The sequence below is a fragment of the Malania oleifera genome, chromosome 5, assembly GCF_029873635.1.
Source record: "Malania oleifera isolate guangnan ecotype guangnan chromosome 5, ASM2987363v1, whole genome shotgun sequence".
In the NCBI taxonomy this organism is placed as follows: Eukaryota; Viridiplantae; Streptophyta; class Magnoliopsida; order Santalales; family Ximeniaceae; genus Malania; species Malania oleifera.
In genome coordinates, this window is record NC_080421.1 from 77,685,326 (window position 1) to 77,757,414 (window position 72,089).

Below are 72,089 nucleotides of genomic sequence, written 5' to 3' on the forward strand. Positions count from 1 at the left end.
ATAATCACATCGGGTTCAAACCAGCGCCTATCCACTCGATTCACCCTTTTTACATATATATAGCTCGATGTATAACCGGTCTCTTTTTTCTACATTTTCAATATAACAAGTTGGAACTCCGTTTCCATAATCCATATCAATAGTATCAAATGTTCACAAGTTTGATTTCATCCACATGTCACACTAATTTAAGCAAAATTCGCTATTTGATATATGATATAATTAAACACCATTTTATATAAAAATAAAGGATTCAGGCATCTCCTACATACATAATAATCCAAATAAAGAAGTTTTAAAACATTTGGAGTCCATACGTCGAAATCCATATTTTTACCAAAACCCGAAAAATCGCAAAATCGGCATTTTTACTCGGTAGAATTTAGCAAATAAGCAGTTAAATCATACATATAAAAATAAACTAGTTTTTGAGTGGTTTAGTTTTTCAAAAATAACTGTTGTAATCAAATTCCCCTTACCTTAAACTAGAAACGAAACTACGTACAAAATGGTCCAAACCGACAACTCGGGATCCTTGAAATCTAAAAACCACAGAACATAACCTTACTATAACTTCAACTACTATATAAATATCCAATCAAAATTGAGATCAAATCCTTACCTTGATTTTTGGGAAAACCCAAAAATCTTCAAAATGACGATCCGATCTGCTAAAGCTGTAGAACTTCCTTCTCTGATCTCCGCAGGAACTTCCGTTTTTAGAAATGGATGTCGAACGGAGAAGAACCTTAGAGAGAGAGAGAAATTTCGTAGGTAGAGAGAGAGAGAGAGAGAGAGAGAGAGAGAGAGAGAGAGAGAGAGCTTTTAGGAGCAAACTTAGCCCTTAAGCAACCAAAATGGATATTTACAGGGCCTTTGACCAAGTCCAACTCGTCGAGGAGGCGGCGTCTTCGTCGACGAATTCACCACACAGCTCGTCAACGAAGCCATCCCTTCGTCGCTGAGCCCAAGTTTCGGATATTTCTTTGACCCGCTCGGTATTTGCTTGTCGACGAAGATCTAAATTTCATTGATGAGGGTCTGAAGGACTTCATCGACGAACGTGACTCCTTCGTCGACGAACCCAACGTATTTTGGGTTTGGGTCTCTACAATCTCCCCTCCTTATAAAAATTTTGTTCTCAAAATTTACTAACAATTGCTAACTTAATCTTTTCTTATAATCCCATGTTACAAAAGAGTCGACTGTCACCTACAAAGTGACTTTGGCCCAAATTCATTACATACCCTCACATATGGTGGAGGAATACCGAGGTTACACAGAAGATACATCGAAAGATTACATCTATAAACAAGACTCTCGCAAAGATCATGCCATTTAATCTATACCATCTACACTACTATACATACTTGTGTACTATCGAATAACTGCGAGTACTTCTGGCGTATTTCATATTCTAATTCCCATGAAGCTTCTTCCACTGCATGGTTACGCCACAATACCTTTACAAGAGGTATTTCCTTAGTCCGTAACTGCTTCACCTTCCAATCCAATATCTGCATTGGTACTTCCTCATACGATAAGGCATCGCTGATCTCTAGAGGTTCGTAACTCAGTACGTCTGACGGATCTAGTACGTACTTCCTCAGTATAGACAAGTGAGATACATCATGGACTCTGGATAATGCTGGAGGTAAAGCCACCTCATCACCTTTTTCATCACAGCGATCCTCAAGAATACCATATCTCTTACCTCAAATTCCAACTCTCGTCGACGAATATCAGCATAACTCTTTTGTTGACTCTGAGCTACTTTGATTCTTTCCCGAATTAATTCGACCTTTGCAGAGGTCTACTGGATAAGTTCTCGACCCAATATCTGCCACTCACCTACCTAATCCCAGTACAAAGGAAATCGACACCGACGACCATACAAAGCCTCATAAGGTGTCATCTCTATGCTTGCTTGGTAACTGTTGTTATATGCAAATTCAACAAGCGGTAGATGTCGTATCCAACTATCACCGAAATCTAGTACACAAGCTCGCAACATATCCTCTAACGTCTGAATAGCCCTCTTCGACTGTCCATCCATCTATGGGTGAAAAGACATACTGAACGTCAATCGCAATCCCAAGGCATCCTGTAAACTCTTCCAGAATCGAGATGTAAAACGCAGATCCCGATCTGAACCAATAAAAATAGGGACACCATGGAGTCGTACCACCTCCTGCACATAAAGTTCTGCCAGCCTATTCAGAGAGTAGCTGACTCTGATTGGAATGAAATGTGCAGTCTTCATCAGCCGATTTACTATAACCCAAATAGCATTCTGCCCATGCACCGCCGCAGGTAAACTCATCACAAAATCCATCAAGACGTGTTCCCACTTCCACTCAGGGACGTCGAGTGGCTAAAGTGGTTTTGCTGGCTTCTTATGTTTAGCTTTGATTCGCTGACATGCTAGGCACTGCTCTACAAAATGGGCGATCTCTCTTTTCATGTTGGACCACCAGCAAGATTCCCTCAAATCCTGGTACATTTTTGTGCTACCAGGATGTACAATGTAAAGTGAACGATGTGCCTCCTCTAGAATGACTCGTTTAATCACGGCATCATTCGGTACACAAACCCTGTCGCTAAATCTTAACATCCCATCGCTAGAGGTACTGAAATCCGGCTTCAACCCCTTCTGAATTCCTTCCGTAATCTCAACCAAATCAGGATTCCTCCCTCTACGCCACACGGATCCTTTCCTGTAAAGTTGGTTGTACCACCAAGCTAGTAAGGACAACCTGATGGTTTCCTTCTACTATCTCCAAACTCAACTTTTCAAGGTCTATACAGATTTGATGCTCAACCTTCACTGCTGAGATTGATGCATCAACAGACTTCCGACTCAGAGCATCGGCTACCACATTAGCTTTTCCTAGGTGATATCTAATAGTACAATCGTAGTCTTTAATCAACTCGAGCCATCCACATTGTCTCATGTTGAGCTCCTTCTGGGTGAAAAAGTATTTAAGACTTTTATGGTCGGTAAAAATCTCACACCTTTCACTGTACAAGTAGTGCCTCCATATTTTCAATGCAAACACTATCGTTGTTAATTCCAAATCATGCGTCGGGTAGTTTTTCTCGTATTCTTTGAGTTGACAAGAAGCGTAAGCAACTACTTTGCCCTGCTGCATTAGAACACAGCCAAGACCCTTTTTCAAAGCATCACTATAGATAACAAAGCCATCATCACTAGATAGAAGAGTCAAAACTAGAGCAGTGACTAGTCTCCTGTTCAGCTCCTAGAAACTCAGCTCGTACTCCTTCGTCCAATCATACCTCACGTTCTTCTGCGTGAGTTTCGTCAAAGGACCTGCTAAACTGGAGACCCCTTCCACGAACCGACGGTAGTAACCTGCAAAACCTAGAAAACTTCTGACCTCTTGAACATTCTTTGGTCTCACGCAGTCCATTACTGCTTCAACCTTACTTGGGTCCACTGATATACCTTCTTTAGACACTACGTGCCCCAGAAATGTAATTTTTTCGAGTCAGAATTCACACTTCTTGAGTTTAGCATAGAACCTCTTATCCCTAAGCATTTGCAATACTAGCCTCAAATGAACTTCATGCTCTGCAGCACTCCTAAAATACACTAAGATATCATCAATAAATACCACGACGAATTGGTCTAGATACTCATGAAAGACCATGTTCATCAAATCCATAAAGGCTGCAGGTGCATTAGTCAAACCAAAAGGCATAACCATAAATTCAAAATGGCCATACCGGGTTTGAAATTCAATTTTCAAGATGTCCTCTGCTTTCACCTTCAGTTGGTGATACCCAGACCGTAGGTCAATCTTGGAGAAGACCTGCGTGCCCTAAAGTTGGTCAAACAAATCATTGATCCTGGGTAGAGGATATTTATTCTTTATCGTCACTTTGTTAAGCTCTCTATAGTCGATGCACATTCTCATCGACTCATCTTTCTTTTTCACAAATAACACGGGTGCTCCCCAAGGAGAAACACTAGGTTGAATGTATCCCTTCTCTAGCAGCTCCTGAAGCCATTCTTTCAACTCTCTTAGCTCAGCTGGAGCCATACGATGTGAGGCTTTCGATATAGGCGTCGTACCTGGAGTTAACTCAATAGAAAATTTCACTTCATGGTCTGGAGGTAAACCTAGCAAGTCCTCTGGAAATACGTCGGGGAACTCAAGCACTACAGCAATCATCTCCAATTCTCATTCTTCTGCTGGCGTGTATTTCAAAAACGCCAAATACCCTTGGCACCTTTTAAGGAGCAGCCTTCTAACTTGAATAGCAGAAAGGATTCGTGGTGCAGAACGCACACACGATCCGAGGAACTGAAATTCCTGCTTTCCTGGCGGTAAGAACAACACCTCCCTCCTGTGGTAATCGATACTGGCATATCTGGCAGACAACCAGTCCATCCCTAAGATGATATCAAAGCCATACATGTCGTACACCACAAGATCAACTGGTAGCACTCTTCCTTGAATTTCAACTAGGAGGTCACAAACTACCTTGCTACACTCGACTATAGATCTAGACAGTGTAGCCACCATTAGTTCATAATCTAAAAATTGTACATCTAATCCACACAATTTAACAAAACCTCGGGAAATAAAAGAATGTGTTGCCCCGGAACCAAATAATACAACAGCTTCATGAGAAAGCATGTAAACGATACATGTGACTACATCACCAGCGTTCTCAGTGTCTCCAGAAGTCAGAGAATACACCCTAGCCTAGGTCGTACCCCTTTGCTGACCGCCACGCTATGTCAGAGCATTCCCTCAGTATGGCTGCTGCGAGGCTTCACTATTTCCCTGCATCGTACAGTCTCTCATCTGGTGCCCTTGCCTCACACCGTATACATGCCCTCGTCGACAACCAACACTGCCCCAAATGTCTCTTTCCACAAAAAGGGCAACGTTGAAAACGTGCGGTGTTTTGAGACATACAACCATTGTTCTTTTTCCAATTACTAGGAGATGCTGGCCTCTTCTTCAGAACCTGGACCTCTACGTCCTCAAGCAAACACTCCTCTGCCACTGTGGCTTTATCAACAAACGTAACAAAGTCTTGCAGCTATAGAATCGCCGTCTGCCTACGAATCTCCTTCCTCAGAACCCTTTGAAACTTCTAGGCCTTCTTCACTTCATCCGATATCACGAATGGAGCAAATTGGGACTGTTCCTGGAATTTGGCAGCGTACTGTTGCACTGTTAGCGATTGCTGCATCAGATTCATGAATTCCTCCATCTTCGTGTTTCTGACCGTGATCGAAAAAAATCGTTCAAAGAATAACTCTTTGAACCGAGCCCACATCAACGCTACGGGTATCGGTTAGAGCTTTTCCATATTCTTTACAGACACCCACCATCTCCTACCCTCTCTTGCCAACTTGAACGTGGCAAAAGTGACCTTCTGATTCTCCGTACAGTTCAAGACATCCAGGATCTTCTCGATCTCCTGGATCCAATTCTCAGCATGAACTGGATCTACACTACCTATGAAAGCCGAAGGCTTCAATCTGGTGAAATGATCAATGGAGCTACCCATCTCAGTTGTAGAACGGTCCTAGCCTCTATTTGTTCACACTACCTCAGCCATGAGCTACTGCGCAAAATCACGCAATACACTAGTGGAGTCACTACCAGCCTCAAGGCCGGCACCCTCACTACTACTGCCTCCCACATTGGCAGTGATATCCCTAGATTCCATCCTAAAAACAATTATGAGAATCCATTAGAAAGGTAATAGCCTAAGAATCAACTAACACTACCATACTATAGACTCAATTCCCTTAAATCCACATCCTGAATATCAATGTACTCCATTAATTTAACATCATTATTCTAACTCAAGTCCTGCCCTTCCACTTGGAAACAACACCATCAATAGATTGTCATGATTTTCTGAACCCTTTGAATGATCCATAAAGACACAGAAGTCTACCAATTGTTTTCATCTCCAGGTATACAAAACAAAACTCAAGGTCATATCCATGTCCTCTGGTATATTCAAGACTATCAAAACTAGAAAATCCTAAGTTCTGCACATATCCCTAACCATGCAGCATGAATCAAATTATACTTCCAACTGGTTAAGGGCTCTGATACCAATTGTAACGACCCGGCCCCTTTACACAGACCCAGGTGTCCCTCACTCATATAAAATACCTGTACCTATTCAAGATACATAGACAACCCACCCTAAACAGGGACCTACAGGTGTAAACCATACATAATTACAATGTAAATGTCGCGGAAAAACATAAACATTCATTGGGATTTCTACTAGACTTATACCAGAGCTTACTAATACATCCACAAGTACATAAATCTAAACATAGAATAAATTCTTTTATTACAATCCTCTAGAAAGGACCTTCATCTAAGTATAATACATGATTTGAATGCTTACGTAAGCTAAACCAAAATACAATCTCCCCAGTCCCTTTAGCTACTAGGACCGAAGTACTGATGGACCTGAAAAAAAAGGTTGTATAATAGGGTGAGACACCTCTCAGTAAGGAAGAAATTATTACAATCAGTGTGTGACCACATGTGAGTATTTCAATTTAAAACATGTATCCATATGTATAAAACAAAGGTTTTCAATACCGAATCACTGCATATATATCAATATAAACAATACCGTTTTTCCATATCATCTTTTAAATCATGTATATGAATATAGAACAACCAACAACTCTGTATCACATATAATGCCTATTTTACCCCATGGCATGGGTTGTGCACTGATATCTCCAACAATGCCCTGTTCGTGCAGGCATTTGTCAAGCATCAAATATATAGTCTGACTACCCCCATCTGGTCTATTATTTCACTAGTGGTTTCATTACTCCTACTAGCCGACTATCTATGTACCCACACTGATTTACATGTGTGGTTGCACTGTACCCTTCCAGTTGAGGAATTCCCTACCATTGGGAGTATCTTTCACCTCCATTAATGAAGTTTTTTCAACTTCTCAGATCGGAGTATCTTTCAACCCCATTTACTGGAATATCTTTCAACTCCTTTGGTAACAAGCTGTGGCTCTATTTATCATATATACAATTTATAACAAAACATGATGACCTGTGCAATTCCAGTATTTTCACAAATTTAGATAATCACATCGGGTTCAAACCGGCGCCTATTCACTCGGTTCATCCTTTTTACATATATACAACTCGGTGTATAACCAGTCTCTGTTTTCTACATTTTCAATATAACAAGTTGGAATTCCATTCCCATAATCCATATCAATAATATCAAATGTTCACAAGTTCAATTTCATCCACATGTCACACTAATTTAAGCAAAATCCGCTATATGATATATGATATAATTAAACATCATTTTATATAAAAATAAAGGATTCAGGAATCTCCTACATACATAATAATCCAAATAAAGAAGTTTTAAAACATTTGGAGTCCATACGCCGAAATCCATATTTTTACCAAAACCCGGAAAATCGCAAAACCGACATTTCTACTCTGTAGAATTTAGTAAATAAGTAGTTAAATCATATATATAAATATAAACTAGTTTTTTAGCGGTTTAGTTTTCCAAAAATAACTGTTGTAATCAAATTCCCCTTACCTTAAACTCGAAACGAAACTACATACAAAATGGTCCAAACCGACAACCCGGGATTCTCAAAATCTAAAAACCACAGAACATAACCTTACTATAACTTCGACTACTATCCAAATATCCAATCAAAATTGAGATCAGATCCTTACCTCGATTTTTGGGAAAACCCAAAAATCTTCAAAATGACAAACAGATTCGCTAAAACTGTAGAACTTTCTCCTCTGATCTCCACAGGAACTTCCGTTTTTAGAAATGGACGTCGAATGGCAAAGAACCTTAGAGAGAGAGAGAAATTTCATGGGTAGAGAGAGAGAGAGAGAGCTTTTAGGAGGAAACTTAGCCCTTAAGCAACTAAAATGGATATTTATAGGGTTTTTGACCAAGTCCAACTCGTCGACGAGGCAGCGTATTCGTCGACAAATCCACCACATAGCTCATCGACGAAGCCATCCCTTCATCGCCGAGCCCAATTTCCGGATATTTCTCTGACCCGCTCGGTATTTGCTCGTCAACGAAGCTCTGAATTTTGTTGACGAGGCTCTGAAGGACTTCGTCGATGAACGTGATTCCTTCGTCGACGAACCCAGCTTATTTCAGGTTTGGGTCTCTACAAGAGATGGATCTTCCATATAAATTCTTGCAATTTGAGACTCTTATATAAAGCAAAAAAAATTCTGCCTTACCTCTGGATGATGTGCTGTTAGTTCAAAACCTAACAAATAACTTACTCTTTGTAAGTTAGTTAACTACTCAATTTCCTATTAATTGTGAATTTTCTAATGTTTATTTTTGTATTTAGGAAAGGGTAACAAGACAAGCAATGATGACATAGAAATGCAAGGGTGATCTTTGTTTCCTACCCACTTCAACATAACTATATTTCTCTCATTGGTTCAAATTTGGCACTACAGAAGTTTGACATCAACACCTTGACCACCCCCAGTATTCAGCTTTACAATTGCTAGAAAAATAAGGGATTGATTGATGTTGTAGGGACAAAAAAATCTCAACATCTTTGTGATAGTTGTCAACTAGGAAAGCTTAATTGTTTACCTTTCTCTTGTTCAGAACACTTAAGCACTAGTATCTTTGAAAAAATTCATTGTGATATGTGGGAACCTGCTCCTGCTCTTTCTATTGCAAAATTTAGATAGTATGCTTGTTTAGTTGATGATTTCTCTAGGTATACATGGATTATTCCTTTATGTCAAAAATTTGATTTTTTCAATGCATATCTAGCCTTTGAAAATATGTTGCTAGACAATTCAACAAGCAAATAAAAATCTTTCATTCAGATGGAGGTGGTGAGTTCATAATTTCCAAATTGTCAACTCACTTTCTTTCTATAGGCATTGTTCATCAAGTATTAGCACTGTATACTTCCAAGCACACCTGTATGGTTGAAAGACGCCATAGGACTATAAGAGAACTAGGTATGACAATGTTGTTTCACTATGATGCTCCTTTATTTTTATGGGTGTAAGCCTTCACTACAGCTGTTTATCTCATGAATCGGCTACCCTCATTTGCTCTCAATTTTGAAACCCCATATTTTGCATTGCATGGAACCCATCCGATTTACTCCTCACTTCGAGCCTTTGGATCTAAGTGTTTTCCCAACACTTGGGACACACAACACCACAAGTTCGATCCTAAAACATTCCTTTGCATTTTGTTGGTTACAGTGACAAAAATAAGGCTTATAAATTTTTTGATCCATCAAGCAATTTTTTTTTTTTAATCTCTCGGCATGTTGTCTTTGATGAGTTAGTTTTTTCTTATAAGTCTACAAACACATCCTGTATGACAACAACAAAACCACAAGTAATTAGTATTTTCGAAACTTGGTTACTGCATACTGACACTCACTCTTTTGCAAGAACATCTTTAGATTCTTCCACCCCTCCATGGTTAAGTCCCTTAATGCCACCCCAAGCTATAGTAGAATCATCCTCACAAAATTATGTGTCACCCAAACCTTCACCTTTGCTTCCCCCTAGCATAGTGTCTCATACCACCATAGATTACAACAAATGACTCTCACGAGTTACCTCACAACACGGAATCACCGGACACATCAACACCACACGAATCACACACATCTAAAAATTTGGAAATATCATAAACCGTAGCCCCATAGCTTGTGTCTGCACCACCAGAATCATCTCACCAACACCTTGCATCTTTAGCACAAACACATTCTATGGTCACTTGATCTAAACTAGGTGTGGTCAAACCCAATCCAAAGTATGCCTTGACCACAATCATCTTAGCCACCATTCCCTGTGAGCCTCACAACATAAAAACTGCTCTAGAACACCCTGGTTGGAAAGCAGCCATGAATGAAGGACTTGCTGCCCTACATCAAAATAAGACCTGGACAGCTGTTCCTCGCACATCTAACATGTATGTCATTGGTTCCAAATGGGTATTCAAATCAAAACTTAAACCTAATGGCACTTTAGATTGACTCAAAGCACGTTTGGTTGCCAAAGGGTATCATCAAATTGATAGAGTAGACTACACTGAAACCTTTTTCCCCATTTCTCAAAACTGGAACAATTCGCATGATTATAACTATAACACTTCTTCAACAGTGGTCTATTCGTCAACTAGATGTCAAAAATGCCTTTTTGCATGGTTTAATTTTTGAAGACCTATATGTGCAGCAACCACCAGGAATGGTAGATCTGCAACATACAACATACATTTGTAAACTACAAAGAGCACTTTATGGCTTAAAACAAGGAACTCATGCTTGGTTTGATTGATTTAGTGCATTTATTCTTAAATATGGCTTCTTTTGTAGTCTAGCCGACCCTTCATTATTCATTTTTCACTCAGAATTTGGTTCATTAATTTTACTTTTTTATGTGGATGATATATTGCTCATAGGATCTACTCGAACACTTGTTTCAAATTTTATTAAACTTCTAAGTAGTGAGTTTGCGATGAAAGATTTGGGGCCAATTAATCACTTCCTTGGAATGGAAATCATGCCAACAACCAATGGAATTCATCAATCTCAATCACACTACGCCCTTACCATCCTTGAACGCTCCAATATGGTTGATTGTAAGCCTATGAGTACGCCGCTTGAAGCTAAAAGAAAAATTTCTTCCCATGAAACTCTCATGGAAGACCCTAGTTACTATCGGGGACTTGTTGGCGCTTTACAATACCTTAGAATCACTTGTATTGATCTTTCATTTAGTGTTAATTATGTCTCACAATTCATGCATGCTCCCATGATGATGCACTTAAAAATGGTTTGACGTATTTTACGATATGTCAAAGGGACAATTTGAAATGGGATTACATTTTTCTTCACACACTCCATTTGATCTGGTTGCCTTTCCAGATGCAGATTGGGCAGGGTCTTCTACAATGAGATGCCCAACCACATGTTTCATGATGAAGCACGGAGGCCGAGTATCGTGCCATGACTAACATAGCCGCTGAACTCACTTGGATCACCTTAATCCTCTAAGACGTTCAAATTACAATTACAATTAATCCCCCCATACTCTACTGTGACAATCTCAGTGCTCTTCAAATGACTATTAATCCTGTTTTCCATGCTCACAACAAACATATTGAGTTGGATAATAATTTTGTGCGCAAATAAGTAGCACATGGACTGCTTATCACTCAACATATCTCCACTAATAACCAGATCACATTGTTTTTACAAAGCCAATGTCTAAGTCAGCACTTCATTATTTTTGCAACAAACTTTGCCTCACCTCGGCAAGGTTTACGGGAGTGTATTAGTAACTCGTCACAGCTCGGCACTCTCAATGACACTCTCAACACACGTGAAACAATCAATGAAGCCACCATTTTAGCCTAAATCAGTGGAGAAATGTTGAGGGATACAGAGCTCTCACATCAATAAATTCAAACCACAATGATGATATAGTAACTCCTACAAATTAGGATAATTCAAATCAACATGGCAATAAATTTAAAGTCTCCCCAAAGAAGGAAGGTTCAAATCAGTATGAAGATCGCTCCAACGACAATAAAATCAAACTAAAGAAAGAATATTCTAATCAACACGCAGATCTGTCAGTCCTAATACTCGAAGGAAATCATCAACGGTTTAATCAAACTGTCGACGATTTTGGCTCAGCTGAGGATCTTCTTGTTGACAGTTACATCGATGGTTTTTGACAGAATGTAGTTCCGAAGCAAACCGTCAACAGTTACGTCGACAATTACATTGACGGTTTCAGATAGAATGTAATTTAGTAGCAAATCAACCGTTGACGGTTTTGATTGTTGTTGAATATTTATTGAAGATCCGATATCAATCGCATAATCTCCATTTATGAGGTTTGATATCAAATCCGACTTTATGGGATTCATAATTTACAACTGTATTGTGTATCTCCATTTAAATACTACTCTCTATATAGTCTAAGTGTTCAGGTTGCCATACATTGAAATAAGAATTATTATTTTCTTCAGAACAAATCTTATTCTTTCATTTTTTTTCTTTAGGTCTTTCATCAAAATTGCTTCGATAAATCATATTTGAGTTAATAAGCTTATAACTGAAAAAAAAAAAAAAATACCATATTAAAAAATTAGATACCAAAAAATCAAATAATTCATTTACTAATTAGATTGAGTTAAATTCAAACTGAGCACTTAATACTCAATTTTGCCAAATGCTCAAAATTTATTTATTTTATTATTTTTATATTTACTTAAAAGAAGTGAACTTATTTTTAATAAACTTGAATATTCTAAAATATTTTTTATTTTTACAAATTCCTATTTATAAAGAATATTTCACCAACTGGGCCCTTTGGTAAACATAAATTCTACTCATAATGGTCACGAAAACCAGTAGTTGCAAATGCTTTTTAATATTTGCTCAGTTTTCAATTCATGACTAATGAAATTCACAAGACATGAGTGATACATAAACTTTTAGAGGATTCATGCAATTGGAGGCATTATTAAGGGTTCATGTTCTCAAACACAACTTTAGGGTAGTACTTGAATTTGATATTGTTTAGAACTGAACAATTCAAAGTTGTTTAATTAGAACTTCATTTAATATACATAAATTTTAAATCCAATAGTTGAAAATCCATGCCTATAGTTCCAAAAATTGAAAATAAAGGCAGGCCAATTCAACAGAATTGGACCAAGCTTATATGTTTTCAACAATAATTAAATGGCGCCGACTCAACAGACGCAAATGTAAAAATCAACGTAAAATAATATTAATACAATTCGTTTGGAAATGTAAAAAAGTTAAAGACACTACTAGAGCTGGTTGCACCTGAATTTTTGTCGCTACACTCTACACTATTTTTGTATGAAATGGGATATTTTAGAACCAAAATTCATCAGCGAACTTTGTGTATAAAAAAAGAGGAGGAAAGCTCGCCGAACATAATGAACAAACAGTTTCTAATTTGCTCAAAATCATTCATATAAATTCACTTTAGTCTGATCTCGGTCGATTTGAGCCAGCCTTATGATTGTTGTACAAGGGTAGCAGCCAATGAGAGCCATGTTTCCTCCTGCCGTAACACCGCCAATAAAGCACAAATATAGCAGCAACCACACCAATTGGAATGGCCCATCTGTCTCAGCAATTTAGGAAAAAAAGGAAGAATGGAATAATATTACTCAATTTAACATAGCTATACGCAACTTTTATGAATAAGACGTGAATATGCTATAATTAATAAGAGATAGAGATGAAACAGTAACCCACAAATTTTGTTTGAACACAAAAAAAAAAAGAGGATCCGTCGCTGATTACCTGTCCAAATCAAGGATGGGGCTGTAAACTAGAGTTTCCCAAGTTGCTACAATAAAATGCCAAACTGGGTTGTAATAAAGAGACTCCGCTGACCAAAACATCCTTGTGTATGTCTCTAAGAAGATAAAAAGTACCCATGCACCGATTTCTATCAAAAAGAACTTAATAACAAACCGGCCCACCACCACCATGACAAGGGAGAAGGCCACCAGCCAATTGAACAACCTGTGATTATATTCCTTGATAAATAGAGATCGAGACTTCCCCAGCATCTGCAAAATCATGGAGTAGATGCACAATATACAATTTAAAACACATCAAATGGAGATAAAACCAACATTAAAACAGGCGCATTACAAAAACGCATCAAGATAAACTATACAATTTAGCTTACATAGCATTTACAATCAAGGGTTTCTTACATCCTGTTATTCAAAATCAGTATACTTTTTTTTGTATCTATAGGATCACATTATGTTATTGCAAATGATGTCATTGCCTAGCTTATTTCCATTACAAGGATGATTCCATTTTCTTTGGTGATGTCTCCTTTATGTTTCTTTCAGAATGGAGCTCCACTTCAAAGGATGGTTTCTTTTTCAATGACAGATTGTCATAATAACACAATCTGATATCAAATCCATTTGGTTCCCAAGTTCCACTTAACTGAAGCATCAAAACAGAAATCATGCTTTGATTCTCAACCATGGAATGAAATTCAAAAATGCACTAGAATGATGAACAAAGAGGGACTAGAGGAATACAAATAACCTTCATCATCCGATGTTCATAGCTGGTTTTAGAAGGCCCCACACACTCCCGCTCAAAACTTTGGTTGCATTGAAGAAAACCTGCATTAAATTTTGCCATGGAAGGAAGCCGAAGGACCTGAAGCTGATCCATTTTGTCCTCACATCTGGTATACAGTGCCTCACACAGCTTTGAAGAATGATACTCATTTGCAAGAATAAAATTCTTATACACCTACATAAATTTCAATAAAGTGCAAGAGTTACAGCAAACTTGGGAATTTAAACATGAAAACGGTGCAATAATAAACTTGGTAAAATGAATGATCATAATAGTGTTCCATGTATACATGCATGGAACTGCGATGGCATTAAAAAGAGCGGGATCATTCATGCATAAAAGTACTACAAATATCATAGAAAGTCATGAGACAATGCTGGAGGTGTGTGACTGTTCTTGCAGTCAGGAAAAGGGGAGATTTGTGGAATTATAATGGGTGCAAGTCATAACAACTCATGATCTACTTGATCTCGACTCTCTTTGAAGCTTCACCTAGCTTGACTTTATTCAAGTTCTAGTCAAACTTGAACTACTAAGCAACTTGACGAGTTAAGTTTGAGCTTCAACATACTAAAGATGCAAGCCTAATCGAACTTACTCAAACTTGTATTATTTTATTATTTTCAAATGCTGTGAAAAATTATGTATTTCATAAAATTATTTCACATAACGTACACTGCTATGTCGTTTATTGTCAAAAACTGTGAAAAATTATGTATTTCACACAATTCTTTCATATTATGCATGCTTCTATCTATTTTATATATACCTTTAATAATATTTTGTAACCAAGTTGAGCTTGTCTGAGCAGAGCTCGAGTTTTTAGTTCAGGTTTTGAGCTTAAATTCCAGCGTGAAGTTGAGTTTGCATATTCCACTAAGTTGGTTCAAATCGACTCGACTAAAATACACTTGTAGGTATTATGCAAATTTAGAGTCTCATACATACCAATGCAAGTAATTGAGAGAGAGAGAGAAGGTTCTCTGCATGGAAAAGTATGGGATCTTCATTGAGTATTATTGTGCAACGAGTCGTCTCCCCAGTTCTTCAGAAAAAATATGTCAACAATATGGCATCAAAAGCATCTACTAGGGCCAGCATAGTGGGTTTAGATCAAAATCGAACAAAGCAGTGCTCCCTACCACATGAGCAGAAAAGTGCCTGGCACGTCTAGTTAACACTGTGCTATGTGAAGCTTTTGCTAGTGTCATCGTAGTGAGTGTGTAGATGTGGTTTAGAGCAAGTTCAATCCTCATCATGAAAATTTTAGAAGTTAAGTTAATTTAGGTTTATTTTGTGTATGCAAGTACTATAGGGTTATTTTGTAATTCTTATTTTATTGGAGCTTTTTATGCAAATAAGTGTTTTAGTTAGCAGTTGTGTAAGTGCTGGACATGAAAGTTATTTGAAATCAAAATTACTGTGCAGTTTCCCTCTCTCGTTCTTGCAGGCTTCTTCCTTCTGCTTCTTCTTCCTCTATCTCTATTCTGTTCTGCCTCTCATTGTCTCTTTCCCATCTGTTTTTGATCTGTATTGCTTCTTCTTCTTCTTCTCTCCCCTAATTCTCTCAATTCTCTCTCTATTTTTGAATTCTATTACTTGTACTAAATAAAATTGGTACCAAAGCAGCCCTCAAACCATATCCGCATTCCTCTGCCACTGCCATTGTTGTCACATGGAAGGACACTTTACAGTTAATTTGAATCAATTTCAATTGCTATAAGTGTTGGTGCATAACTGCAAGTATTATCAGCCATTCAAAGCTCAGAAATCGAAGGAAAAGTCCCAGGAACTGAAACACTGTTATCTGCAACTTTTCTGAGAATTACAATTGTGCCCCTGTTTTTGAAACCCTTATTCCCAGAAAAATAATTTCACATCTCCCTCACCATTAAAAACAGAAATCACTGAATCCGCCCCCCCTGCAATTTCACCTCCACCAGACGACAGGTGTGGCCACATGTGCCACCTGAATGTTCTCCAGCCAACCACCCCTCTGAAATCCCAGATCTGCCAGGGTTTCCTTGATACACCACCACCACCATTCCACTCACCAACCTTTGATCTGCCACCAGCCCAAAATTCATCTAGAGAGACACCTCACCAGTGGCTCATGCACCCCATGCAACGGCAACCTCGGAGTGAGAAATCTGCCAAAGTCTTCTCCTGCTTCCAAATTCACGAGAAATTATTTCCAGCCGTGATATTTTGGTTTTTTTCCCTGAAAACGAGAAGCTGAATTGAGGAAAATTCAAGAGCTAGTGCAAGTTACATGTTTGGAGTATAATTTCAGCACCAACACTAAATTTAGACTTCATGTGCTGCATTGGAGGATTTTTCACTTTGTGGAGACTTGAGAAATTGGGAAACTAGCTTGAGATATTGAATGCCAACACAAATTTCAGTTTTGAAGGTCTGCCAGCATTCAGATTGAGACCCAGCTGCTGTATTTTGAAATTTACAGCGAGAAATTACCTTTCCTTCATGCAATTTTGATGTTGGTCTGAAGAAATACAGCTTTGAACGTTTAATACATATTATTGGAAGGATAAATTCAGCGTGACAGCAATCCGTCTCCGAAAAACACCATTCCTGCGGCTGTTCTTCCCAGATCCACCTCCATCCCATACTAAATCATAAAACCAACCATACATCCATAATCAGACCACCCCCCCCCCCTGGCGGACGACCCACATCACAAAATATCATCGCTGGAGGGCACTCCACACGCCCCTATGCGCCGGCCAAAGGTCAGCAGGGCCTACCCCATGCACCAGCGCATGAGTGAAGTTCTGGCCACTTCTCTTTTTTTTTCTTTCTCCTGCCATGCTTTGATTCCTTCTTTAGATTATATTATCAATCTGTTAGCCAGTTTTTTGCTAAAAAATTCAACCCTTTTCAGCCATGCACTCGCGGTATTCTGTTAAGTTCTGTTCAGGGTTTGTGAAGGCTTCCTTGTGAGTTTTTTGGAGCCGTGGCAGCGTTGGTATGTTCAGTTGTGAGGCTGTGGCAGTGCTATATCTGTCGGTGAGTTGTTCACCTCATCCATGGTTGCATTCGGTGCTTCTCAAGGTTTGTGATTGTTCCGATTATTGATTGTTCTACTTGTTTTTCGTGTAGTTTGCTGATTCATGAGTGCTGTGGCAGCGCTATATCTGTCAGTGAGTTGTTCACCTTGTCCGTCATTGTGTTGTTGCTTCACATAGTTTGTGATTGTCCCGATTAATTTTGATTGTTCTTCTTGTTTTTGGTGTGATTGCTGATTTGTGAGTGTTGGGATGGAATCTATAAATCCCAAAAATTTGTTTCCTACATGGCTGCTGTAAATAATGACTTAAAAGTTGGATGGAAAGAACTATGTTCAATGGTCTAGCTGTTTTGGATTAATTTAGCAGGGTTAGGGAAATCCGACCACTTGCTCTAATCTGATTCTTCTTATGAGAAGAGAAAAGACGTGTGGATTTAGGAAGATTCCTTGATTGTTTCTCTTTTATGGAATTTGATGGAGCCACAAATTGCACAAATGTGCATGCATCAAGTTATGTGCAAGGAGATTTAGGATTATGTCAAACTTCCATACTCCAGTAACGTTACATGTATGTATGATTTATCCCAGGAGTGCTTTCAGTTACAACAAGGAGATAGAAGCATTGCAGATTATTTTGAAGAAATGAAGTGTATTCATAAGGAGCTTAACATCGTGCAACCTATAATTGCCGACATTCGTAAGATGCAGAAGTAGAGGGAGTAGATGACAGTTCTTCGTGTTCTACCAGGCTTGAGACCTAAGTTTGAGGCAGCTCGGTCCTAGATACTCAATAATGTCGAGCTGCCATCATTTGCTGATGTTTATTCTCGTGTCCTTCGTGCTTCCCTTAGCACGCATTCTCCTACTCTTGCATCTGGCTTTGAGAGGACAACCCTTGTTACACAAAATGAATCTAGTTCTCTACCAAACAACTGCAAAAGTTATCGCAGTGGTTTGAGCAGTCGTAGTGGTAGAGATGGACGAGACAAAGGTACTCCTCACAAGTGCACTCATTGTGGACGAAATAATCATGTATTTTGAGAAGTTTTGGGATCTTCATGGCAGACCTTCACGCATTGCCAATGCAGCCACCACTAACTTCACACATTTGGGGGCAGCCAACGCAGCCACCACCAACTCCTTACCTTTGGGTTCAACTGGGGGGCAACATACTATCTCTATGTCAAAGGAAAAAGTATTCCAAGTTCCAGTAGAATCAAGCATCACAACAAGCTTCTCTTCCCATTGCCACTCTTTTGCCCAAACAATTAATTACACAGTATGTCTGTCATCTAGTACTTCTCGTCCTAGTCCTTGGGTCATAGACTTCACTGCCACTGATCGTATCATAGACATACCTAGCCTTTTCTCCACTCTTCAATATCCTTCAAGTTTACCTTGTGTTACTCTTGCTAATGGATCCACTATTGCAGTCAAGGGAACTAGGAGTGTAAATCCCACTTCTTCTATTTCTCTTCCTTCGGTTTTATATATTCCCAAATTTCCTTTCAATATTATGCCTGTTAGCAAAATTACTAAATCCATGAATTGTTCAGTGACATTCTTCTCTGATTTTGTGGTTATTTAGAATTTGAAGACAAGGAAGACGATTGGTGGAAGGCGTGAAGCTGGTGGACTCTATCACTTTGACCAGCTGCACTACTACTACCATACCTTTCCAAATTCATTGTCGCTTGGGTCATCCTTCATAGGAAAAGTTAAAATGTCTTGTTTCTAGTTTAAGTTCTGTGTCTAGTCTCGGTTGTGAGTCTTGTCAATTAGGAAAGCACCATTGTATTTCTTTCACTTCCCGGGTCAATAAACGGGCTACAAGCCCTTTTATGTTAGTTCATTAAGATGTCTAGGGTCTTAGTAGGGTTGTGTCCAAGTTGGGTTTCTAGTACTTTGTAACCTTTGGGGATGATTATTCAAGAATGACTTGGTTATATTTAATAAAAGATCGCCCTAAGTTATTTCATGTATTTTGTGCCTTTTGTTATGAAATAAAGACTCAATTTGGTTTTCCAATTCGAATACTTCAAAGTGATAATGCTAAAGAGTTTTTGAGTGCACAATTCACTACTCATATGACTCAGTTTGGTATTATTCATCAATCATCCTGTGCCCACTCTCCTCAAGAAAATGGGGTTGCATAGCAGAAAAATAGACATCCTCTTAAAATCACTCGCACTTTACTTTATCAAATTCATGTACCTAAAGTGTTTTGGAGTGATGTTGTGGTTACTGCTTGTCATCTAATCAACAGAATGCCATCCTCTGTTCTTAGTGGTAAAATTCCCTACTCCATTCTCTTTCTTAAGTCACCTTTATTATCTCTTTGTCGTATATTTGGGTGTGTTATTTGTTCATTAATTAACTCTTGGGGTAGATAAATTGGATCCTCGTGCTATAAAATGTGTCTTCCTGAGCTACTCATATACTCAAAAGGAATATCGTTGTTATAGTCCTGTGCTGCATTGCTCTTTGTTTCCGCCGATGTTACCCTCTTTGAGTCTACACCTTACTACACCCAGCCACTGAGGGCTTTTGAGCTCAATGAATCGCTTCCCTTGCTTGATCTTCCAAATTCTAGGTTGTTGTCCTTGCCCATCAACCATCTAAGTCTCATGTAGTTCAAGTCCTTCTCATCGCCTCGATCATCCAAATTTGCATGTGCATTCATGACTGGAACTCCAATGAAAAGTCCCCTCTAGCTTCTACTACCACACCTTTGGTTTCCTCGTCTGATGATCATACTTCCCATAATGTTGATCCTTATATTGCTATTCGGAAAGGTACACGCACATATACTCAACACTCTATTTCCAACTATGTTTCTTATGATTCCTTATCACCCTCTCGTTATTGTTTTGTCATTGCTCTATCATTTACTACCCATCCTTAATTTGTTTCGGAAGCCTTAGCCCATTCAAGGCAGAGGGATGTTATGGTTCAAGAGATGAATGCTTTACATGACAATAGTACTTGGGACTTGGTACCTCTTCCTCCTGACAAGTATGTGATTGGTTGTCGCTGGGTTTACACTGTGAAAGTCAACCCTGATGGTTCAGTGGCTTGTCTAAAGGCCTGTCTTGTTGCTAAGGGATACACTCAAGTGTATGGTTAGGATTATTCTCATACTTTTCCTTTGGTTGCCAAACTTACATCAGTACATCTGTTCATCTTCTTGGCTACTACTAGTTACTAGCCTTTGCATCAACTAGATGTGAAAAATGCCTTCTTGCATGGTGACCTTGAGGAGGAGGTTTATATGGAACAACTACCTAGGTTTGTTGCTAAGGGGGAGTCAAGCTTAGTGTGTCCATAGTTAGTCAAAGGCGCAAGGCGCACCGAGGCACAGAGAGTACTGGGAGCCGAGGCGCGAGGTGAAGGCGCGCGCCTCATGAAGGTGAGGTGCCAAAATTATTAAAATTGTGAACAATGCCTATTTGGTGGGTAATTGATATAAAAACACATCAATAATTATTTTAGAATTTAAAATGCCAAAATATTCAATAATAATTATGACAACCAAGTACCAAGTTCCCCATGAAACATAGTTCGACATAAGTAATTACGCATGCATGATTTCAAGATTCAAATTAGAAATGAAATAAAATTGCCAAAGCTGAAGGCCCAAAAGCATCTTCAATATGAAAAGAAAGGAGTACAATAAAACAACAGCTAAATTCAGTAAAAAAATGTTATATATTGATATATTTCAGAAAAATGTATAGTTGTATACTACATTTCCAAACAAATTACAAAACAACAGCAAAATTCAGTAAATATAAACTTGCATTAAACTACATAATTAATTACACATTATATAATATTAACTTAGAGGCTTAATGCAAGTTAATATTATAAGAAGTCGCCGGCAGGAGGTAGCAGAACTGAAAAATAACTGAAAAAGAAGAAGCAGAAGAAGAACTGAAAAAGAAAAAGAACTGAAGAAGAAGACGAAGAAGAAGAAGAAGAAGACTGACAACTCACGAAGGCTCGAACCTCAATGACAAAGGGCTACTACTGGTTCGAAGGCTGGAAGACGAACTGATGAAGGGCTCCTTCTGGTTTGAAGGCTTGAAAACGAAGAGCTCCTGTTGGTTCAGAGGGTCGAAGAAGAAAGCCTTGTGCTGGTTTGAACTTCGAAGGGTCGCAGACAAAGGGTTCCTGTTGGTTTCGTACTGCTTCAAAGGATCGATTGGTCGAAGACTGGTTTTGCGCTGCTTCGAAGGGTCGAAGACGTAGGGCTAGGGCTGGTGCAAGTCGAACTGTCAAAGGCTGGATTGCTGGAAGTGGGCTGGGGCTAGTTCTGGCTACGTTTTATTTCTTAACAGCTTCAAAAATTTCAAGGCGCAACCCACTGTGCCTGGAGAATCATTGCGCTTCAGTGTGCCTACCTACACCTCTAGAAGGTCGCCTTGCTTGAAGAAGGATGAGGCGCTAGCTTGGTCGCCTCACTGTGCCTCGCGCCTCAGGTGCGCTTTTAACTACTATGAGTGTGTCGGCTCAAGAAGGCTTTAAATGGTTTAAAACAATCTTCCAAAGCATGGTTTGGTCGTTTTAGTGCTGTAATACTTGAGTTTGGTCTTCAACGGTGTGATGTGGATCATTCTATGTTTTATCGTCATGCTTCATCGGGTAGGATCCTTCTTGTTGCTTATGTGGATGATATTGTTATTAGAGGTGATGATGATAAAGGTATTTAGAGTCTCAAAATTTTTCTGCAGATTAAGTTTCAAACCAAAGATTTGGGACCGTTGAAATACTTATTGGGTATAGAAGTATCTAAATCTCATATCAAAATTGTTGTGTCATAGAGGAAGTATTCTGGATCTGTTGGATGAAATTGGCTTGTTGGGATCTAAACTAGTTGATACACTCATTGATCCTAACAAACTAATGTCGGATATGGGTTATTAGAGGTGATGATGATAAAGGTATTTAGAGTCTCAAAATTTTTCAACAGATTAAGTTTCAAACCAAAGATTTGGGACCGTTGAAATACTTCTTGGGTATAGAAGTATCTAGATATCATATCAAAACTTTTGTGTCACAGAGAAAGAATGTTCTTGATCTGTTGGATGAAACTGGCTTGTTGGGATCTAGACTAGTTGATACACTCATTGATCCTAACAAAATAATGTCAAATATGGGTGATTTGTTACCTAATCCTAGACAATACCGGAGACTTGTTGGAAAGCTGAATTATCTCACAGTTACTCGGTTGGATATATCTTTTGCAACAAGTGTGGTGAGTCAATTTCTAGATTCTCTGAGGACAAGTCATTGGGATGCAGTAATTCGGATCTTGAGATATCTCGTAAGTGCACCTAGGAGGGGTCTTTTATATCATGATCAGGGTCACACTTATATCTATGGATATACAGATGCAGATTTGGCTAGATCGCCTTTCGATTAGAGATCCACCATAGGGTGTTGTATCTTGGTTGGTGGTAATTTGATTTCTTGGAAAAGTTAAAAACAAACTGTGGTGGAAGGGTCAAGTGTTGAATTAGAATATAGAACTATGGCTCACACTACTTGTAAACTTATCTGGTTGAAGAACATAATGGTAGAATTGGGTTTTTCGCATTCTCAGCCTATGAAGTTGATGTTTGATAATCAAGTTGCCCTTCATATTTTCTCCAACTTGGTCTTTCATGAGCGAATGAAACACATTAAAGTTGATTGCCACTTTGTTTGGGAGAAACTTGTGCAAAAGCTCATTACAATCGCTTATGTGAAGTCAGACATGCAGCTTGCTCATTTGTTTACCAAAGCATTCGGGGTACTCATGTTAAATTCAATTGTAACAAGCTAGGAGCATATGAAATTTATCCTCCAACTAGAGCAGGAGTGCTAGAGGTTATATATGTCTTTTAGTATTATTATTATTGAGTATGTTAGTATGTAATTAGTGAGATTTAGTAAGGGCATTATTGTCATTAGAATGTATTTAATTTGTATTATGAGTAGAGGGAGAGACCTATCTTCAAGTTAGGTCATTCATTTTAATCAAATCTTAACAGATTGGATGACACAGAGAATTATTTTAATTGGTATGGATTGACTAATCACCGAAGCATCTACTTAGCTAAATCAAGACTTTGGTTACAAACCAATATTGCTGAAAAGTTGAGAGGGACAAAATTTATATTGGAGAACCACTTGTTACCGCATGGTCTGAAATGAGATGTATTTTAAGAGAAAGAATGGCCTGCATTCTTATAGGGAGCAATTAGTAGGCCAACTGTGTAGACTTTCTTCTAGTGTCACTGACTATTACCTTAGATTTAGAGACCTCACTAATTGGCGTGCTCTTAGTAAAGAACCCAGAATAGTAATTTTGTTGAAGGGTTGAGGGACGAAATCAAAAGGTACATGATTGTTCAAAAATGTCCCACTGCTCTATCTAAGGCTTACCATATGTCTTCGAAAACTGAGGGATTTCTCTAGCTACCAAGTTTAGATCAATTTCTCGATGTTCATGAGGTATTCCTAGATCCTCCAACTATGTTCAAGAGAAAACTCAAATTGTTGAGGATAAAGAATAATTGTTGCAGAGTTTATTATCATGACTACATAAATGATTTGCATATTACTAATCCACAATTTTTTATTCTTTTGTGGTTGTGAGTCATGAATCTTTTCATAATAAGGATGTAGCCTTTTCATTAAACACCATTGGTGTCTCGAGGCCAGAGATGGACCTAACTTGTCACCAAACTTGGTTGTTGAGACTTGCAATAAATATCAAGATGAGTTACTGACTACTAGGAACGATATTTAGCCAATGACCTCATTTTTCAACCTCAATTTTCCATTTCTAACCCAAACAGTGAAGAACAATTAGTTGCTCTAGAGTTTGATGAAAATTCTTTAATCATTGAATCTATTGTCAAAAATCCCGTTGAGAATATTTCTCCTCAATTTAGTAAGCTTGTGCCTCTATCCCTTACATCTTCTCTCTCCACATCTTCTTTAACCAAGTCTGTTGAAACATTGTCCATCCGTATGGAATATGGATCGATTGCATATTTGCTTGAGCTGCCAATAGATTTGGATATTAAATTGATTTCTTGTTTGGAGAACTTGTTACTTTATCAAAGGACATTACAGCCTTCTATTCTACTTGCAGTTGGAAGATCTTCCAGATATTCTCCAATGGTGACTGCTAATGGAATGAAGATTATGTCTCTCCTTGATTTGCCTACATGTTCAACTTTGTTCCCACACATGGAGTGAAGCTACTGCGCCATTTCAAAACTTGAGGTTGAGTTTTCTCTAACAAGGGGAGTTTGATGGAGAACGACCAATGGAGAACTTTAGATGTTTATACTGTAGCTAGGTTTTTCATTTTAGCTTGGTAAAATTCTGGTTATTTTAGAAGTTTAGTTAATTTAGGTTTATTTTGTGTATTTAATTACCTTGGGGCTTTTTTTCCTTCTCCTTAAATTCTCTCTATTCTCTCTATTTCTGAATTCTATTACTTGTCCTACATCACAGAGCCAGCTCAATCCTAGTACTGACATTGAGTCCAGTATGCTCCCAAGAGCTGGCTGCTAGTGTTAAGAGATTAGTTGAATTTAAAAAGAGTAACCCATTTAGAGGGCTATAAACTAGTTAAATCTAGAAAGATTCTACAAACTTGAGAATGACCCGTAAAGAGTGATGCTAGTCAGCATGTGAGAAAGCCTTAAAGATGCACATTGAGGAAACACATATTAAGGAAAAGCAAGTGTTAGGTGGGGTCTGGAAGCCCCCTGAAGAATGCAAAAGCGGTGATCTGCAGCAAAAAAAGATATTTTTAGCAGATGTAACAGAAAATCAACTACCAATAAAAGTCACAATATTTTTTAGGGTGGTGCTCAAGGAAATATTTTCAACGGATGCATTTAGGGCAAGCATGCAAGAAAGTTGATCAGCAATCTGGATGCTTAGGAGAAAATGCAAGAAAGTTGATCAGCAATAGCACCCATATATGAAGAAAGAAAAATGAATGTCATAATATGGTGTTACACAGGTCAAACACATCAATGAAATGAAGCCACACTGCATTTAATAGGTGGAAATACAGTAAAAAAAATAACTGTTAATCTACGCAACCTTTCAATGCTAAATTATTGATATCAAGGCCTTCATATGCAGAGTACTGAGGAATTTTTACTCAAAAGTCACAAGATCACGACGAAGGGGGCGCTAGACAAAAAAACTTGATTCAATGAATGATCATACATTGTCTTTTTATTTTTGATCAAAGAAGAGAAGTCATTAAACGAGAAGGTAGATCATGCATGGTCATTAATAGTGGTTCATGCATACCAAATTATGAGTGTGCATGCATTAGTTCATATTCACATAGCTGTGTTGGACCTGTTGGTACAAATGCAGAAGTGCGTGATGCATTTAAATACAGTGGGATTATTTGCATATAATAGTTACTACATATACCGTAGAAAGTCATGAGAGTTGGAGCAATGTGAGCCTTCTCCCTATTGGGGGAGGAAGTATGAGCCATTTGTTAGGTTTGATCAAGTTGAAATAAAATTGACTATTTGTCTGAAACCTTCTGACTCCTTACTTGAGTGTTCAAATTGTCGATCACCCTTTTACCGAAGTGGCATCAAGCAGCTTCTGCCGGTGTCAAGATAGTGAGTTTGATAATAAAATTTTTTTTTTTTTTTTTTAAATCCAACTAAAAGAGGGTTACATAAAAAAAAGGATTGATTGTTAAGCTTTGATCAAGTTGAAATAAGAAAGATTATTTGGGTGAAACCTTACTCTCTACTTCTTTAATTAAGTTGTGTAAGAATCTTTTGCTAGTGCCAGCATAGTGGGCTTGGTATATTTTTTAAAAATATATATATAAAAAAAAAAAAGTTTCAGGAATAGAAAAAAAAAGGCAGTCACATTTGAGCCTCAAAAATCAAAATATCACAATTAGATTAGCCATCCCCAACACATTCCCTGCTTGTTTTAAAGCATTTTCCATGTCTAAAGCGAGATGGATTAGAAGGTTCAATACCATCCCATTTTTGTTATGCTTTCACTTTTTCTCTTTTGCTTTCAACCACTAAGAAAAACATAATTTATTTGTTACTTTTCTTTTAATGCATTCACTATTTAGAGCCCCAATAATACCTTCAGTATGTCTTCATCAAGTTTTGTGACTGATTTCTTAGCATGGTGACGACCAAAATGTTGATCATTAAAAGCCTTCATTGCTTCTCTCTGAGAAATATCGTGAGCTTTCTGCAGAGCCTTCTCTGAGATGGGCAAACTCAATTTACCCATCCTTTCACTGTATAACTTCAGACAATGCTCAACAATACCTTTATTAAAAACCTCCACAAGGGAACCAGTTGATGGAATCTCTCCTTTATTTAAAGCTTCAAGTATCTGAAACACCAAAAGATCTTGTTGAAAAGACAATCTAAGGAAATAAGCATATCAATAAAGCTACATATCATTTCTCATTTCCCACCATTATTTCTCTTATCTCTTCTCTTCTCAGGCAGGAAGATTAGAACTCAACAAAGCAATATGGGGATTTGTAAGTATAATAATGACAGCAATGTAAGCAGACTTCCATTGTAACAACAGTCATGGAAAGATTGACAAAAAGAAAGTCTATTACTCTGTGCTGTCCTGCCATATGAGTTCTATAAGGTGTGGGCAGCATATGATCCTAATCTTTGGTGTTCTTGCAAGAAGTGGTCAGCCTCAAAACTTAAACATGCACTTGCACTCCATAACCTAAGATCTTTATCTTTGCACAATAGACAATGGCCCCCAACAACCATTGATCTCATTAATAATATTTCACTACTTTTTATTATAAGATGCAACTATGATAGACAACAATACTCAACACTTACCATTTAAAAAACATACTCTATCATCATCGTAGCCAAAAGACCAGCAACAACAGTTAATTGCTGTTACTGAACAGAACTCCCATTGTATGGACATATGCTTCCATAATTAATCTGAAAAGCTGTGTTATTTTTCACCAGTATCTCCACTTTAGAGAGATGATATCAATGCTACAAGATGGTGCAACAAGACTGCTGATTGGATAAACTGAAAAGGTTGGCTACGCACATTAGTTGTTCTGGCAAGTAATGCCAGGGTTAAGACAAACTGAGCAAGTTGGCAATTCATTTCTCTTTTGAGCAGACAGGTAAAGGATAGCACGGGGAGCAGGAACGAAGTGTTCAGGCAGCCAGAGAGAAGGAAGGATGGCAGAGGCTAGGTCTCCACATCCTGTTTCTCATGCAAGGCCTTTTGTTCTCTACAAGGCAAGCTTGGTCTCTATAATACCAAAAGATGTAATGATGATTTTCAACAACTTTTATGTTGCTACATCGCAGTTTGGTATTTTGGTTCACTCTCTTAACAAAATGGGGAGGAAACCAAGTGAAAAATCCCTGGTAATGATAATTAAAGATTTTGCAAGACAATGCTAATCAATTGAAATGAGTGAAGTAATAACAGCACAGAACAGATCAGATTCCAGTGCTCCAAGTCAAACCATTCTCAGTTGAGTTTTATGTCAATACAGAGCAGTCTAGAGCTTACACATTCTTAAAGGCTTGCTTAAAAAAAGAACAGTGATACTAGAGGCTTGACCTGCTCCAAAAAAGATACAAACTCCCTTCCATTTCGAGCTTTGCCCTGCACAATCTTTGGACGGATAATGTCAGCAACAAGTTTTTTCAATTGCTCCCTCTTCTTGACATATGTTGGGTCAAGCTCCCCATCCTTCATGTCACAAAGCTTTGTCCGCTGGAGATGAGGCTGTTTCAAAGTTCAAATTCTTAGGACTATCATTCAATCATCACTAACCCCCTATTTGGTTTGCAGAAACAGACCTACAATGGAATCAAATTTCAAGAATGGAATTGCACTCCTGGGTTTGGTTTGTTGAATCAAGGGTGGAATCGTATTCCAGCTAGAATACAATTCCTATGAATGGTGGAATCATGATTCCAGTCCAAAAGTGCTAGAATCCATCTTCACTCCATGGAAACCCATTTTATAATAAAAAAATATTGTAAAAACAACAAAAAATAGTAATAATACTAATTATTATTACTATTATAATTAAAATATAACAAGTAATAATAATTGCAATAACAATAATATTTATTACTATAAAAAATAATAATAATAACAAAAAAACAATAGTAATGATAAGAAAAGCCAAAAAAAAAATAATTATTATTTTAAGGACAATAATTATTACAAAAATAATAAAAAATAAAACTATAATAATTACAATAACAATAAAATTTATTATTATAAAACAAGAACAACAAGAACAGTAATATTAAAAAAGGCAAAACTAATAATAATTATTTCAACTATAATAATTATTACAAAAATAAGCAATAAATAATAATAAAAAGTAAAAAAAATAAAAATACTAATTACACTAATAATAATCACTATTATAAAAATAAATAAATAAATAATCAAAATAATAATAATAATTCTAATTGTTATTATTATTATGAAAACAATAACAACTAATAATAATTACAATTGCAATAGTATTTATTACTATAGAAATAAAAATTACAACAAGAACAATAATAATACAGAAGGCAATAATAATAATTATTATTATTTTAAGGAAAATAATTATTATAAAAATAATAAAAAACAATAACTAATAATAATTAAAATGACAATAGTGTTTATTACTATAAAAATAATAATAACAAGAAGAAAAATAATAATAAAGGAAATAATAATAATTAAGGACAATAATTATTATAAAAATTAGAAATAATAATAACAACAATAAAAAATAATATTAACACTAATAAAAATCACTATTATAAAATAAAAAATGATAATGCAAAATTAAATAATTATGTACTAGGGAGTTTTTATTTTAAAAAATTGACTTATTTTTTATTCCATTATAGAAGTCATTGAAGAATACCAAATGTTGGAAAGAAATTGAAACAGGATTCCTACAATCATTCCAGGTTGCTAAGCAAAAGTAGTAATTGCATTCCAAAAGTAATTCCATTACTGCCTTAATTTCATTCCTACTTCAATTTCATTCTGCAAACCAAATGGGGGATAAGAATTTAATAGAAATGCAATAGCATATTTCAACAAATAACCTAGATCTATAGAAAACAATCATAAAGGATGAGATAGGAGATGCATTTTCTCTGCTAAGAACAATGCTCTCTCTCTCTCTCTCTCTCTCTATATATATATATATATATATATATATATATATATATATATATCTCAATACATACATATACATACATACATGTTGGACACGAAAGAGATGGTAAGGTTCATGAACGAAAGCATTCTCATTTTTATTAAACCTCATGAAGAAAAATGATTTATGGTTGGATATTTTCCAATTTACTTATCAGTCCAAATGCATACTGTAAATTGAAATTTTTTTGAACTATGAACATTGGGAAACATTTAAAATATATAAATAAATAAAAAATAAAGGGAGACTGAATATTTTCAAAATTGTTGACATTTCACCATTTAAGCATAAACGACATTCAAGTGCCAATATGCCTATTACATGAATACAAATGTCATTGTTATAGCTTGTATGCCCATGTATTTGTGCCTATTGTCTCATTATATGTTCCACAAACTCCTTAAAGTAGCTGGTGTAAGCTTGACTCTGATGGCACACATCATCAAGTTGACAATGTTTTATCAAGAATGTCTAGTAAAGAGATCAAGACAAAGTATCAGAAAAGTTTGAAATGAACTTTTTCCTTTCGTAGAACTATTTGCTTTCTCTATTAATCATGTTAAATCTTGATATACATCATTGGCCCACAACCAAAAGCTTAAGCTTTTAGGTAAAGTGGTTGCTTAACATGGTATCAAAGCTGTCCTAGGTTATATTCTTGTTTGCAATACCTGTATAGTGGTTAAAAATCATCCTATTTCCTCTAACAGGAGTAATTTATCCTTTATTTCTCCACATGCGATCAGGATGCATGTGCAGGGGAGTGTTAAAGATTGATATAATTGTCGGCCCACAACCTTACAACTTTAGCTTTAGGCAGTTGCTTAACAAATCACAATAACATTTTTTAGCTCCACAAGTGGTTCACTGAGACAAGGCTAAAATTGCCATTTCTCAAATGGTGGGATGATATTGGTGTTTCAGAAAAAGATTACACAGGCATGTGATTATGGAAAACCTGGGGATGTAAGAGTGTAATTTACTCAAAAAGTGAAAAGAATGAAGGCGATTGGCAAACTTATATCAACACTTGCTCATGTGTCCCCCATTTTCCCTCTTTTCCCCTTAAAACTAGTTACTGGCAAGTAGTTAAAAATCAGACTAGGGATATCCATTAGCATTGACTATTTTATTTTATTTTATTTTAAGCTAGGGATGTACCACAATCCATTGAGTGCCCACTACCCAGTTAGTTCTTTTGTTCTTTGTTCAAGGACACATCATGTGAAAGGTTATTCTCCTGAACCTGATGTCTTGTGGTTAATTCCAAAAAAAATAAATCAGACTATTTTATAGGAGCCCACTGTGCAGATCCTTTATAGGTACATCAACAGTTAACACAAAACTTTCCATCTACCCACCAAAGAAAAAAAAGAAGCGCAAAAAAAAAAATTACACAAAGTACAAACTAACAATAACAAAACAAAACTTGCTACAAAGCAAGTTCACTAGAGAACCAATGTGAAGTTATTATACACTTCCAAGTTAAGTACAGAAGAAAAACCTAGAGCAACAAGGTTAAAAGAAAATTGAATAGTTTGCAAAGATTGGAGAACACAATAAATTGCAGTTGGAAAGGCCTCCTTTTTCTAATGTCATTTCATTTGTGAAAAAAAATATCAGAAACATGCTAATTTTATGGAGATCCAAACTTGATTAATTGATATTTGATTAAGAATAAAAAAATGAGAAAGAATATTCCATTCAAAATATCTATTCAGGCCAAAGGTAGCCAAAGTCTACTTCATATCAAAATATGCTGAAGTACACAATTAAAAGAGGATTCAAGATTTCCTGGAATTTTCACAATTCCCAATTCCCAACTCTCACTGTTATTAATCATGTGAACTAAATGATTTTTCATTGTTTTCTTTTTTGTTATTTCTTCTATTGGCGGTCTTAGTGATTTATTCAGTCTCTTCATTTCCTAGGTGGAATATATGTAGGAGACTACACAAATTCCTCAACATAAAAGACAAACTACTAGTAATGTGTAAAAGTGAATTAGTAATATATATATATATATATATATATATATATATATATATATATATATTCTCCCCTCTTCCTATGTCAGTCAAACCTCATGGCAAGAAGTTCGATAACAGGCAGGCCAACATGATCGACACCTATGCACAACCCATACTTGTTTCATGTCATATCCAGTAAATGCAATTTATATCCTTTATACATGAAAAAGAGTATTCTATGCTTCTTAAAAATGCATGCTAAATATGACTAGGTGATCAAGTTCACCAGTAATAGTTGAAACACAACATCCTATCCTTCAAACACTGCCTATCAAAAACCATTACCATGGAAAAAGGAAAGAGGTTCAGTTGCAGAGAGGGAAAATTAAGTAAATGAAGCAAGCCCATACTTGGGGTAAGCTAAAGGCTGTACTGTTATCACCCATGATTGCCAAGGATTCTCGAATTTGATTAACCTGATTTACAGTTTATAAAAATCAAAGTGAACATTCAGTTCCATTAAGACAGTGTTCCAATAATAAAGACAAACTTTGTCAAAGGAAGATACCTGATCAATATTTTTGTTCCCTGCATTCATAATGAGCACCCACGATTAAAAACACGAAGGACTTTGTGGCAAGGATACTATAAGTAAAACATATCTCTTGTACACTGTGACTAAGGGAAAACTAACCATCATAATTAGGTACGCGTTGAAGGGCTTCATTCACCATTTCTTGCACAGATTTCCCTTCTGCAGAACACCAAAAATAATATTAATTCCATCTTTATGGCATTAGAAAAAGCTTGAGGGCCTTAAAAAAGATATTTCCCAGTCTAGGACGTCTCCCAGGTCCAAAACTTGTAATCAATTAATCTACAGCAATAGTGTTGTATGGTTGGAGAAAAGCATAAATGGGTCAAAAGGAAAACCTTTGGGACTTATGCCAGAAGTTCATAACCAGGGCTGAACAGGGTTAACTTTCACAGATCAGTAACAACAGTTCAAAGTAAGAGAAATTGTCTCAAGGCTGCCACCCTTCTGCATGTGTCAGGCATGCTGGCTGGCAGGCAGGGTAGAATGTAAAAGCAACTACAGGGCCGTTAAACTCTTTCTCAACATTGCATCTTACAGAAACATTTTTTCAAACTTACGTAGAAAATCACGCTGGATAAGCCATAAAAGCTTAGCTGGTTCAAAGGCAACATCATTCCCCTGCAAAACAATCCAGCAACTCAAATACATACAAAAAGCTTAATTTTGTTACAAGAGGATATTTTCACAGAAAGATTCTTTATGATGGAATATACATGAAGGGAGCAAAAAATGGATTGATATTACCTTTACTCTATTTGCCACAAGACATTTGGGAAAGGAAAAGAAAAAAGACAAAAATTAGTATAAACTAGGGAGCTGAGAAGAAATATTTGCAAACAGTTTACCTAATCAAATAGATAAACAAAATTTTTTAAAATCAAAACGAGGCAGAACTGTGAACCTTCCATAGAATTCTTCAGCAAGCTCAACAGCAAATGACAACCGAGATATGTCAGCTTCACGAATCTAAACATAAAAAAGACTGATGCATTAATATTGCAAAAAAATCACTGAGATGATAGCTTGTCGGCAATAGAATTTGAATTGGTTACAGTAACAGTAAATGAACCATATGCTTGTGTAAGGACTTCAAATGTTGAATTTAGGGGGGGGGGGGGGGGGGGGGGAGTGAACCTACATGTCAAAATGTTAGATGTGAAGATCGTAGCATCTCATAAGTCAGAGAACAACATCTGTGTTTCCAGGACTAATTTAAATCACTAAACTCAAGGGACCATGATGTCTTTCTATGGATAATTGATTTCAAAGTAGGACTCTTACTATAGTTGGCTATTCCTATTCATCATTGAAAATTTCACTTACACACACACACACAAGCAAGCACACGTGCAAGAAAGTACAGGAGTAGCAGCGAACCGTTTCAGGCAAGTTATAAATAAGGACAGAACTCATGACAGTCGCCAGAGCAAAAATCCTGCAAAAATGAGAAATCAGAAAGGAACTGTTAATCAAAACTTACAACCGCACAAGGCAGATTAAGCTCACTGGATGAGCATGGAATATTACCGGTCATCATAGACATTTGACTTCCCAACACTTTCAAATCCCTCTGTATCAAGGTAAAACACAGAAGTCTTTACTCCATTGATATCCACTTCTAACGGTGTACCCCATACCCATATCCCTGAGAGAAACAAAAGGAGATTGAATATAATTTGTGATGAGCAGAAAAACTAACATGACATTATGGTTGTATCTGCATTTTTTAAAACTTTTTTTAGCAAATAAGAATGAATAAAATCACACATGCATCTACCTTTCGTTTTTGTGTCACGCATGTGTCCAACACCAAATCCTGCAAAATAAATAAATAAATTGAAGGGCACGAAATCACAAGCAAACAACAAATGCTCAACCACCATAAGCTCCAGGAGGGGGTGGGAGGGTTGAACCAGTAGTAACCAGTAAAAGCCAAACCTTCATAACAAGAAAGGGATAGAAGCTGATTTAGCAAAAAAGATTTTCCAGAGCGATATGGACCAATTACCTAATAACATAATCATCAGGAATGAGTATAAAGAAGCAAATAATACTCTCATGTAAGCAATAGAAAATTTCTTCACAAAGTATTGTTAAGCCAAAAAAAGAGATAAATGTACAGAAGCACAAGTGCTTAAACTGTAATGGACTAGTAGTAGTCATGCATCACTAAGAAAATCGGTGCATTCAACAAACCCAGAGTATAACAGAGGATGCAAAAAAGTAGCGAACATGTTTGTTTTGCACTTTTGCCATGACAGGAAATTCCCAGGAATCAAATTAGGTAATTATCCATATAATTCCGCAGGAATTCAATGCTTAAGATGCTCCAAAATCTAACACCCAAAGTGACGTAGAGAACAAGCAAGATCTATTTTACTTTCCTAATTTTTATTGTATTTTCGTTTGTTTTATTTAGGTTAATTTTATTAAGGTCATATCCTCAAATATTCTAGAATATCATTATTTAGGAAGCAAGATTCTGGGTATTTTTATTTTGGAAACTAGTCTTTTAGTTTATTTAGGTTTATTAAATTCATTTTCTTATTCTCCAAGCACTGTAGGCCTATAGATTAGCCTTTATGTATTAGGTTTCCATCAAGGGATTGGAATTGAGTAAGTTGTTGACATTTAGTCATGCATGAAGTGGTATCAGGGTAGACTCTGATCCAACATGACTCTGAGTGTTATTTGATAGGATTTGCAATTTTAGCACAAATTGCCATGGTTGTCATGTTTGACATGATTTTTTACGAACGGCTCGCCTTAAGGCTCACACCCCGATGCCTTAAGGATTGCACCTCACCTCACAAGGGTAAAAATGCCTCGCTTGCACCCACCTCACACTTCAAAACATTGATTGGGAGTGTTTGGTTTGTCACTTTGTCCTCAAAGTTTTTTGTTGATTGATTTTAGAGTGTTTGGGAGGTGAAAGAATGCAGGGATGTTAGAGTAGACTGCAGTTTTGGCTGTTGTATGGGTATTCTGGCAGGAAAGAAATTCTCAAATCTTTCAAGAATGCTTTTCCTCTCCTGATACAATATGGGACAGAATTGTTTTTCTGGCTTCCATGTGGGTTTTCTCTACTATTTTCGCAATTGGCCTTTTCTGATATACAACAGGATTATATGGCCTTATTAGCTTTATTTTGTCTTCCGATTTTACTGTTTTCTTCTTTTCTTTTTATTCTTTCCTTTATTATTTTGGGGATTTTTCATCCCCACTGTACGTTCTTTTCTCTAAATACACTTCTTTTTCTATTAAAAAAAAATTATAAATCATGCTAGAGATTATTCATTACATAAACATGGCTCTTAGATCGAACTATTTGATAAATATATTTGCCCATACATTGAATAATCTAGAAATTAATTAATTTGAATATATTTTACTCAAAATTATCCAGTAGTTGCAATCAAGGGGAATATACATACAAATTTACTAGTTTAATGAAACTGACAAGAGCCTTACTGTTGCAGGCTTGCAGCTGGAAAGTAGTCAAACACTATTATGACTTTTTAAGTGTCCTCATAATAGCCAACCCTATCCGTGGGTTCTTGTTATTGTTTAAGGGTCCTCATAAGTTCATCACCTTCATATTTGCATTCCTTTGCCACCTCATTTCAATGCTTTACTCATTTTTCATTATACACATGACACATTTGAGCACCTTTGAACAGAATAACCAGTTCTTGATGCAAATACTTTCAGGGCTAATAATGATGCTAATAGTTGTCTTGAATGTCCAAGGAGAATGGGCAAAAGATGCAGCCCCAAAGCTTGAGCTCGATGCATAAATAATCTGTGGCTTAAACCTAGTGTCAAGGAACTCGAAACCTATGTAAACTAGCTAACAAGCTTCATATTATTGTCAACTAACACATTTAAAATTTAAATTAGCCTTGCACTGCATAGAAATGCACATCCATTAATTCCAAAATAATCTCCATCGTACTTTTCTTGTTAACCTTATTTTCAGCTAACACTTCACCAAATTGAACAAAACAGCATTTTCCTTAAAATATTCTTAGCATTTTCTCAACATTAAGACTCTGTTTATGGATGATTAATGGGATACAGAGCAATTTTCCCAGAATAAAGGACAAGCACACCCTCTCTAAATCTGCCTACCTCAACTCCCTTCAAATCTATGAGCTTAGCAAACTAATAAAATATGCCATAAGGCAGCACTAATGCTCAAATAATTTGAAAGTGCAGTGCTTATGTTGATTCTAGAAACTGTCATTCCTAATACAAGAAGATGACTAAACTTATGCAAGTAGCAACTGAGAGGACTGATGTTTCAAAGGATTTAGGGGACGACACAAAAAATATTACCATGTAAAGACTTTCCCAGCAATCTCATTCCTGTAAATGATTTCTGCCAGCCAGCCTCATGGGAATATTTTTGTTGGTTCATGTTGTAACATTCCCAAGAATGTAGACAGGATTCCCATGTCAACGTTTAGTTCAACATGGGAACCATGGCAAACATTTGAAGAAGATGACTATAATATTCTTGACATGGGTATAACTAATATATGAAGAATAATCATATGTTCAACACAAAAAGTCAAAAATATACTAAGAATACGTACTTAATTAAATCCATGTCTTAAAATTTTCAATAATCATAAATTTAAAAAATTCAACACTTAAAATAATCAATTAACTAAAATATGAGGGCAATATGATGCCCAAATGTCATTATATTATCTTATTATAACACAATAATAATACTACATTTATTCTATTAAATGACGGCAATATGATGTCCAAATATCATTATATTATATTAGTATAATGTTACATTTATTCTATTAATAATTTATCATTTTAAATATAATAATAGTGGAACAATACTATTCTAGGGGCATTATTGTCCAAACCGCCAAAGTAATGAGGGCAATTTGGTCCAAAAAGTAGGATTCCCGCTTATGGGGAGGGTAGAAATAGGATGCCCATGTTTTGTGGGATTCTTTCATTTCCAGGAATATTAAGTTGCCTGCCACGTAATATTTTGGCGTCCAAACAAAAATGAAAATGAGATGCCATGGGCATCACACTCCTCGGAATGTTGAAAGATGCTGCAAACCAAGCACCCCCAGGGGTTAATTTTCCTTTCTTGTTTGGAAGAAAGTAAGGCACTTTTTTTTAGCGAAATACAAGCAGCTGCAGAATTTATAGTATTGGGGGGGTGTTTGTTTGCACTCAATAGCCTCTAAATCAAGGCTAGGCTCTTAATGGTCTAATATTCAGTGAAGTAATGTTGCTTTTCTGGGCTCTAAATAGGCTCTTAGCATGCTCTTACCAAACTAGCAATAGCTCTCTCGTTATTTCAGCCAGCACCACCTTTTATAATTTTTTGACACAGAAGCCCCCCAAGAAAAAACAAAATTACTCACAAAATATCCCTAACTCTAATACATGCTTATTTCTTCTCTCCATGTAGCAGCCACACCTCTCCCTGCTGCGCACAGTCTCTCCCTGTGCACAGCAGCTCAGCCACACTGCTTACCATCACCCTACTGGTAAGTTCACCTTCCCCTACAACCTGTGCCCCCCCCCCCCCCCCCTCCCTCCCCCCAACCCCGGGCCTCTCTGTTGGAGTTGTTGTTCCTCAAAAATCCATTTATTTCTGTATTTGGGTATTGAATGTGATCTGTGTGTCAAATGAAGGTTGTAGTGTGTTGTCTGTCAGAATGCTCAGTTGAATGTCCTGTAACGCTCACCTTCCCCTGTAATAACACTGTTGGCTGTAATTTGCATGTCAAAATGAAGGTGATATTAACTTGTATGTGAAAGTGAATGTGGTAGTGTTGTGTGTGAATATGATTTATGTGTCAAAGAGAAGGTGGTATTGGGACTACCTGTAAAGTGATTTACATGAAAATAAAAAAAAAATATATATATATATATATTAAAAAAAGAAAAAGAAAAAAAAAGTTTAATGAGAGAAGCAACTGTTATGCTGCAGATTTGGGGCTGCCTGTGTGATTACTTTGCATATGTGTGATTAATTTATTCCCATGTTGATGTCACATTTGAATGCACATTGTAGTTTTCCCATGAAATTTATTCTGTTATTCCCTTAAATCCCATCGTAGCATCTTTTTAGAAATTCATGTATAACTATTTAAACACCATCCTTTTAAAAAATTTCCAGTGTAATGTAGGGTGGTGGTGGCTATATTATAAAGATTGTTCATCTAAATTCTAATGAGTAATGACAACTTGATATGCTGCCCCGAAACTCGTTTTCATGTGTTCTCTCTCTCTCTCTCATGCATACAAGAAGTGAGTGAATGTGGTTGGCAGGGAACTAGTTTAAGTGAAGAATCATGAACTGGAGTGAAGGAGGCAACACAATCCAAGTTTAATATAGTGATTACTCAAAAGACAGATGAAAGCCAATATGATTACCTAAGAGGAATGGGTTAAATTGACTACCAAGATAGGAAATATTTATAATTCCACAACCAACACTTCAATAACATTTGTACTAAGGAATTATTTAAACTGATACTTATTTTATATTTCAGAGATGTTATTGTAAATAATTAAAAAAAAAACTATTTTGATTTTGGAAAATGCCTCTAATCTTTAACAAACAGTTCTGCTATAGACAATTCAAAGGGTTAAAACATGAAAAACATTAACACATATATTCAGAGATAGTTACCAAACAACTTAAATAATTCAACATTCAAATTCAAAGGCCAGTTATAGTTATATTGAGAACTAGGTTTACAGATCCAGAACTACATTCATTATTCAGCACTTAATTATTAATCTTATCAGAAGTCATCTTAGTTAATTATTTGATTATAAAGCATTCCAGCTTGAAATTTTCATCCCACGTGTATTTTTTAAAAATTTTGATTTAAATATCCAATATGAACCTAGAGTTCTAAGGTATCTTTTGGTCATGATTAAGTGGCAAGCACATTGTAATCAATAAATGCTAAGTAAAATATTTAGTGGGCTTACAGCAACAGCTGCAATTGGGTTTGTTATTCTCTCAATGGCTGCCAATCCTTCCCTTGCTAGACGAAGTTTCGTATGACCTGGATCAGGCTCCACAATTGGAAACCTGCAAGCAGGGAAGCAACCACATGCAACATATAAACAAATAATTATAAATAAATCAAGTATGTATGTGGGAAAACAGGAATAAAAATAAGGCAAAAAAAATATGCACAATGAAGGCAGATTTGTTTTCTGTTTCTATTCTTGTTCTAACTTACATACCATGGTACTTCCACTTAATCATACAGATCAAATGTGTGCTCATATGAAACTCCAAGTATAAATGCTAACAACATTGGAATGTGAAATTACATGTTATATTTAACTTCATTCATGTTATTAATGCTTGCAAGTGACATTATGGGCTCTTCACATGCTTTCATCAGTATCTTATAGTGTTTTATTATCTAAAGCATAAACTAGAAATAGAAAGACTTTAAAATTTTCTATAGTCCTCATAATGTCTGATTTACTTTGCATCAGATCATAAGAAAAATGATACCCTTTTGAGACAAATTTTTTAGATAGCACAAAGGTAGACAATTATTTTTTCTGCTTTTAAATTGCAGAAAAGTATAACTTTCCAGAAAAAATATGAGTGTTGAGCTGACATCCAGGTTTTAGAGGACCCCGTTATCAACAAGAATCCAAATTTTCCCACACTCCTCCACATAAATCTCATTCCAACCAGGTGGAGTGTAACTACATATGCCGAACCAGTAGTTGCATATGTCAGTTCAGGCACAATAAGATTACAATGCCCTTATCAGAGCCACATATATACCAAACCTGCAGTCATATATGTCCGCATAGTTGCATATGTCCACTCAGGCACAATAAGATTACAATGCCCATATCAGAGCCACATATATTCCAAACCTGTAGTCACATATGTCTAAATAAATCGAATGCACTCACATTGAGTACATATGACTGTATGAGAGAATCTTTCAAGAAAAATTGGGAAATCTATCTCATACCAAATCCCCATGTATAGTAATATAAAAATGCAGAACAGATTTCTCCACAAAATGGAAAGCATCTTCAACCTGAAGCGTGAATTGATATTTCCCTTCACCCTCTTTAACTTGTCAGTGCAGGAGTTGCATGTGTTCAAAGGGTGCATGCCACAGCAAGCCACCAGAATACAATAAATAAGGCGATCATATTCTTTTGGTTATGTAAAACCTCTATTTACTACTTATCATTGATCAGCAAGATTCTATCCCAAATGCTGATACATTTTTTAACTTCCAATATGCCACTTTTTTCCCTCTCTGGAAACACAAAAGAGGCCACATTATGTCATTTGGTATTCTCATTTTTTTGGCCAGCATCATAACTAGTTCTGAAGAATCTAAATTTACAATTGCCGTCCCACATATTCCATACAAGGAAACAGGAAATTTACAGCATGTTTAATGGTCATTTTCTTGGTAAATCTCACTGGCTAGCCACTGAAAACAACTATGCATTATCCTGCCCGTTGTAAGAAGCATCTTCAGAATCTTGCTAATATAAGAATTTGTCAGCCGTCCACTGCTATTGATTAGCACTGTTCATTTTGTGTCATCTCATGTTGGGCCGCAATCTCAAATTGTAAAACTTTCCTCCAGTCACACGGGAGTTAAATCGTGGATGCACTCATCACATACAATCATTAAGCAACACGCAAACGAAAGAAAATCCAAAATTAAAACGAGCATCCAATAAAGAAGTTTTGTCAAAAAAAAAAAAAAAGCAAATTCAGTCGCAAGTAGCATAATAGACACCCCCAACCAAGCCCATAAAGTCATAAACAGAGTGAACCGACAACAAAAAAAGTTCACTTCGCACAATAATCAATCATAAAAATAACACCACTGATCCTGAATGTAAATTAGACCAATTAATGACCTTCAAATTCAAATGCTAAGTATATGTGATTGAAACCACTTACGCTTGATGAAAGTCCTCAATTGAAGAATACCCGGGTGCGAAAAGGCACAGAAACACAGAAAGGACTAAGACCCAGAACGAAACCTCCATCGTTGATTGAGCAAAGAGTGGGAGTTAATGCGCTATCTCAGAAATGCAGTACAACAACAAAGAGGTCATACGTAATTGCTTTGAGCAAAGAGCGAAAAGATTGCACAGGAAGAGAGAAGCAGGTGGAAACGGCCGCATGCAAGGAGGATGGGATCTCGGAGAGGCATGAGAGAGGATTGCAGGCTAAGAACCGTGTACGCACTTTGTAGGAGCGGTGCCCTTTGGCGCAGAGCTTACCACTGAAGAGGGTTTTGCAGTATAAAGTCGGAGATTCATGCCCTGAGAAGGAAGGCCACTCTTCAAAATTCGGGAAGAGAGAGAGAGGGAGAGAGAGTGGTCAGAAAGCCGAGGAGAGATCACGGAGAATGGAGCTTTTACAGTTCTCACGATTCACCGTTGATGAATGTGGGGGGTATTTTCATAAATTAAATCGAATGGTCTGACGCGTCAAAATTTTATTGGTATATTTCCCTCCGTAACACGGCAGCTGGTTTGAGAGCCTTAGTTTTTTGAGTTTTTCCTCATTTTATTATTAAAATAAAATAAAATAAAATAAAATAAAATATTAAATAATACCCTATTTGGGAAAAAAATTCTCAAACTAATGTTTACGTAATCTCGCAGCTTGGTGCTGCGAGATTTAACACGCGTCAGAAACTTGAGAACAGCAGTGCAAAAAATCTCGCAACTTCGCTCTACGAGATTTAAAAAGACAACCACCAAACTTTTGATGCGTAGCAGAAATCTCGCAGGATAGGCCTGCAAGATTTGTCTTTAAAATGACGCACTGTATGACACATGGAAAATCTCGCAGGTCCATCTTGCAAGATTTGCTTCGTCTGCCCATTTCCCTCCCGAGCGCTCAGAAGACCGTTTGCAAAGGGAGAGACGGCAGGAGATTGCAGGTGACTGTTCGGTTGATCTTGCAGGTGACCGTTTGGCTGAGCTTGCAGGTGATCGTTCGTAGGCAAGGAAAGCTATTTAAGGGAGAAAATGAGATAGGTATTTTTTATTTAGCAAAAACGTGAATCATTGAGTTTCATTGTTTTACTTACTGAATTTGAATTTGTTACATTGAGTTGAATTTGTTTCATTGCTTGGTTCGGATTTTTTCGGTTCATAGCTGCATCTGGACGAAGGTTAGTTTTAATTTATTTGTTTTTTTTTTCATGTTCTGCCTGTTCAATTTACTGCTCACATACATAATACTAAGAAAATATTTTCTAATAATTAGTAGGTGTAAATGTATATTTAATATTTGCAAAGTTAAAATTACTGTATATGGGCATGACATGCAATTCTAAATAAACCAAATAAGATACATAATATTGATGAGAAAATGTGAGATAGACAAAAATAATAATTAATGTTATTTATAATATTGTTAAGAAAAGTTCTGTTTCACATCACATTAATTTACATTACATTAAATTAAATTAGAAAGTGTTGTATTCGTTTAAATCGCACTAGGTCGTATTTACAAGAAGTTCACTTTCACATTGTACATCATAACGACTTTTATTTACAAATTATAAATAGTTGTATGCAATTGCCATATATTTTGTCTTTGTTGGTGTGAGTTGTTGTTAATTTGAGAGACTTTAGGAAAAAACTTTGATTGTAAATCTCTTGGATCAAGGTCTTGATCATAAATCCCTTGATATTAGGGGCGACCCTAATTCTAACCTTAAAATTAGTGTAGTCCCAAATTAGTATTTTTTTTCTTGTATATAATTACCTACTATTCCATGTAATTAGTATTGTGAAATAAACACAATATTCTTCCCTTGATTTGAACATGGTATCCAAAATTCTTCCCTTGATTTAAATGGAGAAATTTTTTTTCAAAAAGGGAAAAGAAAAAATTAATGCTCATGCAAACCTAAGTATAGGTCTAGTTTTTATTTAGTCCAATTTTTATATATTTTTCCTTATTCAATCTTGCTTTTATTTTTTAACTTATGAAAATTAAATATCATAGTTATACCTTTCCTCAATCTCAAACAAACCCATGTAAAGTAAAATTTAGATCTTATCATTTTAAGGTTATTGTTATTTGACCAAACTCATAATCAACTAATCCATTTATTTAGAAAAATATGTTGTAAAAGACATATTACCATTGTCGTCAAATAAAGGTATAACTATGAATAATGCATTGTGTTGTGCTTCAAAAGGTTAGCTAGGGTTCATAAAAAAAAATAGTATTTCAAATTTTGTGGTTCATATTCTCTAACACATGATTTTTTTTTTCATCACCCCTTTGTCAAACATTTTCTTATACAAGTAGTATTAAGATAGTCACTTTTATTATAAGTATTAAAAATATATTATTATCAAGTGAATACATTATTATATTACAACATGTAATTAATATATTGTAATATATAATTATTAAATTATGTTAACCTTATTAGTTAATAATTTTTAAATTATTATGTTTAATTAAAATTTGTACACATTACTATATTTCAACGTAGGGTTAATGTGCAACAAAATAGTATATAATTATAGTATGTTTCTAATTAACATTTGTATTTATAATTTGTAAAATTTTATATTTAAAAACTAGTAAATGATTATGTTAACATTTTAATTGACATTATAAATTATAAATGTGTTGACCCGAATAATAAAAGTGTAATTTAAATAAAAATGAAGGGAAATTATCAAAAATCTACCGAAGCGGATCGCTGGTGAAAGTAAGTTGGAAATCATCCTTAAGTTAAGGTAAGAATTTTTAAACCAAATTTGGTCTTACGGTAGTTATAGAAAATGATATACACATAAAAATACTAAAGTTTAGTACTGAGAGTTTTCATTTTCAGGGTATTGATCAGGAAATACTACGGGTTTGAGACCAGAGTTTATAAGGGTTTTTCTCAGTAGTCAGGTAAGGGAATAAACTAAAACAATTATTTTCCATGCAAACCATTATTATGTATGAGTAAGCACGCTTAAATAGGACCAAAATGCACTAAATATGCACATTCGGTTGACCGTACTCTCTAGTACAATTCCTCTTGGTTGATCGAACTGGGACCGGGTCAACACTTTGACCACAGCCTAGTCAACCGAACTTACCTAGTTCATTATCACTCGGTCGACCGAACTCCCTAATAGTCAACATATTGACCATCTGAACAACCGAGCCGAAAATGCCTAACAACGCCCTGATCGATTGAGTTCCCACGTGTGAGAACTCAACGGTATGGTTGACCGAACTAGTTAGTTTAAAAAGTTCCCGGTTGACCGAACCGCGCTAAATAGGAAAATCGCCATGGAACCTCCATGTCTGGTCGACCGAACTATGCACAACTCGGTCAACCGAACTTCCTTCGGTCGACCAATGCTCTCGAGTTGCCCCAATATTTTTACTGTGATTAATATTTTTGAAACGGGGTTAATTTGTTTAAAATATATTAAAACTTTTATAATTATTCCATATATGTCTTGAACGGCTATAATCAAGGGGAAGTCTATATGTACCCCTTCATTTGGAATAATTAGCACAAGATTAGCAAACTCAATTAGTGATTTTTCTTTGAATTTCAAGATCATTCTCTCTTACTTCAAAACATCCTATACTCATACTTACCTAGCCATATTGCCAAAAGACCATTTGTAAGTTCGAATTGAATGTTGTTGTTCTATAGGTTTGCTCTCTCAAGTTTGTGCTTGTTTGATACTATTTTATTTGAGAGAAAAACCTCAAGTGTTCTTAGGAGACTTTATTAATAAGTCTTTCCTAAGAAGACATCACTTGAGCTTCCAAGTATTGCATTGTCATTGCAATATCTTGAGAAGTTCTTATTTGATTTTGGTTGCAAAAATCTTTTCAAATTATTTTCAAATATCTAGTGTGTTTCATCTTGAGAAATCTTTGAAGAGATATTTGTTTATGTTCTAAAGATCTTTATTGCAATATTCCTTGAGTAATATTATTTGTTGAACACAAAGATCAAATCTTGTTTGCAAACAAAATCTATACATCTCTTGAGTTTTATACGTTGAGAAAAACCATTTGTTGAGATATCTAAAGTGTGGCTAATATCTTTGTTTGAGCATTTTGATTGAACATATTGTGATACAAAGATTACATTATTTGCACTCTCACGCACTGACTACAATGCTTGTATAAATATTTGAGAGTAGACATCTAAGATCACAATGAGCTTACTTTATTTTATCATTTGGTGGTGTATGTGATTGATTATATTGGTACATATCGGCTTATGTGAGAAGCATTTCCTTGTAAGCAAAATTGTATTTCAAATCTGTTATATTCCAGGCATGAGCCTGAAAAGGGAGACTAGCCCTGGTAAATAGTCTTAGAATGGCTTAGACCTTGTTAGGAAAGCTAGGTGCGCTATCTTGGTAAGGCGTGTTGGTTGAAGTCAGCCCCTTGAATTGACCTGGTTGTAACCGATGACGCTCCACCTGTTAAGTGAGCCATTAGTAGAATCCTCGGGCTTGTGAGCTAGAGGCGGGGACGTAGGCATAGTTGGCCGAACCTCGATAACATATCATGTGTCTGTTTATATTTCCGCACTTTATATTTACCGCACGTGTATGTTATGGTTTAAATGATGTGCATGATTTAAATTTTTGCATATTACATTTATCGGCACATTTGGGATTGCATAGAAAGACCCTAGGTTGTGATATTCTGCTAATATCTTGTTTAAATTAGGAATAAATTTTAAAGTTCGAATTCACCCCCTCTTAGGAATACACCAATTCTAACATACCATCTACTAATAACACATTATCAATAACTAGGGAAGGTTCCTTACCCACCTTACCTACTCTGATGATCTTGCCCTTTGCGTTGTCCCTGAAGGTCACAAATCCTCCTTCTTTGGATGCGATGGAAGTGAACTTGGCCTTGTCACCAGTTATGTGTCGTGAACACCCGCTATCAATGTACCACTTGTCCTTAGAGGAAGATGATTTCAGGCACACCTATAGTAAATATTTAAGTAACTAATTCTAGTACCCAAATTCTCTTGGGTCCATAAGGGTTAGTACTTGATTCACCTTTGACTCTCCACACTTTCTTAATTTTCACATCTCTGTTTTTAATTTGACAGCAAGCTGAATGTGACCTTTTCTTTTACATTTGAAACATGCTATATGCCAAAATGAGTTTTTAGATGAGATGTGCAATTTTGATTCACGAACAAAATGTCTCAAATAAAAAATTTTCTGCCTCTTGTTTTCAATTCCATTAAAACCGAAACCTTCTTTATCAATAGAACTTATCTGGACCCTAAGGAGTCTATCAAGATTGTTTTGTCTCTCTGTGAATTTGCAAATAGTTTTGGAGTTATCCTTTAATTTTCTTTCAAGTTTTGCAATTTTCAAATCTTTTTCTTTTAATGAAGCAGAATGAGAGCGCTTTCCTATTTCAGAATGTTTTGACCAATTTTTACATTTATTTTCCAAGATATTATTCTTCTTAGTCATTTTATCAAGCAGTTTATAAACACGAATATACTTAAGTTGCAGTTCTTTATATGTAGGCATGATATCATTATCAGAATCATCATCATAATAATAAGATGATAAAAAGCAAGATGATTGTACCACATCACTGTGTGCCATCAAGCACAACTTTACGACCTCGGTATTGCTGGAGTCAGTGTTTGAACCACTGCTGTTATGTTTATCCAAGATGTGCCTGTAGAAACCCGAAGAATTATGGTATTTAAATAATAATAAAGAGGGAGAAAAAGGAAATTGTAAAGGGGGTCACAGCAGGTCCTCGCGTTCGTCGACGAAGTGGCTTATTGGGATTGTCGACGGGGACACATGTCTCATCGATGAGAAGTTATCGAGAGGCGATTTTCAGCTCTAAATTTCGTTGACGAGGAATGAGCATTCGTCGATGAACTTCCTTCATTGACGTGGCTCGTCAACGAAGTGACGTGGCTCGTCAACGAGTGCAGGTGTATAAATGGCCTAAAACTTGATTTTTCACTCAGAAATCACGCGAAGAACCCTCTCTCTCTCTCTCTCTCTCTCTCTCTCTCTCTCTCTCTCTCTTCTATTCGTTCCCTCTCCCTTCTCTCTAAGATTCTGGGTCGGTCTCTTGCCGGTTCAACGATCCGAGGCCACCGCGACACTCGTGGAAAAGTTCTCTTTAAGTCTATTAGAGTGGATCGTTGGTGGGGCTAACTTGGACTTCATCCTAAATTTAGGCTAATGCTTTTTATTTAGTATTTGGATTTCCTATAGTTGTAGAAAATGTAGTACTCAAAGAAATATTGAAGTTTTGTTCAGGGCAATGCTGTTTTTAGGGTGTTGAACGGGGAACCCTGCAAGTGTAAGACTAAACATTGTAAGGGTTTTTTAGAAACCAGGTAAGGGGATAAACTAAGTCAGGATTTCATGAAAATGTATTTAATTATTTTGCAACATTTAATTTTAGATAAATATGTATATGGTAGAATTATGTTGGAAATAATGTTGTTGATCAGAATTATGGATTTCATGTATAAATATCAGAAATAACTTTATTGTGTAGCCATGAGTAATATTTGCCACGAAAATTATGATGATGGAATATTATGTTTACAAAATAAGTATGTTATTACTGTTTTCAGGAAAATGTTAAATGCTACAGGGATTTTATAAATTAAATAATTTTATATGATATGTCAGCATAAGGGCCGAGGATTTTATACGATATGCTGACGTACGGGCCGAAGTTTTATATGAAATACCGGCGTAAGGGCCAAAGGTTTTATGATATGCTATATCAGCATAAGGGCCGAAGGTTTAATGATATGCAATACCGGCGTACAGGCCGTCATTTATAAAATACAAAATGCCGGTGTAAGGACTGTAAATTTTATATGATATGTTATGCAAAGATGTATGAAAATATTAACGTGACAGATATGATTATGAAATAGTCATGTATCATTATTTGGAAATATGTTATATGTTATTAGAACCTGGTTGGCTTGGCTTAGGCTTTCACGAAGCATGGTACTGTAGCTATATGATCACGATCATGTTTTTGTTAGTGTTACCGCTTGTTGTACGAGGCAGTGGGAGATCGGCAGTCGATGTGGTTTATTGTAGCGCAAGTGTCCCTCTGGTGTCCAGACCAAGAGGGGCAAATCCATCGTACTTACAAACTTATGTTGATTTAGCATGGTCGGTCAACCATTGCTAGGTCCTACCTTCGGGCCGCACAACCCAGTCATGTGGGGGTAAGACATGACACTAGCTAGCTAACCATCTAGGATGTTTTCTATCTACAGTTATATGAAATGATTTATGTGTATAGAAATTCAGTATGTTATACCATGATATGATAAAACATGTTTCTCCTAGATATGATACAGACAGTTTTATCAAGTATGTTTTTGTATTGTTATATGTATAACACAAAAATACTCATGTTGTCACACGCTGATATTAGTTTATTTTCCTTATTGAGAGGTGTCTCACCCCAAATTATATAAGCATTTTAGGAGCCCTAGATAGAAGAGTGGATAGAGTTTCGTAGCGTTAGGATTCAACTGTTCTACCCTATTTGAAGGGTAAGTATTTTGCTAGGGTCAGATGGATTTTTGGGTGACAACCCTAGGACTTGTTTTTGGATATTTTGGGTTGTGTCTAATCATATGAGGGATGTAGTAAACTCTGGTATTGTGTTAAATGGTAATTTGATATGTATATGTTATTGCGTTTCTTGCTGCTTAGGTATTAGTATTGTATTTTAGGTATACCCCTCGTACCCCTGGGTCTAGGTGGATTATGATTTTTCAGGGTTATTATATAGAATATTATTATGGAAAAAGAAAAAAAAATATGGTAAAATAAGCAGGTTGTTACAATGTCGACTTTCATTGATTTCCTTTTCTTTTTCAATAATGGGCACTTTGGTCGAATATGGCCGACTTTGTTGTAGTTGTAGCATATAAAAGGATCTAATTTTTCCTTTTTGCTGCTTGAATCACCTTTTTAAGAAGTTGAGCTTTGGAACCTTCTGGATGGCCTTCCTCATACTCACTAGTTAGCATATCAATCCTACTGTCCTTTACGTCTCTAGTGCCCTCATAAGTAACCCCTAATTTATCCCATATTTCTTTGGTAGAGGCGCATGCCATAACCCTATTAAATTCATTTACATCAAGAGCATAGTATATGACATTCATGGTAGTTGCATTAACATTAACTACTTTCATGTCATCGTTAGTGAATTCATCCTCAATTTTGGATTTAGTCCTACCTTCGAAAGTTTTCATTGGGACATAATCTCCTTTAGAGACCACCCTCCACACCTTCCAATCAATATTTTGAAGGTAAATGTGCATCCTCTATTTCCAAAAGGTATAGTTCATACCACATAAAATATGAGGACGTGTGGACGAGTGTCCCTCTACAAATGGGGTTACACTTGTGTGAGTCAATACAATCTTTTTACAAAAATGTTTAAGTCAATGCAATGAAACTCTGATAACAAATTTTGTTTTCAGTATAATCCCAAGAGGGGGGGAGGATGAATTGGAGATTTAAAAAAAAAAAAAAAATTCTTGGTCAAGATTCCATCAAGTAGTATTTCACAACCTAGAGTTAGTCTAAGGCAAGTATGAAATAAATAGATAGATGAACCCATAAATAATTTGTTTAGATATTTACTTCTAGTATTTTCTCAACACTTACAAATGAGTATATGAGAATTGATGCAGTAAATTTACCAGATAAATTTAATCAAGCTAGTACAAGAATGTAAAGCACATAAAGTAAGAATGACAGTAGATATGTTATCGAGGTTTGGCAACTGTGCCTATGTCCACGCCTCTAGCTAACAAGCCTGAGGATTCAACTAATGCTCACTTATGGGTGGAGCGACACCGACTACAAACCTCCTCTCCTTACTGGGCAAGGAATACCCCAGGTCAGATTACAGGGTTGACCCCAACCTTTACAACCGATCCTTACGAGCTAGATCAACACCCCCTTAGGCCACGCCTAGAATACAACAAGAAGTATAAATTTTGCGTATAGTACAAGTGCTTCTACACTAAGCAAATATGTACCACAATATAACCAATGCACTCTCGTATGATAAAGATTTATGCTCAATAGAGTCTATGTGAATATATCTGTCAAAAGAGATATGTGATAGATAATGATCCTTGAGTTAAAAGAATTTTTATTTTAAGAACTCTTCAAGGATCTTAATGTACAAATAATATCTCCAAAAATATTTTAAAACAAAGCAAAGAAGATATCATATATCTTGCTTAAAAAATATTTAGCAAAAAGCCTGAAGCAAGCTTTTGAGTCTTGCAATGATAATGCTAGAAGACTCACAAGCAAAGATGAGACTTTCCCAATCAATATTTATCAATATGAAATAATATGGGAAAAGCCACAATAGCTAACTCTCAAGAAAGATTTTAAAATGTATATGGATATGTGAGAGTATAAGCCAAGAGATGATATATGAATATGCTTACAACAATGATTAACAAAATCTCTTCAAGTTGCAATTTATTTGCAAATGAGGAGTATAAAATTAAAGCTCCCTTCTAGTAAGGATTTTAGCAAGTAAGAATTAGAGAGAGTATATGTGATATGCTTGAAAATTTAGTATCTAAGCAATGAGAGCACAAAATAATTTCAGAGTGAGTTTTTTCTAATCAGTTGCTAATCTTGTTGCTAATCAGGGAAATGAAGGAGTATATATAAGTTTCCCAAAAAATATTATCGTTAAGGACATGACCAGTATTTTGGAAAAGTTTAATTAAAAATTAACCCTAATTAACACAGTAAAAAATTGGAGAACCCAAAAGGTTTGGTCAACCGGAGCAGGGGTCGGTTAGCTGACCTCACTTAGAGATTTTGAATTTACATGGTTTTGGTTTCCTGAGAGAAAGGGTCGGTTTGCCAAGAGGACTAGGCCGGTTGGTTGTCCAACTTTAAGGCATTGAGGCCTATCGATCGAGGTCTAAGAAAACAAGTCAAATTTTTTGAGGTCAGGCAGCTGAGCTTTTTAGTTCAACATGAGGTCGGTCGTCCGAACATGACCAAAAATACAACTTTGCCCTCAAGGTAAGTTTGGTCGGTTGAGGTGATATAACTTGCATGGGTTCGGTCGACTAGGGTTCTTTTGAATAAAAGATTTTGCCCTGTTTTGATCCTTAAACTTATTTATCCCTGTGTGAATAAGTTATGACATTTTACTTTGAAGGATTTTGGGACCTAATGGTCAATCTATGCTCATTGAGCATAAAGCCTATCATGCATGCAATGCAATTATTACAGACCAATTAAATTACAGACCTGAAAATTTAATTGCAATTACAAATGAGAAACTTGGTCTTCATTCCTTTTGTTCTTCAAGTGTCATCTTGTGATGTGAGCATTTGGTTCCTTATGACATCCACTATATCCTTACCATCCATGCGTGCTATGAATAATTTTGTTCAAAATCTTAGAGCACAAGATACAAAGTGATTTGTCATTATCAAAGTAGGATATGACTCGCAAAGTCAACATCCTATGCCCTCCTTATCTAAGGTCATCTTCTGTGAGCCTAAGAGCTTATCAAAATTTTCTTTGTCCCTAGAAAATGTATAGATGCTCTTAGTTTGGTCTTCTATTTTAATTTCTATGCTTAATATTTCATAATCTTTTATGCTTTTTACAAATTGTAATCTTACAAGCTCTTTAGCCATCATGTTTATTTTACCATTAAGTTTAGAAATGCAAAGATCCTTTTCATTTTCAATAGAAATTTGGGATCTTAGATTTTCTAGTTCTTTTACCAACTTCTCATTCTTGTTTTCTAATTTCTTGATTTTCATATCATTTTCTTTTTCAATAAGAATTTTAGATTCTAATTCTTTCAATAATGCCTTGTTCTTGTTTTTCAAATCTGGCAGGCTTGCCAAGGCCTGAGTCCTTAACTACTAAAAATAAAATTTATAAATCTAACTACTTCCAAGTTCAGTAGAACAGTGAGTAAGTCAGGTGTCGATCCTCAGGGACTAGTGTGTAGTTATTAACCACTTCTAGCCTAATTTACTATACTTTGTGTAAAAAGGAAAAAAGAGATATTTTGATTGGATTTTCTAACAACTACTGAAAGCATGTAAATTTTATGTTAACACTACTCCTACAAAGTAGATCTTAGATTATGAATCAAGCCTAGACTGTCGCGTGCACTAGGTATGTCTGGTTAGCTATCCGTCTTAGGATAATGACTAAGTGAACCATTTGATGGCAAAGAGGAGCGAAGGTGCACCAATCATCTGGAGCACAATCGGGAACTAGGGTATAATTTATCACAACGATCACGAGATCACCTCGTACATGAACTGTAGTCTAATCCGTATAGGTGAATGAATCCTTAGCTAGGCTATCTTTTACCCTAGGGTATCATCACTCTCAAGGATGTAAACTTGCATGGTATTGAAATGAAAGCAGTAAAGAAAGCATGTAGAGGAAAGCAGTAAAGAAAACATGTAAAGGAAAGCATGTAAAAATCATTCCATTGCAACTCGAACGTCTATCATTAACGATTGGGAAATACAATCAAAAGATCATCTATTTACGCGGCAGCACAAGGAACTCACAGGTTATCACAGGCCTTCAAAGAATCCTTGCACAAACTAGTACAGGAATTGAAATAAAAATAGTAAATCCTACTCTAAGTGGCTCTTAATGGCTTCCTAGGCCTGTCACTAACCTAAAAGAGGCCAAAGAGGAACCCTAAGAAAATAGTCGAAGCTATTATTTATACCTAATAGGGTTTACAAGGTTTGAAATTCAAAATAGGAAAGTTTTGCAAAGATCTCGCGAAGTAGTTCACGTCTGTCGACCAAGTTGCACCCCTGTTCTTCCCTGGTCGTCCCCTGGTTGAGGCTCACGGGAAATCGGGAATTCAAATTCAGGTCTTCTTAACCTAGTCACACCATTGGGTCTTATTGGTCGAAATGATGATTGAGACTTGTAAGATGTCGGTTTTCAGGAAAGTTCAGGATCTTGACTTGGTCGCCCTTCATGGTCTCCTTGGTCGAGCTGTTGGTCAAGACTCTCAGTATCTCTGGCTCAATCAAATTTAGTATCTCGACCTGGTCATCCTTAAGGATCACTTGGTCGAACACTTTGTTGAACCTTGTAGCATTTCTTTCTTGGTCTGAACCATGGAGTCTGCAGCTTATGACCTGGTTGCCCCTTGTGTTACTGGTCGCACGACATGATCGAACCATGTCTTCTTTCCTTTGATGCATTAAGGCTCTAGAGGTTTGGTTGAGCATTTGATTTGGCATTTATGCTTCCCAAATACTCCCTTGGCTTCTTGTATTGCTTAAATCCTTGGTTTTAACCTGTTTTTCTAGAAACATGAACAAACCTTGCATAACTCTGAACTATGATAATAAAGGGTATTTACAAGATAAATGAAGACAAAACAGAGGTAAATGGGGGTCAAAAATAGTGTATTTTAGGGACTCATCACAACCCCCAACTTACACTTTGCTAGTCCTCGAACAAAGCAAAAGCTAAGAAAACTAGAAAATTGTATCTACCTCCTTTTTCATGGGATACATGGTTGCATTTACCATATGCAACAAGATTTTAAACCCCTAGGTGACCCTAGTGGACGAGTTGTAGTCTCGTGAGGATTTCCAGGGCAGTACCTAAAAACACCAATCTCAGTGAACATCAAATAAGATCACATGTAACATTTTTTTGCCAGTTTACATATAGGAATATGACCTAGTTACACGTAGGCTCTTTCATGGATTACTTCATTATACAAACAACTCCGAAGAAAATCACTCATGTAAGTCTCAACATTGTATAGCCATCAAGAAAAGCACAACTCATAAAGAATCAACCAGCAATTGCAATTCATAGTTAATATCATCATATAAAGTCAAGTATAAATAGGTAAAATCACAAGGCATGTGTAAAGTGAATGATTCGTTACACTTGGGTCACTCTTGGACACCTACAGAATGGTCTTCTTGACTCAGCCTTACTTGTGTACTCTAAAAAACACTCAAGAAGATAGATTCACTCTCATATGTGAGGAAGAATGTCATGATCAAACATCTCACATATTTTGAAGAACTGTCATTAAAAAATGGAGTGAATTAGTCTCATAAGAATGAGATCCAGCCTATTAATAAGGTGTCAGGTCCTTCACCCTAGCGTCTTCTTACCTACTCGCCACATCCAACCAAGACCACCCTAGATTGACTTATTCATAAACTAGGCGTGAATACATCATATGCATCGGACAATTGAAGAAGTTTCATGCGTGCAGGAATATGTGTGTTGTGTCCCTAACTTGACCTTTTTATATTTGAAGCAGGTATTCTATGTATTTTTCATTTCTTTTTCTCTTTAACTCATTCCTTTTACATTTTTCTTTCATGGTCAGTTAGGACAATTTTCAAAACTTTTTTCGTCTTCATACTACCGATAGGAAATTAAACTAGAAAAGAAGTTCCATGAAATATGTCTATCTCTAGGGGTGGCTTAATTTTCACATTTTGAGTAGGCTACAAGGCCTAGGTTTATATATCCCCACAAGACATCACCTCTAGGCTAGCAAATACAAAAACCGAGACTAGCATGCAAGGAATATACAAAGAAGGAAAGTTGAGTTCCATAAACTCAAAGTTTGACGTGAAAAACTCTACAAAAATAAGAAAGGCTCAACAAAACCTCACAAGGTGTCATAGTTGCCACGTTTGTCCTCTCAGCGCTCTTAAGGAACCCTAAGTGTTATAAATCATGTGAAAGTGCATCCTAACCTTGTGAAGTAATGAAATTAGGATAGCTTCACAAAAGGGGGGGGGTGAATTGGAATTTTAAAATTATTTCAATTTTAATTCTCTATTTTATATCAACAATCAAAACAAGTAAATATAAAAACAATTCAACCACAACCAATTAAGATAATTAAAAAACTTGATGTTTGTATCAATAGCCCTGTAAGAAATTGTAAAGCATGCTGAGTTTATGTAAGCTCTGTGTTTATTCCAAACTCATAATTCTTTTTTGTGTTTAACTTTTAAATAAACTTTCAGTTTAATAAGTTTAGATTGATCAACCAACGTAGTCCCTTTCGATTTCCGCAATCAATGCTGATCAAGCCAAAAGCAAATTATCCTTCGGTCTATTTAACAACTATACACTCAAAATCAACAATTTAAAACATACACGCAGGTTATATGTATTGCTGAAAAAGTAAAGAGTAAGGAAGAAGAGAGATACAAGATTTTATGAGGTTCGGCTTATACCCAGCCTATGTCCTCGCCTTTGGCAAACCACCAAAGGATTCATTAATTTAGTTCCGTTGACAGGTGGAACAAATACTGATTACAAACACTCCTTCCGTTAGGCTAGCGCCTGCCTCTCTAAATGATATTCCCTTGTTTGGTCCAACGATTCTACAACCTTGAATCTTCTATGAATAAGAACCAAGATAGAGAAGAGTTTGTGTACAAGAAAACACTTTTACAACAGAGTAGGTTAGTACAACATTCAGCACAATAATACTTCAAAGTAATTCAAATATAAAAGAATTTGAAGCTCAATACTCAATATAAATCACCAAGTATCTTCCAAAACTTGAAAGATTCTGATTTTGAAAGCTTTACTTCGGAGTTTGAATCAGTAGTAATTCAGTAGTTGAATATGAATGAACACAAGAGAGTTTGAGAGCCTTTTTGAGAACTTTGATTGCTGAAAATTTCTTGGTGTGTAAAACCTTTGAAGTTTGGGGCTATTTATAGATGTTTAAAAGTAATTCCTTACCCCCAAAGTTTCCTTGAAGTAGTTTCCAATTTTTTCAAAATAATAGTGTCCAAAAACTTCATTTAAAAAAACTTTTCGTTGAGAATTTTTAAGCCAACGTTCGAGTGGCAGTCACCTGTCATTGAACAAACTCACAACACAGAACACTGGCAATCGCTTGCCAGAACCAAGGCAGTCGCCTGACATGACCACCCAGAAGCCTGGCATGTTCAGGTAGTCGCCTGGCATGCTACTATCTCTTTGAAAAATTCTTCACTTAATTTGGTAGTCGCCTGCCACAATATGACAGTCGTCTGACCCTTCTGTTTTTCAAAAACTTTTCTTTTTTAAAAAAAACCTTTCTTTTCATTGATTTTAAAAATATCCTTTAGAGTTTTCTTAAAAATATATTTCTGAGTTTCTTGAGAGCTTCAAATTCAGTTTATACTTGAAATTAACTTGAAGTACTTACATTCAAAACATCCTTAAAAATTTAATCCTTTGATCTTCAATCATGTTCTTCCATCATCTTTGAGTTTTCGATCTTTTCTTTGAGCTTTCATCAAGTTATCTTTAATCCTCATGCTCTTCAAAATCTCTTTTTAATCCATAAGCTTCCTCATGCTCTTCAAGATATCTTTTTAATCCATAAGCCCTATCATCCTCTTGAGCTTTGTCACTTCCTTTAAGCTTTATCTTTTTCCTGAAAAACTTTCACTTGAACCACATTAAACATATCATAAATTGTTATCATCAAAATAAGAATTGTAAGCCTTATTAGGCCAACAATCTCACCCTTTTTGATGATGACAAATCGAGAGCAAAAATAATAAGAATTAATACTCATGGCTCCCCCTTTCAACAAGCATGATACATTTTCATAGGTATATACAAGATATGATCCATGGATGATAATCCATAAATGATCCATCCATACGTATTCATAGTTTTACATACAAAATATGATCCATACAAGATATGATCCATACAAGTTTTACAAACCATGGCAGCACACATTTTTGCACTCCCTTCTCTCAAACATCTCCCCCTTTGGACATCAATCAAAAAGGAGAAGAGATAATACAAAATTAGAGAAGTACAGCAATACATAGTACTTATAGAGCATAAAGAACATACTATCCGGTAAAGTATTAAAACTTGAAAAATAATACATACATGAAACACATAAATCGGAGGCTTCCATAGATCCACTTCCATCCTCTTCTTCTTCTTGTTCACCGGATTCATCATCACTTGATGTAGCAGAGCTGATATTCATTGGAGATTTGCCTTTAGAGGAGCTAGCCAAATGTTGTTCAATCTTGTCAACTCACCGAACAAGACTTGAACAATGAGTTTCTACATTAGAAACCTTCTCCCTTAGAGTTCAGATTGCATTCCATCACTGAAGGTCATATAGTGATTAAAAAATGGAACGAACCAAGAAGGAGTTTCAGGGTCAAGTTGAACTAAAGATGTTGGTATGGAAGACTAAGGTGGTGGAGCAGATGATACATGACGATGTCCCTTATGAAACCACCCTTGAGGAGAGTTCTTATATCCCATACGTTTAAGAATAGTATCAGAAAAGATATCCTAATGGGTTTTACTAGTGAAGTTAAATGATGGTGTAAGAACATTGAAATGAGCAAATACCATATTTAACATTCCAGCATACGGTAGAACAACACGAGGGGCATCTACTTTCATAATAATCCACTTGATAAGTAAGCTTGGAAGATCCAACTTTATCCCTTTAAGAATACACCACATTACAAAACAATCTAAGAATGAAATATGATCATGAGAACCAGAACATGGTAGGATATTGTATGTAATGAGTTTATGTAAAATTAGAGCTTATAGATTGAGTTGTTTGTAAAGAGGTGGATGCCCAAAATTAACAAGTGTATCAGCCATAACTAGAGGCAAAAATTCCTCTAGAGTGAATCACTGGGACATAATCCATTGTTTCTCAAAAATGTGGACCTCAAAATCTCCTAGCTTGACTCGAAGAATTTTTCCCAAAGATATGGGAGTAAGATGAATATTTTGCCCAACAAGATTTGTTTTGATCTCGTTTTCACATCTTTCCATATTTGCATAGAAAATTCGAACCACATTGAGATAGTATCCTTTAGCTTGATATATAATAAACCAATCCCATCCAATCTCCTTAAAAAGTTCCATAATTTCAGGAAAATTCGTATTGAAGAATGTAACATCAAGAACTTTACCTAAAATGGGTTTGGCTGAAGCGATTTGGTTCTGATAAAGTTGCTTAGCATGTGAAGTTACTAACCATTTCTCCACTTCATCATTATTGATCCTTGTCGAAGAGGAAGATCCCTTGTTACCAATTGATTTTGCCCGTGGCATGTTTGTATGGGAGACAAAAACAGAGAAACCCTAGGTTATTATCGCGATTTGGTGAGGAGGGAAGGTTAGAGGCTCGGTTTCAAGCTGATTTGGACGAGATGTTTGTATGGAAAAGAGTAGGAAAGAAGAATTTTAGAGAGAAAGATGAAGGAACAAGCGCATGGTGGAAGTTAAAATGACTTAAGACAGGGTTTTAAACCCTACTTGCCACGAGGCAATCGCTTGCTAGAATGAGGCAAGCGCCTGTCAATGTAGAATTTGAAAAGTCAGTAGCCTGGCAGTCGCTTGACACTTTGGTGGAAGTTGCCCGCCAAGCAAAAAAACAATTAGTTGACTTCACGACTATTTAACATACCCAATTCTCTTCTAATGAATATGAATCGCTCTTCAGATAGAGGTTTTGTGAATATATCTGCTAATTGGTCATTTGTATTTACAAATTCTAGCATTATATCTTCGTTTTGCATATGATCTCTCAAGAAATGATGTCTTATGTCAATATGTTTTGTTCTTGAGTGAGATACCAGATTTTTTGAAATATTTATGGCACTTGTGTTGTCACATTTTATGGGAATAGTTTGATATTGAATTTTGAAATCTTTTTGTTGCTGTTTCATATACAATGTTTGAGCACAACAACTTCCTACTGCTATGTATTCTGCTTCTGCTGTGGATAATGCTACAGAGTTTTGTTTCTTTGAAGACCATGAAACTAAAGAGTGTCCTAGAAAATGACACATTCCACTTGTGCTTTTTCTATCTATTTTACATCCAGCAAAGTCTGCATCAGAATAGCTAATCATTTCAAATTCAGTTTCCTTTAGATACCATAAACCTAGTTCAAGTGTGCCTAATAGATATCTAAGGATTCTTTTAACTACTGTTTGGTGTGATTCCTTAGGAGACGATTGGAACCTAGCACACATTCATACGCTAAACATAATATTCAGTCTACTTGCTGTTAAATAAAGTAAGCTTCCTATCATACCTTGGTAATGCTTAGTATCTACTTGTTTCCCTTTTTCATCCTTGTCAAGATTAGTTGAAGTGCTCATAGGAGTTCCAATAGGTTTACTTTCTTCCATATCAAACTTCTTTAACATATCTTTAATATATTTAGTTTGATTTATGAAAGTTCCATTTTTTGCTTGTTTGATTTGTAATCCTAGAAAGTAATTTAACTCTCCCATCATACTCATCTCAAACTCTTCTTGCATAGACTTAGCAAATTCATTACACAAATCCTTATGAGTTGCTCCAAAAATAATATCATCAACATAAATTTGTACTATAAGCATCTCTTTTTTTTTTTGGTTTTTATAAACAAAGTACTATCAATCTTTCCCCTTGAGAAATTGTTTTGAATTAGAAACTTGCTTAGCCTTTCATACCAAGCTCTAGGAGCTTGTTTCAATCCATATAAAACTTTAGTTAAGTTAAATACATGATCTGGATTTTTTGAATTTTAAACCTGGAGGTTGTTTTACATGTACTTCTTCATTTATATATCCATTTAAGAAAGTACTTTTTACATCCATTTGATATAATTTGAAGTCCTTATAGGCTGCATAAGCTAATAGCATCCTAATTGCTTCCATTCTTGCTACGGGGGCAAAAGTTTCATCATAATCGATACCTTTTTCTTGATTATATCCTTGTGCTACTAGCCTAACTTTATTTCTTACAACAACTCCATTTTCATCCTTTTTATTTCTAAACACCCATTTAGTTCTTATGATTGATTTGTCTTTGAGTTTGGGTATAAGTTCCCACACTTGGCTTCTTTTAAATTTATTTAGTTCCGCTTGCATAACTATAATCCAAGAGTCATCTTTTAAAACTTCTTCAATATTTTTGGGTTCTTCTTGAGATAAAAAGGCAAAATGGTTGCAAATATTTTTCAATGAGGCTTGAGTGGTTATTCCTTTTGAAGTTTCTCCAAGTATTTGTTCTTTTAGATGACTTTTAGAATATTTCCATTCTTTAGGTAGTTCTAGATTTTCTACAATGTTTTCATTTGAAGTCTCATTAATATTTTCTTTCTTTATTTCAAGATCTTCTTCTTTTTGTGGAATATCTTCTTTTTCATCATTCTTAATTTTATTTTCATAAATGTTGGATTCATCAAATGTTATGTGTATTTGATTCAATGATAGTAAGAGTTCTCTTATTATAAACCCTATAGGCTTTGCTATTTGTAGAGTAGCCTAAAAAGATACCTTCATCAGATTTTGCATCAAACTTTCCTAAATCATCTTTAGTGTTAAGGATGAAGCATTTGCATCCAAATACATGAAAGTAAGAGATATTAGGTTTTCTTCCTTTCTATAATTCATATAGTGTTTTATCTATACTTGATCTTATAGATACCCTATTTATAATATAACATGTCGTGTTTATAACTTCAGCCCAAAAGTATTTTGGTAAGTTATTTTCATTTATCATTGTTCTTGCCATTTCTTGTAGGGTTCTATTTTTTCTTTCTACAACTCCATTTTGTTGTGGAGTTCTAGGTGCTAAGAAATTATAGTTTATTATATATTCATTACAGAATTTATTAACCTCTTTGTTTCTAAACTCCCTACCTTGATCACTTCTAAAACTTGTTACATTATAGCCCTTTTCATTTTGTAATTTCTTACATAAGGTGATTAGCATGTCACATGCTTCATCTTTATTTGTTAGGAATAATGCCCAAGTAAATCTTGAATAATCATCCACTATTACAAAAACATATTTTTTTCCTCCTAGGCTTACGGTTCTAGTTGGGCCGAATAAGTCTAGGTGTAATAGTTCTAGTGGTCTCTTAGTAGATATATACTTTTTTCTTTTTAAAGCTGGTTTTAACTTGCTTTCCCTTTTGACATGCCTTACATATCTGTCTTTTATGAATTTGGTATTTGGTAATCCTTTTACAAGATTTTTCTTTGACAATTTGGATAATAAGTCCATGCTAGCATGTCCTAACTTCCTATGCCATAGCCAACTTATGTCATTCATGGCTGCCAGACAAGTTACATTTTGATTCGTTAGATTTTCAAGATTTATACAATAAACATTATTTATCCTAAGAGCTATAAATAATATTTTATTTTCTTTGGGATTCTGAATAATGTATTTTTCTTTCTTAAAGGTTATTTCAAACCCTTTGTCACTCAATTGACTTATGCTTAAAAGATTGTGTTTTAGACCTTCTACTAATAATACATTATCAACAGTAATAGAAGGTTCTTCACCTATTCTCCCGATGCCAATGATCTTACCTTTGGCATTATCGCTGAAGGTGACATATCATTTATCCTTTTGTTTTAGAGATGAAAACTTGGTCTTATCACCGGTCATGTGTCTTGAACACCCATTGTCCAAGTACCACTTGTCCGTTGATGATGTTGTCCTAAAACATACCTACAATGGAGGATTCGTTGTGTTAGTTTTTGGAACCCAAATCCTTTTAACTTTCTTTGTTTTGTTGTTAGTTCCATTATTGACATTCCATTCTCCTTGTATTTTAACATACTTCCTTTTTAGTGGGCAATCAAACACTACATGACCTTTGGTCTTGCACATATAGCAAGTAGTGTGTTCATGTTTGTTATGTGAAGAAGTGCTAGCATAGTGCTTGGCTTCCTTTACAAAATATCCCATGTATAATTTCTTATTCTTTTTGTTTGTTTTGCCATTGTAACCTATTCCTTCTTTATTCCCATGTAGCCTTTGCTGTCCAATCATTTTTTCAAAATTATCTTTTCCTTTTGTAAAATTATATATAATTTGTTCTTTATCCTCTACTAATTTCTTTAGTTCATTTATTTCTTGATCCTTTCTATTCAAGTTTTCTTTATGAGTTTTGCCTAATTCTTGAGTTACTTTATTTATTTCTTCCTCTAACTTCTCAATACAAGAATCTTTTTCTTTTTCAATGATTTTAAATGATTCAAGTTGCTTCAAAAGTTCTTTATTTTGATCTTTCAAGGTTATATTTTTTTTGGAAATTTTTATAAATCTTTTATGCAAGGAAAATAATTCAGCTCGTAATTCTTTGTATGAGGGCGTACTATCACATGACTCATCATAAGATTCATTACTAGATTCTGTTGAAGAGTAGTAGGAATTTACCTCTTCATCATTCCCCATGAAGCATACGTTTGCCATCTCTTGTCCACTTGATTCATTTTCAGTTTCGTTGGAGCTTGAGTCATCCCAAGTAGCCTTCATAGCTTCCTTCTTTTTCTTTTTGTCTTTCTTGAGCAAAGGGCAGTTCGATTTGATATGTCCTGATTTCTTACAATGATAGCATATAGGAGGTTCATTTTTACTTTTATTTTATTTTCTACTTGATTCTACTTTTTCAATTTTTCTTTTGTTGAGCTTCTTAGGAAATCTTTTATTCCTTCTATAAAACTTTCCTAGTCTGTTAGTGATAAATTCTAATTCATCTTGATCTAAGTCACTTGATTCACTTTCTTTTTCACTTGAGCTGTGGCTTGATGCTTTTAGTGCAATAGATTTCTTATGCTTTGGTTCAGGATTTCTTTCTTTTAAAGTCATTTCATAGGTAAGGAGTGATCCTATGAGTTCATCTAAGGAGGCAGTCTTAAGGTTTCTTCCTTCGGTAATTGCTGTAGCCTTAGGTTCCCATATGGAGGGAAGGCCTCTCAAAATTTTCCTAATCATTTCGTAGGTGGTATAAGTTTTTCCTAAGGCACTTAAGGAATTAATTATGTGGGTGAATCTTGTGTACGTACTTGTTATGGATTCATCTGAATTCATCTTGAATGCTTCATATTCACTTTGTTAACATGTCTATTCTATTGTCCCTAACATCAATAGTTCCTTCATATGTAACTTCTAATTTGTCCCATATTTCTTTAGCTGTTTTACAAGCCATTACCCTATTGAATTCGTTAGCGTCTAAAGCACAATACAAAACATTTATAGCACTTGAGTTTATTTGAAGCATCTTATAATCTAAATCGATCATATCCTTTTTCTCTTTTGGAATATGTTTTCCATCTATTATTTTGGTGGGAACAAGGTCTCCATCCACAACTAGTTCCCATGCTTTCCAATCCATGTGTTGGAGGTAGATTTGCATTCTCTTTTTCCAAAAGGTGTAGTTGTGTCCACAAAAGATTGGTGGACGAGTTGAGGATTGACCCTCTCCAAAAGGAGCTACTCCTATGTTAGCCATTTAGATCTTTTTATAGCTTCTTGTTAGGAATTTGCTACAACTAGGCTCTGATACCAATTGAAATCAGGATAGCTTCCCAAAAGGGGAGGTGAATTGGAATTTTAAAATTATTTCAATTTTAATTCTCTATTTTATATCAACAATCACAACAAGTAAATATAAAAACAATTCAACCACAACCAATCAAGATAATTAAAAACTCGATGTTTGTATGAATAGCCCTGTAAGAAATTGTAAAGCACGCTAAATTTATGTAAGCCCTGTGTTTATTCCAACCTCACAATTCTTCTTTGTGTTTAGCTTTTAAATAAACATTCAGATTAATAAGTTTAGGTTGATCAACTAACATAGTCCCTTTAAATTTCTGCAATCAATGCTGATCAAGCCAAAAACAAATTATCCTCCAGTCTAATTAACAACTATACACTTAGAATCAACAATTTAAAACATATACGCAAGTTATATGTATTGCTGAAAAAGTAAAGAGTAAGGAAGAAGAGAGACACAAGAGTTTACGAGGTTCGACTTATACCCAGCCTACGTCCTCGCCTTTGGCAAACCACCAAAGGATTCACTAATTCAGTTCCATTGACGGGTGGAACAAATACCGATTACAAACACTCCTTCCGTTAGGCTAAAGCCTGCCTCTCTAAATGATATTCCCTTGTTTGGTCCAACAATTCTACAACCTTGAATCTTCTATGAATAAGAACCAAGATAGAGAAGAGTTTGTGTACAAGAAAACACTTTTACAACAGAGTAGGTTAGTACAACATTCAGCACAATAATACTTCAAAGTAATTCAAATATAAAAGAATTTGAAGCTCAATACTCAATATAAATCACCAAGTATCTTCCAAAACTTGAAAGATTCTAATTTTGAAAGCTTTACTTCAGAGTTTGAATCAGTAGCAATTCAGTAGTTGAATATGAATGAACACAAGAGAGTTTGAGAGCCTTTTTGAGAACTTTGATTGTTGAAAATTTCTTGGTGTGTAAAACCTTTGAAGTTTGGGGCTATTTATAGATGTTTAAAAGTAATTCCTTACCCCCAAAGTTTCCTTGAAGTAGTATCCAAGTTTTTCAAAATAATAGTGTCCAAAAACTTCATTTAAAAAAACTTCCCGTTGAGAGTAGTTAAGCCAACGTTCAAGTGGCAATCGCCTGCCACGACTTGGCAGTTGCCTGTCATAGAACAAATTCACAACACAGAACACTGGCAGTCGCCTGACATGACCACCCAAATGCCTGGCATGTTCAGGTAGTCGCCTGGCATGCTACTATCTCTTTGAAAAATTTTTCACTTAATTTGGTAGTCGCCTGCCACAATAAGCCAGTCATCTGGCCCTTCTGTTTTTCAAAAACTTTTCTTTTTTAAAAAAACCTTTCTTTTCGTTGATTTTAAAAATATCCTTTAAAGTTTTCTTAAAAATATATTTATGAGTTTCTTGAAAGCTTCAAATTCAGTTTATACTTGAAATTAACTTGAAGTACTTACATTCAAAACATCCTTAAAAATTTAATCCTTTGATCTTCAATCTTGTTCTTCCATCATCTTTGAGTTTTCGATCTTTTCTTTGAGCTTTCATCAAGTTATCTTTAATCCTCATGCTCTTCAAAATTTCTTTTTAATCCATAAGCTTCCTCATGCTCTTCAAGATCTCTTTTTAATCCATAAGCCTTGTCATCCTCTTGAGCTTTGTCACTTCCTTTAAGCTTTATCTTTGTCCTGAAAAACTTTCACTTGAACCACATTAAACATATCATGATTTGTTTTCATCAAAATAAGAATTGTAAGCCTTATTAGGCCAACAAGTACCATTTGAATACAAGAGCTTACACAATAGTATTAAAACGAATGAACCATTAGTCAACCTCTATAGAGTAGCAAAACAATACATTGGCTCTATTTTGTGAAACTTCGTACGAGTAACTCACTACTTTGTTAGTGAGCATAACAAAGTTATATAAATGATAAGCCTATGCATGTAACATTTAGGTGATATAGAGGTATGTAAAGGGCATAAACAGTGTTATCATAGCATAAAATAGATAATGTCACTGAAAATTTTAAAAATTGTGATATTTTTGTGCTCACAATGTGTCGTCCCTGTAGTGTTTTCCTAGCCCCTACCCCCAACTTAAAACTTTAGTGTCCCTACTGAAGTATGGACAGAAAGAACCTGGAATGCAAGGGATGGAAACACTGCATGGTGCTATGAGATCAATTAGTGTACTCACGTCAGTAACAACCACATAAAATCTCGAAATAGCAAGAGCATACATTGATACATTGAAGCACAAAAGACAAGTAGGAAAAAGCATCATGTATATTCAATAATTTCATAGGCAGTACAATGTATGTAGAAATAGCAAGGCACAAGTACAACCCTTCATTGGCATGGTGGAATACAGGGAATACAAATAAAAGAAAAGAAAAAGAAATATCATTACAAAAGTGTGCATCAGCACAATACATATACACAGAAGAGAGAGCGCCAAAAGATGTGATTTTAGGTGTATTCCCAAGAGGGGGAGGGGTGAATTGGGTGTTTAAAAAAATTTCTCCTAGGTTAAGTGTGTTCAATTTTAAATCATAGCCAATATTACACAACCTAGGGTCTTTCTACGCAAACACCAATACCACAAAAATAAACGTATGTAAATATTTGAAATAAATATAACAATCACAACAAATTTAATATAAGCATACGAGTGTAGAAATAAAATAGCATAGGGAAAGAATAGGACGCACAATATTTTTATCGAGGTTTAGCCAATACTACCTATGTCCTGCCTTGGGTCAATAACCCAAGGATTCCACTAAGTGCTCTCTTAACCAGGTGGAGTGAGGCCATTTACAATTCTCCTTATGAGGCATAGTCTCCTCAGCTCACTTACTAGGCAGAGCCAAACTATTTACACTTCTCCTTATGGGACGGAGTCTCCCTAACTCAATTTACCAGGCTGAGTCAAGATGGTTTCTCCTTACGAGGCACAGTCTCCTCAACTTAATTTACCAGGATGAGCCAAACTAGTTTCTCCTTACAAGGTGGAGTCTCCTCAGTTCAATTTACCAAGTTGAGCCAAAATGGTTTTTCCTTGCGAGGTGGAGACTCCTCAGCTCAATTTACTAGGTTGAGCCAAATTGGTTTCTCCTTATGAGGCGGAGTCTCCTCAGCTCAATTCACCAGGCTGAGCCAAACTATTTACAAATAAAATTTGTGTACAAGTATGAATGCTTCTACAAAAGTAGATGTGTGCAATATTTAAAGCTCTAAAGTGCACTCTCAAATGATATGATGTATGGGTGTTTTTCCTAAAATGATTTTGCAATCTTTGAAAATGATATATATGACAAAATACGTCAAAGATATAACCCTAATAAATATTTCTCCAAAAATAGTTTTCAATAAAAAATGTAGGAGAACCTAGGGTTTAACTTTCAAACAATTTTCTCAAAATCAAAATAAGAGAGACCTTTCAAGCAAAGATATGTATATAAAAATATGATCAAGGTTCTCTTGAGTTACCCTAACGCTTTCTTAAAAATATTTTTTTTCAAAGATTTAGTTCAAGGAAAGTTAGGGTTTTGGCTCAAAAAGGTTTTTATTAACAAACACAAATGGGCATTTGGATCTTGTAATAGATGTGCACAAAGATTCACAAGCTAACAATAAGCTTCTCCAAAAATATTTATCAAGAACAATATGTGGAGAAACCTTAAATCTTACTCTCAAAATGATTTAAAAAAAATAAAAATAAAACTTTAGTGAGAGTAAGGGGTTTGAATGTTAGAGTAAATGCCCAACTAACAACTTCTTTCAACAATCCCTCAAATGCAATCAATTTGCAAATGAAAGAAGTAAAAGGAAAGATTAAAGCTCTCTTAAAAAAATATTTTTCAAGTAAAAATGAAGAGAGTATAAGAAATAAGGCACAAAATATTTAGAGAGTTTTTGGACTAATATCCTTACCATTTATGCTTATGAAAGAGGTATATATAGAGTTTCTAAAAATATGATTGTTTGGGGACACCGAGGCTATTTTCAATTTGTTTAATTAAAAATTAAACATGTTTTACCACTAAAAAAATGGCCAAACCCGAGATGGTCAGTTGATTGACAACTTCGTCGGTCGGCTGACCTCACTATTTTTTTAAAAAGTAAAAAGGGTTCGGTCGACTAAGGAAATCGCTGGTTGGCTGACCTTGGACGATTTCCCATCCTTCAAAGGTTCAGTCGGTTGGCTTGATGACCAGTCGACCGAGCTTTTGAAGGTCGGTCAACTGAGCATTTTTAGTACAATTTGGCTGGTCAGCTAAGGCTTTAAACTAGGCCAAAATGCTTTAGTCGGTCGGCTGAGCGTTTTAAGAAAAACATAGCTGATTGGTTGAGCTGGTCGGTCGACTGAGGCATTTAAAGCTTGAGAAGGCCAGTCGACCAAGGCCTTTGCAAAAATGAATTTTAGCCCCATTTTTTTTCAAGATAATTTCAAAAACCTTTGTGTGAGTTTAGCTTTTCTGAAAATTATTTTTTATGAAAGTTAAGGTGCCCTAAGGTCAGTCTATGGTAATCTAAGATTATGCATTATACCATGCAAGACATGCATTATTACAGGCCAAAACCTAAATGCATTTACAAATTAAAATATATGTTCTATACCAAGTGTATAAGCTTGAAGTCCTTCGTGACTTCCATTTTCTTTCCCTTTTGTGTGTACTAAAATGTAAACTTGCACTAGCACTTTAAAAAAACACATAAGATACTTGTATTTTGTTAGCATAAAAATAGAGATTGGACTAAAAAATTCAACAAAAAGATCTCAAGCATCCAACCTACCCTAGTCTTCCTCGGTTGACCCGGTAGCTTCGTAATTAGAATTGTCGCCCCCTAGATCACCCGATGCATCATATCGAGTGCCTTCCTCAGACTTGAAGTAGTCTCCTCCTCCTCAGAAATATTGCCAGACATGGTTGGTGAATCGGGTGAAGTGGGAGCAGGAGATGGCACACGAGTGGGAGCCTGCGGGACTGGCAAAGGTGCCACTGGTGGAAGGGGTACAGATGAGGTAGGTGGCACGAGAATGTCCCAAGGAAAAGTACCCTCATCCACCAGGCGGTGTATAAGAAGGAGAACATCTAGGGATAGGGAGCGAGGTGGCCACACCTGAAGAGGCACTAAGGTTCTCGGTACATCTACCAATAGAATCAGGGTTATGGTCATAGCCAGGACTGGTGGGGCAGGTGTCGGACGAGATGATGGCTTAGTGGCTAGCTTTGTAATGGCAGGCACCTCAATAGAATGCATGAGGGACTGAGCCTTGCCTGTGGTGACAATTGGTGGTGAGATCTCTGTAGGAGGGGTCTCCTTGTCCCCTTCACTGGAAGATTCAACCTTAATTATAATCACCGGGCTTACCGGTGGAGTGGTCTGAGGAAGGGGAGACGGTTGGGATAGAGAATGCACCATTGGAGAAGTTGCAGGAGATAGGGAAGATGAAGGTACATAGTGCCCAGTGGCCTTGGCAGGAGCTGCAAATCCCGAAAAGGTAAACATCACCAACTCATTGGGGAAGCAGACTCTAAGGGCCTCAACTAATGCCTCGAACCCCTGATAGATAGTTGCCTTGGTCTCTGCCAACTCATGGTGCACTTCAGACCTCAATGCCTCAAAATCATGGTGCATGCTGCCTAGGTCATCCCCTGCTTGAGGCACAGTGGGGGTACTAGTGGAGGAGGGGCTGTCACAGGAAGAATGACCTTTGAGTATGCCGTTGCTGAAGTAGAGGGCTCAACTATCGTCCTCCTCTTCTTCTTTGGAGCTCATTGGGGTGGCAGCATTGGAGGTTATGTAGGCACATCCTTGGGGCCATGAAGGAAATTTGGCACCAGGAGTTTCGACCTCGGTGCGCTTTCGAAAGGGGCCTATTAGTTAACTTTCAACCGAGATGTGGCTACCAACGGCAAGCTCTGGCGCCACGTCCTTTTAGTGGTGACCTCACCGATGGGTATGTGTACGTTTGGGTTGCCCAAATTAATCTTCAGATGCATCAAGATGACTATGATAAGATAGGTGTATGGAATGAGGGGCCTCCTAAGCTCCCTAGCAGCTTAACCGTGCCTAGGCTTTGGCATCGGCTTCCTCATCTTCTGGTGCTTCACATTCTTTACATAGAACGCGATCATATCATCCATGATCATCTGAGGGTTATGAACCTTCATATTTTTGTACATGGTGTATAGAGCCTATAGATGGATGCCTCGCTGCACTAAATGGTGACCAGATGCACAAATGTTGCACTAGAGGATCAAATCCCATAGGAGTAGGTACTTTGGTACCTTGCTTTGAGATGTGCACGTGCCTCGCACCATATTACTTCCATCATAATACTAGTCATGAAACATATGTTGGATGATATGATGGACGTCTGAGGAGTCTAATGCTTCCCATGGTATGGAGTTGGCCTCAAGATGGGACCACACTCTATCAATCAGGGCTGGCATTAGATCAAACCCAATGCCCTGCATTGATGTGGACCACACACTCATTTGCGGATCATAGTGCATGTGTCGATAGAATTCCCAAATCAATTCGAGATGATAGAAGGCAGTAAGCGAGGTCATATAGTGGTCGAATTTCCTTGTTTCGAGGATTTCGATGCAACACTTCTTCTGTTGGTGGACCCGCATCTCATCTAGTCAGAATGTGTACATTGACCTCTAATCATAGTCGTCTAGGGTCATCCTCAAAATGACCTTCCCTTTCTTATTCTTCTCTAGCTCTGCCTGGGCTACCTGGCCCCTCGACGGTGCTAGTATGGGTGGCATATGCTTAGACCCATACAATGGCACATCTCTCAGTTGACTCTGCACTCGCTTTCACTTGACAGCGAAATAGGAAGATTGGGGTTGCTTTGAGGCAGCCCTAGAGTCAGAACAATGAGGCATTGTTTGGTGAAGGGAGAATAAAGGTGATCGGCTAGGTGAAGGGCTATGTAAGTGAGATAGGATATGAAAGAAGAGGAAGATGAAGGGGTACTAGTACTGGAGAGGGACATGAAGAGTCACAGATGCTGGAGAAGGCATAGGGAAAAACCCTAGGTGTGCGAACGAAGTGCTTGCTTAAAAGGGGAGGTTGCTAGAGCTAAATTAGGTGGTTAGAGGGTCATCGGAGGTTAAGGAAGGTGGAGAATGCTCGGGCGACTTGGCCAAATCTTGATGCGATGAAGTAATACTAAGAGACAAGATGGAGAAGTCGTTCGAGCTTCATAGGAGAGAAGGTTTTTAAAAACGATTTTAACTGCTCAACCATGTCCTGCCAGCCTTTAGCTGATCGCGCCCTAATCACCCTTCCACTGAAATTAGGAACTCTTACTCCCGATCAAGTCACGCCCAGCTTAGTGTTGGTCACACACATGGTCGAACTTCTCGGTAACTTACATGTTCAGAAAGTTTAGAGATTCGACCAGGTTGTGCCAAAGAGGTGCTGGTCGTGCTTAAGGTCGAACTTATTGGTACTTTGGAGGCTCAATAGCCTTTCATAGCTAGACTAGGTCGCATCTATGTGTGCTAGTTGCGCTTTAGTCGCACCCCCAAATATTCGTAAAGCCTATTTTAAGGACTCTAGACCCTATTTACACTATACTATACAACCTAGGGACTCAAAAGAAAAATAAAAATACTTGGGTTGCATCCCAAAAGCGTTAAGTTTATTGTCTTCAGCCAGACGCAATGAAAGCTCATGTCGAACTCACCCTAGTTTGAAAATAGGGATTTCTTCTACCATTTCTTCATTAAACCATGTCACACCTACCCACAACCGTCCTTTTAAACTGGAGGCTAAATAATGAATGGCAAGAATCTGCTTATACGGATCCTCTAGGCCAGAAATAGAGGGGCTCTTAGGCTGAAGTATATCCTTTAAAGGATCTCTCCATAGAATTGAAGGAGCTGCTTCCTCAACACATCCATCAATCATATCAACGTCCACAACTTGGACTTCATCAGGTGGATGATAGGAAGCATGGAATACATTTAGTCAAAGCTACATGTTGCCAAAGAACACGTCCATAATCCCATTCCTATATTGAATGCAGGCGTTGGCTGGGGGCTAAGAATGGTCGTTCTAATAGGACAGGGATCAGGTCCTTAGTCGGGTCGGAAGATTCCATATCGAAGACTATGAAGTCAACATGATAATAGAATTCCTCGGCTTTGACCAAGACGTCCTCTATCACACCCTGGGGCCTTTTTACTGATCGATCGACGAAACTCAAGGTGGCTAGGGCGGACTTCAGCTCTCCTAAATTAAATTGCTTATATATCAAGTATGGAAGGAGGTTCACACTTGCACCCAAATCTATAAGAGCCATATCAATAGTGTTATTGCCAATTACATATGAAATGGTTGGAGCGCTGGGATCTTTTAGTTTTGGTGGAAGGTGACCTAGCAGAATTGAGCTCGCATGCTCGGTGAGAAGTAAGGCGTACTCCCAAAAGGGGAGGGGGAGTGAATTGGGTTTTAAAATTCTTTGTAAACTCTTTAGTTAAGTGTCATCCCTTTTGAAATTAATTTGATATGATCACACAACTTTACCACTCTTTATCAGCCACTTTACTAAACCAACCAACA

General features: G+C 36.3%; 1 protein-coding gene across 1 annotated transcript; it reads right to left on the reverse strand.

Moving 5' to 3' along the window:
* Positions 1 to 12,623: 12,623 nt before the first annotated feature.
* Positions 12,624 to 41,509, reverse strand: LOC131155465 (uncharacterized). The gene is made up of 16 exons (XM_058108629.1): positions 41,020 to 41,509; positions 39,042 to 39,144; positions 33,990 to 34,059; positions 33,829 to 33,867; positions 33,579 to 33,696; positions 33,429 to 33,486; positions 32,946 to 33,017; positions 32,609 to 32,669; positions 32,148 to 32,207; positions 32,022 to 32,041; positions 31,864 to 31,929; positions 27,863 to 28,030; positions 26,372 to 26,629; positions 14,158 to 14,370; positions 13,387 to 13,658; positions 12,624 to 13,204 (listed from the first exon to the last, which is right to left on the reverse strand). Exons 1-16 carry the CDS (start codon positions 41,106 to 41,108, stop codon positions 13,063 to 13,065), a joined length of 1,809 nt encoding a protein of 602 aa, XP_057964612.1. The 5' UTR covers positions 41,109 to 41,509; the 3' UTR covers positions 12,624 to 13,062.
* Between the last annotated feature and the right edge of the window lie 30,580 nt (positions 41,510 to 72,089).

Bases quoted from the DNA above. Each gene is read 5' to 3' on its own strand.
- LOC131155465 (XM_058108629.1), bottom strand. From the start codon at position 41,108: ATGGAGGTTTCGTTCTGGGTCTTAGTCCTTTCTGTGTTTCTGTGCCTT. The intron at 33,487-33,578 runs GTAATATTCCAT...TCATTTTTGCAG, and splicing joins TCAAATGTCTATGATGACCG to GATTTTTGCTCTGGCGACTG. The intron at 31,930-32,021 runs GTATCTTCCTTT...ACTGTAAATCAG, and splicing joins GGAACAAAAATATTGATCAG to GTTAATCAAATTCGAGAATC.